This window comes from Salmo salar, chromosome 22 (genome assembly GCF_965601325.2).
Source record: "Salmo salar chromosome 22, fSalSal1, whole genome shotgun sequence".
Taxonomy (NCBI): domain Eukaryota; kingdom Metazoa; phylum Chordata; class Actinopteri; order Salmoniformes; family Salmonidae; genus Salmo; species Salmo salar.
Window position 1 is genome coordinate 42914708 of NC_138312.1, and position 72089 is coordinate 42986796.

At 42.9% G+C, this 72089-nt stretch overlaps 4 protein-coding genes across 9 annotated transcripts in view; 3 read left to right on the plus strand and 1 right to left on the minus strand.

The window, feature by feature from the left end:
* The first annotated feature begins 24527 nt into the window (after positions 1-24527).
* Positions 24528-27447, plus strand: LOC106583496 (G-protein coupled receptor 37-like 1). The gene is given in 3 exon segments (XM_014167738.3): positions 24528-25418; positions 26324-27138; positions 27140-27447. Coding segments are annotated over 3 exon segments (1668 nt in total). The 5' UTR covers positions 24528-24722; the 3' UTR covers positions 27297-27447.
* An 11945-nt stretch (positions 27448-39392) lies between these two features.
* On the minus strand, positions 39393-53497 carry LOC106583497 (ADP-ribosylation factor-like protein 8A). Its single transcript, XM_014167739.3, has 7 exons — positions 53051-53497; positions 43578-43658; positions 43370-43443; positions 43072-43165; positions 41941-42008; positions 41773-41843; positions 39393-41672 (listed from the first exon to the last, which is right to left on the minus strand). The coding sequence occupies exons 1-7, from the start codon at positions 53171-53173 to the stop codon at positions 41617-41619; spliced, it is 567 nt and encodes a 188-aa protein (XP_014023214.1). The 5' UTR covers positions 53174-53497; the 3' UTR covers positions 39393-41616.
* A 271-nt stretch (positions 53498-53768) lies between these two features.
* cf089 (CF089 protein) lies at positions 53769-63171 on the plus strand. 5 transcript variants are annotated; one of them, XM_014167453.3, is made up of 8 exons: positions 53769-54249; positions 54582-54902; positions 55263-55428; positions 55539-55687; positions 55875-56023; positions 58404-58539; positions 58645-58768; positions 60305-63171. In XM_014167453.3, the coding sequence occupies exons 2-8, from the start codon at positions 54714-54716 to the stop codon at positions 60385-60387; spliced, it is 996 nt and encodes a 331-aa protein (XP_014022928.1). In that variant the 5' UTR covers positions 53769-54249; positions 54582-54713; the 3' UTR covers positions 60388-63171. The 5 variants fall into 5 exon arrangements, with proteins under 5 accessions (XP_014022928.1, XP_014022927.1, XP_014022929.1 ...); XM_014167452.3 differs by having other exon boundaries at positions 54615-54902; XM_014167454.3 differs by having other exon boundaries at positions 53769-54070.
* Positions 63172-63435: 264 nt separating this feature from the next.
* Positions 63436-72089, plus strand: part of znf76 (zinc finger protein 76) — a 26907-nt gene continuing 18253 nt past the window's right edge. The window contains exons 1-7 of one of the 2 annotated variants that reach the window (XM_045705511.2): positions 63436-63507; positions 67930-68029; positions 68152-68235; positions 68347-68424; positions 68617-68807; positions 69027-69212; positions 71036-71237. In XM_045705511.2, coding sequence (XP_045561467.1) covers positions 67957-68029; positions 68152-68235; positions 68347-68424; positions 68617-68807; positions 69027-69212; positions 71036-71237 — 814 coding nt within the window. In that variant the 5' untranslated portion in view covers positions 63436-63507; positions 67930-67956. Of the gene's footprint in view, positions 63508-63544; positions 66893-67929; positions 68030-68151; positions 68236-68346; positions 68425-68616; positions 68808-69026; positions 69213-71035; positions 71238-72089 lie in introns of those variants that run through there. The other variant, XM_045705512.2, reaches the window with a different exon arrangement.

Below are 72089 nucleotides of genomic sequence, written 5' to 3' on the forward strand. Positions count from 1 at the left end.
AAGCTGTCACCTCTAAGAAGGGTATTCCTGTCCATAGGTTTCCTATAGAGATCTGTAGAGAGGGATGTTTTGTCCTTAATAACCATCACATCAAGAAAACTGATTTGTGATAGGTCATAGTTAATGGTGAAACAAAGGTGTTCATTCATAGAGTTTAGATAAGCATGGAATTCCAAAAGTTCTTCCTGGGTGCCTGTATAGATCACGAAAATGTCACCAAATATCTCAAAATTAGGAGAATATTGGCGAGAAAAGAGTTAAGGTCTTTTCTGAACCATAAACAATTAATGAACATGCACCTGTGGAACGGTCGTTAACTTCCCTGGGCCAGGTGGGACAACAGCCAGTGGAATCGCGTGGCGCGAAATACAAATATCTAAAAAATGCTATAACTTCAATTTCTCAAACATATGACTATTTTACACCATTTTAACCTCTTACATCTAGACGTTCCGCTAGCGGAACACCTGCTCCAATATCCAATGATAGGCGTGGCGCGAATTACAAATTCCTCAAAAATACAAAAACTTCAATTTTTCAAACATATGACTATTTCACAGCATTTTAAAGACAAGACTCTCCTTTATCTAACCACACTGTCTGATTACAAAAAGGCTTTACAGCGAAAGCAAAACATTAGATTATGTCAGCAGAGTACCCAGCCAGAAATAATCAGACACCCATTGTTCAAGCTAGCATATAATGTCACAAAAAACAAAACCACAGCTAAATGCAGCACTAACCTTTGATGATCTTCATCAGATGACACACCTAGGACATTATGTTATACAATACATGCATGTTTTGTTCAATCAAGTTCATATTTATATCAAAAAACAGCTTTTTACATTAGCATGTGACGTTCAGAAATAGCATACCCCCGCAAACCTCCGGTGAATTTACTAAATTACTCACGATAAACGTTCACAAAATACATAACAATTATTTTAAGAATTATAGATACAGAACTCCTTTGTGCAATCGAGGTGTCCGATTTTAAAATAGCTTTTCGGTGAAAGCACATTTTGCAATATTCTGAGTAGATAGCCCAGCCATCACGGCTAGCTATTTAGACACCCACCAAGTTTAGCCCTGACCAAACTCCGATTTACTATTACAAAAGTTTGATTACCTTTGGTGTTCTTCGTCAGAATGCACTCCCAGGACTTCTACTTCAATAACAAATGTTGGTTTGGTTCAAAATAATCCATAGTTATATCCAAATAGCGGCGTTTTGTTCGTGCGTTCAAGACACTATCCGAAGTGTAAATAAGGGTCACGAGCATGGCGCATTTCGTGACAAAAGATTTCTAAATATTCCATTACCGTACTTCGAAGCATGTCAACCGCTGTTTAAAATCAATTTTTATGCCATTTTTCTCGTAAAAAAGCGATAATATTCCGACCGGGAATCTGCGTTTAGGTAAACAGACGAAAGAAAATAAAGCATGGGGTCGACTCGGGCACGAGCCTGAGTCTCACAGTACTGTGACGAGTCTCACAGTACTGTGACCAGCCACTACCCAAACGCGCTACTTTTTTTCAGCCAGAGCCTGCAAAGCCACGATTCAGCTTTTTGCCGTCTTCTGAGAGCCCATGGGAGCCGTAGGAAGTGTCACGTAACAGCAGAGATCCCCTGTAATGGATAGAGATAATCAAGAAGGGCAAGAAATTGTCAGACAGGGCACTTCCTGCATGGAATCTTCTCAGGTTTTGGCCTGCCAAATGAGTTCTGTTATACTCACAGACACCATTCAAACAGTTTTAGAAACTTTGGAGTGTTTTCTATCCAAAGCTAATAATTATATGCATATTCTTGTTTCTGGGCAGGAGTAATAATCAGATTAAATCGGGTACGTTTTTTATCCGGCCGTGAAAATACTGCCCCCTAGCCATAACAGGTTAAAGACAAGACTCTCGTTAATCTAACCACATTGTCCGATTTCAAAAAGGCTTTACAGCGAAAGCAAAACATTAGATTATGTCAGGAGAGTACCCTGCCAAAAATAATCACACAGCCATTTTCAAAGCAAGCATATATGTCACAAAAACCAAAACCACAGCTAAATGCAGCACTAACCTTTGATGATCTTCATCAGATGACACTCCTAGGACATGTTATACAATACATGCATATTTTGTTCAATGAAGTTCATATTTATATCAAAAAACAGCTTTTTACATTAGCATGTGATGTTCAGAACTAGCATACCCACCGCAAACTTCCGGTGAATTTACTAAATTACTCATGATTACCGTTCACAAAATACATAACAATTATAGATACAGAACTCCTTTATGTAATCGCGGTGTCAGATTTTAAAATAGCTTTTCGGCGAAAGCACATTATGCAATATTCTGAGTACATAGCCCGGCCATCACGGCTAGCTAATTTGACACCCACCAAGTTTGGCCCTCACCAAACTCAGATTTACTATAAGAAAAATTGGATTACCTTTGCTGTTCTTCGTCAGAATGCACTCCCAGGTCTTCTACTTCAACAACAAATGTTGTCTTGGTTCCAAATAATCCATAGTTATATCCAAATAGCTCCGTTTTGTTCGTGCGTTCAAGTCACTATCCGAAGGGTGACGCGCGAGCGCATTTCATGACAAAAAAATCAAAAATATTCCATTACCGTACTTCGAAGCATGTCAAACGCTGTTTAAAATCAATTTTTATGCAATTTTTCTCGTAAAATAGCGATAATATTCCAACCGGGCGACGTTGTATTCATTCAAAGGCTGAAAGAAAAAAATGGAGAATTCTCAGGAACGTTCCCAGCCTGACCACTAACAAATACTCCTGCTGTTCTTCGCCCAGAGACAGGAGACACGTCATTCCACTTTCTGGCGCCTTCTGAGAGCCAATGGAAGCCTTAGTCACGTTACAGCAGAGATGCTGTATTTTCGATAGAGATGCAACAGAAGGATAACAAATTGTCAGACAGGGCACTTCCTGTATGGAATCTTCTCAGGTTTTGGCCTGCCATATGAGTTCTGTTATACTCACAGACACCATTCAAACAGTTTTAGAAACGTTAGAGTGTTTTCTATCCAAATCTACTATTATATGCATATTCTCATTTCTGGGCAAGAGTAGTAACCAGTTTAAATCGGGTACGTTTTTTATCCGGCCGTGCAAATACTGCCCCCTAGCCCCAACAGGTTAAAACACTAACAGCTTACAGACGGTAGGCAATTAAGGTCACAGTTATGAAAACTTAGGACACTAAAGAGGTCTTTCTACTGACTGAAAAACATCAAAAGAAAGATGCCAAGGGTCCCTGCTCATCTGCGTGAGGACTGCAAGGAGGCATGAGGACTGCAGATGTGGCCAGGGCAATAAATTGCAATGTCTGTACTGTGAGACGCCTAAGACAGCGCTACAAGGAGACAGGACGGACAGCTGATCGTCCTCGCTGTGGCAGACCACGTGCAACAACACCTGCACAGGATCGGTACATCCGAACATCACACCTGCGGGACAGGTACAGCATGGCAACAACAACTGCCTGAGTTACACCAGGAACGCACAATCCCTCCATCAGTGCTCAGACTGTCCGCAATAGGCTGAGAGAGGCTGGACTGGGGGCTTGTAGGCCTGTTGTAAGGCAGGTCCTCACCAGACATCACTGGCAACAACGTCGCCTATGGGCACAAACCCACCGTCGCTGGACCAGACAGGACTGGCAAAAAGTGCTCTTCACTGACGAGTCGCGGTTTTGTATAACCAGGGGTGATGGTCGGATTCGCGTTTATCGTCGAAGGAATGAGCATTACACCGAGGCCTGTACTCTGGAGCGGGATCGATTTGGAGGTGGAGGGTCCGTCATGATCTGGGGCGGTGTGTCACAGCATCATCGGACTGAGCTTGTTGTCATTACAGGCAATCTCAATGATGTGCGTTACAGGGAAGACATCCTCCTCCCTCATGTGGTACCCTTCCTGCAGGCTCATCCTGACATGACCCTCCAGCATGACAATGCCACCAGCCATACTGCTCGATCTGTGCGTGATTTCCTGAAAGACAGGAAAGTCAGTATTCTGCCATGGCCAGCGAAGAGCCCGGATCTCAATCGCATTGAGCACGTCTGGGACCTGTTGGATCGGAGGGTGAGGGCTAGGGCCATTCCCCCCAGAAATGTCCGGGACCTTGCAGGTGCCTTGGTGGAAGAGTGGGGTAACATCTCACAGCAAGAACTGTCAAATCTGGTGCAGTCCATGAGGAGGAGATGCACTGCAGTACTTAATGCAGCTGGTGGCCACACCAGATACTGACTGTTACTTTTGATTTTGCCCCCCCCCCCCCCCCCCCCCCCCCCCCCCGATGTTCAGGGACACATTATTCAAGTTCTGTTAGTCACATGTCTGTGGAACTTGTTCAGTTTATGTCTCAGTTGTTTATGTCTCAGTTGAATCTTGTTATGTTCATACAAATATTTACATGTTAAGTTTGCTGAAAATAAACGCAGTTGACAGGGAGAGGATGTTTCTTTTTTTGCTGAGTATATAACGACACAGGGCGAGACCCAGATGCAGACACAGGAGGCAGATGGTTAGTCTCTGATATTTATTAAAATACAAGGGGCAGGCAATAGGCAGGTCGAGGACAGGCAGAAGTTCATTAACCAGGTCAGAGTCCAAAAGGTACAGAGCGGCAGGCAGGCTCGAGGTCAGGGCAGGCTGAATGGTCAGGCAGGCGAGCTCAGTGTCAGGGCAGGCAGAAAAGGTCAGAACCAGGGGGCTAGAAAACAGAGACTGGGAAAAACAGGAGCACGGAAAAAACACACTGGTACGCTTGACAAGACAAGACGAACTGGCAACAGACAAACAGAGAACACAGGTGCCCATTTCTCTCTGCTATCCACTTTGTTTTAACTATAATTTTGGGTGTAGGGGAGGGTGTTTTTTTTTCAAGAGTTCAGAGAGGGTTTTGGTAAAATATATTTTGGAGGGCAATCCATTGTCATTTCAGAGAGGTCGGATTTTCTCCATGTAACCTTTACTATAAATAACATTCACTCCAGAGCAACAACAGGGCTCCAGAGATGTGGCTGCTCTGATTCCAAGGCTCTGTAGAGAACGACACACTGATACCAACGCTGTGATCAATCAAACCTGACAGGCTGTCCACAGTTAACTCTCACACACTCACATGCACTCACGAGCACACATACACACACACATACATGCGCACAAACACACCCTCACTTATGCATGCACGCAGGCACACACAAATATTTAATCTGAGTGACAAGACTGTGTGTTTGTCATTGTTCATTCACAGGAGAGAGTGAGAAGGCTGTGTGTGTGTGTGTGTGCGTGTGCGCTTGTGTGTGTGTGTGTGCGTGCGTGTGTGTGTGTGTATATGTTTCAACAATCTTTTATTTGCATTAATAGTCAAATGGTTCAGACAACATCTGCTTATGTCCTCTCTAAAGCACAGCCATTTTGCAGTCACAATTTGGATAGAAAATAATTTTCTATGACATAGGTCTATACAAAGTATTACAATGTTGTGAAAGGTACAGTTCATCATGTGATGCTTTTTCGTGGCCACTGCCAAGACTTGGCTGGTAGATATGCCAAGGTATTCACCCATAGGAATGAGAGCAATATCACACGCACACACAAACACACACATTTTTACCATAACAGCAATCATGTAAAGCATATTTCCAGTATGTGGCCTCCTACATGTTCCAGTCAAAGGATGAGCAACATGTCAGGAATAGATTTGAGGTAAAGACTGGTTTGGCGAGAGACAAATTGCTTGTTTACAGTTAACATGGACCTGTTTCCTGTCAGTTAAGATCTGATTATCTAAAGAAGCAGCCAATCAGCTTCCAGACATCTCAGATCAGCTCAAATCAACCTGATTTGCTTTGGAATTCAGTTTAGTTCATTTCCAGGATGGAATGGCAGGAAATCAGTATTATTGTTAGATATTACTGCACTGTTGGAGCTAGGAACACAAGCATTTCGCTACACCGGCAATAACATCTGCATGTGACCAATAAAATGTGATTTATTTGATTTGATTATGTTCACCATCTCATGTCCGAAGACCGGCACCCTTTGTAGGGCAGTGTGCCCACTCACTGACCTGGTGCATTTGTAGCTCCATAGACCACCAATGCCCCCTTCTCACTTCTGGCCCTCCAACATCACTTTCAGCACCATCTGTCAACCATGTTTACGAGCCTATCAGCATTGATGTGACAAAGTAAAGACACTAAAGGCTCAGACTCACCAATAGTGTTTGACGGATAAGGGTACTTAGCACCTCTGAACAGTGTGCAGTCTGTAATTTGAGACAGGGGTGCAAATTTCACTGGGGACGAGGTCATGACAATGCAAAAAACTGGATATCTCTAGCGTAAACTGACAGATTTTTATGGGTAATTGTGTATTATGCTAATTAGATTCAGATAAAATGCCTCTGTCTTCCGTGGCCAGATAATGATAAAAGGTATATAGGTCAGTCCCTAGATAATGATAAAAGGTATTTAGGTCAGTCCCCAGGTAGATTCCTCTTAGTTGATTAAAACACCATCATGAGGTTTGCTGCATCATGGGACAGCAGGTGGGTCACCCGTGATACGAGTCAGTATTCGACGTCCATCCATGTCTGAGGATGTCGGGATTTGAAGTTGAAACCGGCCATTAGGTTTCAGTTTTGCTAGTGCATTGTGGGTGGGGATGGGAGTAAGCATCTGCTTGTGGTTCCAAAGATTGCATGTTCAAATCCAGTGATAATGTTTGTAGATGTTGATATTTTGGTTTTAAGCGTATCCCAAACCTTAACACTTACCTTAACCATTCAGAGATAATGCCTATCCTTAAGAATTTGGAGGTAAGGCCTAAACTTAACCCTAACCTTAAAAATGTGAAGTTAATGACTAAATTTAACCTTAAACACTTTGAAATGGGACGTTTTGAACAACTTCGAAATTTGGCGTTTGAGAAACATGGATGAATGTCCAATTCTGACGTTAGACTGAGAGCTTGTACTGTAGGGGGCCGAGAGATGTGTGTATTCTTTAAACAGACAGATAAGGGTTTAGCAAGAACCAGAGAATCCAGTTATGTCAGCTTTGGGGACAGTGAAAGACAATAGGTGCAACAAACCAAGGGAGGGGGTCAAAGGAGGAGTGTTGAACAAAGGCATTATTCTTTGTACTGATTTCTCTTAATAACAAACCTGATCGAACGCACACACACACACACACACACACACAAAGGTCTAAACACGTACCAAAGACAAGTCTGTCAGGGTTATCTTTGGGTTCTCTCTCCTGGCTCCTGATAGAAGCTGCTCCTTCTTCGCTATGGTTTGATTAATTGGGAATTAAACAGTGGCCAGAACAGTGATACCAAAAATAACATCTACAATAAGCTCCCTTTCATAATAAAAGTTACGGTGGTGGCTATATTTCTTCCAATGCAGAAGTGCATTAGTGAGAGTTTTTTTCCATGAAATGATTGCATACAGAAAATATTCAACGTTTGGAAGTCATCTGCCGTAACAACAATAAAACTATAAATGTTGAGTGAGGAAAGACCATGACTATCTTTGTCATACCTAAGTAGGAGGCAAGTATCCTTAGTTGAACCCAGAGAGAAATAGAGACGGAATTAGAGAGAGGGAGAAGAAGACAGCATCTTACACTGCCTCTATGTGGCCGTATTGTGTAATTACATAACAGGTGACGGGCTGGTTTCAAATAAGGGTGGGGGGAATACCTACTCAGCTGTACAACTGAATGCATTCAACCGAAATGTGTCTTCCGCATTTAACCCAACCCATCTGAATCAGAGGTGTGGGGGGCTGCCTTAATTGACATCCACGTCATCTGCAACCAGTTGTTGGGGGTTAACTGCCTTGCTCAAGGGCAGCACAGCATATTTTTCCACCTTGCTCAGTGATTTGAACCAGCGACCTTTCGGTTACTGGCCCAACCGCTAGTCTATCTGCCACCCCTACAATAAAATGAAAGACACATGCTTAAACCATTATAAACAAGTATTTATTCATTTCCCTGCGACATATCAGCGTCCTGTCCATGGGGGTGTACTTATACATCAAGCTGCCTCACACTACAGAAACAGGAGATAGGCTCCTGCCTAGTGCTGTTGCGGTTACCATATTATCGCCAAACTGGCAGTCATGACCCCAGTAAAATTCCATGTGACAGTTGAGTCACAGTAATCTCCTCTTATGCATTCTGGACATGCGATGGTAGTACCCAACTCTTTCACGACCATCACGTTACTAATGGCCTGCTACTCAGGGCTCTATTGTCTCTTTAACCAAAAAAACTGAATTAAAATAATGATTGTGCCCTTTTACAATACACAGCCTACCGCATATTATGCACGGCAGAAAACCATTAAAAAAAACGGATTTAAGATGTCAATGGTACATAATTGGTCTAGCCTATAACTCCAAAATTAAACAAATTCTGCCAAATGTTCTACAATGATGGTAGAGAAATGAACATTCAATGCTTTGGCAACAGCTCTGCTGGAAAGTTCTGCAGTAAGCATGACAAGTTCACGCTCCCTCAAACCTTGAGACACCTGTGGCATTGTATTGTGTGACAAAACTGCACATTTTATAATGGCCTTTTATTGTCCCCAGCACAAGGTGCACCTGTGTAATTTCTGGGATCTTTTATTTCAGCTCTTGAAACATGGGACCAACACGTTACATGTTGCGTTATTATTTTTTTATGTTCTAAAGGTGTGCATCAGCGGCTTGTATGCATGGATGCCTGGAGATGCTAAATGTGTTTATGTTGATTCATGGTCAATTACCATGAGACTGGCAAATTTTTTATGACAATAACCGGCTGACAAAAAGCCCTACTCCTGCCCCTATGGGCCATTCTGGTTCAGACAAGGCTTACTTTTCCAAGGCATACTTGTTGATTAAGATAGTTAATCATTCATTTTAAAGATAAGGATTTATGCAACTCTCAACTCAGTGTTATTTTGAGAATGTGTTATTTTCCTTGAACCCTATCGAGACTACAACTTTCAATACTTCACAGATGGAAATGCTGCTTCATGTTGAGACAATGGAAAAGCTATGTTTAAAGTCAGCGTTAACATAAAGGGGGGAAATCCTAGATGTTGTCTGAAGTTACGATACCAACATCTCAAACCCCTCAAGGTTTGACATTTTAACATAAACAGGAACAGCTTGAGGCACATTGAGAGTTGAGTCACACTCATTAACTCCATACTATCAATCCTTGCCAAAGCATAACACACCTTACACACATCATACCATCACCTAACATCGCTAGCTAAGGCTAAGAATATCTCAGGGTCAGGGACTCTTAACTCTACAAATATCAGCCCTGCCCTTCTACCACCTGCAGCTGTATGCAGGTTATACTTCGATCACGGAGCTGGTAAATATAGCTACAGGGGATCAGTCACTCAAACTCTCCAGACTTACACAATCCTGCCATGACATAGAGTATGTGTGGGAAAATGTGTGGGTGTAGGGGTGGGGGGAGACAGAGGTAGGTTTGTGTGTAGAATGGAGCTATTTCAGTACCAACAGAAAATGTATTTGAATTTTATAATTTAGAATTTCTGTAAGGATATTGAATTTAAATTTTATAATTTAGAATTTTTATTAAATAAGTTTGGAATTCGTAATTGTATTTATTTGTATTTATTTAACCTTTATTTAACTAGGCACGTCAGTTAAGAACAAATTCTTATTTACAATGATTTACAATGATACCAAAAGGCAAAAGGATTCCTGCGGGGACGGAGGCTGCAATTCAAAATAAAATAAATAAAATAAAATATAGGACAAAACACACATCACGACAAGATACAACACTACATAAAGATAGACCTAAGACAAGAACTTAGCAGGGCAGCAACACATGACAACACAGAATGGTAGCAACACAATATGACATCAACATGGTAGCAACACAACATGGCAGCAGCACAACATGGTAGCAGCACAAAACAGGGTACAAACATTATTGGGCACTATCATGACTCTCCGGTGAGGATCCGAAGGATCAGGTTACAGTGAGTCCGCTCTACAGCGCCCTCTCTCTACCAAGAGGGGTGAAGTTGGCCATTTTATGACAGTTGTAAATACCTTGTAGATTCTCTGCCTTTGGGCTCTGCAGGATGGAGGGGAAAGAAACCTTTTGTTACAAGGAGATTCCTCCCGCCAAAACTACAACATCAAAAGGCTTGATAATGAAACAATATTTCTGTAATCCAAACATTGGGAATGGTCCGTGGGTATTTAAAGAATAACCATGTCCAACAGTTGTTGTTTTGTGATATCATGAAGGACGGTATAACTAAATAACTGCACCTCTACAAATGTATACATCCAAGTTATCAGATTCCCATCTAAATGTTGTGGAACTTATATGATTAAATACAAAACTATTTGTGAGAAGACGTAATGTGATGTTAGCCTTCTAAATGAGAGAATTGTTTTTCATATAAAGTCTTAACCAGTCAGTGACCACACCCACGTCCGCACAGACATTATGTCAGCGTCATGGAACGCCCCTTTTGCCAGAATGCGTAAAACCCCTCATGAAGAATTAACATATCAGACCATGTGATGGCCAAATTACAGAAGAGGAACTTCTTGATGCAATTAAAGCCTTAAAGGCTGGGAAAACTCCAGGGCTGGATGGCATACCAGTGGAAGTATACCAAACTTTTTTTATATACTCAGAGGACAATTATTAGCATGTTTTAACCACTGCTATATAAACGGTAGATTATAGGACACGCAACAAGAAGTTCTGATTTCATTATTACTGAAACATGATCCAATTGGTATATATAAAGATTCAGTCCATTTAAAAAATTGGAGGCCTCTTACACTTCAGTGTTGTGACGCAAAAATTCTAGCTAAATGCTTGGTGCATAGAATTAAAAAGGTATTGTCAGATATTATTCATGCTAATCAGACAGGTTTTTTACATGGACAATACATTGGATATAATATAAGACAAATACTGGAAACAATAGAATACTATGAAATATCAAGTTAAACCAGGCCTGGTTTTCATAGCTGATTTTGAAAAGGCTTTTGATAAAGTACAACTGGGGTTTATATATAAATGCCTAGAATATTTCAATTTTGTAGAATCTCTTATAAAATGGGTTAAAGTTATGTATAGTAACCCTTGGTGTAAAATAGTAAATAATGACTACATCTCAGAAAGTTATAAACTGTCAAGAGGCGTAAAACAAGGTTGTCCACTATCGGCATATCTATTTATTATTATGTTAGCTGTTAAAATTAGATCCAACAATAATATTAAAGGATTAAAAATCCGTGGCTTAAAAACAAAGGTGTCATTGTACGCTGATGATTCATGTTTTCTTTTAAAATCACAATTAGAATCCCTCCACAGCCTCATAGAGGATCTAGATACTTTGCTAACCTCTCTGGATTAAAACCAAATTATGATAAGTGTACTTTATTATGTATTGGTTCACTAGAAAATGCAACTTTTACATTAAAGTGTAGTTTATCAATAAAATAGTCTGACGGGGATGTGGACATACTCGGTATACAAATCCCGAAAGAAAGAACTGATCTCACTCAAATACATTTTTATAGAAAGTTAGCAAATATATATAAGATCGTGCTACCATGGAAAGGAAAATTTCTGTCTATTTGTGGAAAAATCACCCTGATTAACTCTTCAGTCATATCAGTTTACCTATTTGCTTATGGTTTTGCCTACACCTAGTGACCTTTTTTTTATTATATGAACAACAAATATTAAATTTATTTGGAATGGCAATCCAGACACAATTAAAAGGGCCTATTTATATAACAAATATGAATTTGGAGGGCAGAAATTCTTAGACCTCTCAATAAAGGCATCAGTCATACAAAAATTATACTTAAATCCGAAATGGTTCTCTAGTAAATTAGTAAGAATATGTCACCCCATGTTCAAGAATGGCCTTTTTCCCTTTATTCAGATTACAACTGCTCACTTTCGGTTATTTGAAAACGAAATAATCTCCAAAATATCGTAATTTTTTAAACAAGCCTTAGAAAGTTGGTTGCAATTTCAGTTTAATCCACCTGAAAAGACAGAACAAATAATACAACAAATATTGTGGTTAAACTGAAATATATAAATTAATTAAAAAAACTTTTTCTATAAAATTTTAAAAAAAGGTATAATTTTTGTAAATTATATCATAATAAGACTGGTGGAGTTATGTCACACATGCAGCTAACACGTTCATCTGTATAAACAATAGTACGCAAGTATAAATACCATGGGACCACGCAGCCATCATACCGCTCAGGAAGGAGATGCGTTCTGTCTCCTAGGGATGAACGTACTTTGGTGCGAAAAGTGCAAATCAATCCCAGAACAACAGCAAAGGACCGTGTGAAGATGCTGGAGGAAACAGGTACAAAAGTATCTATATCCACAGTAAAATTAGTCCTATATCGGCATAACCTGAAAGGCCGCTCAGCAAGGAAAAAGCCACTGCTCCAAAACCGCCATAAAAAAAGCCAGACTACGGTTTGCAACTGCACATGGGGACAAAGATCGTACCTTTTGCAGAAATGTCCTCTGATCTGATGAAACAAAAATAGAACTGTTTGGCCATAATGACCATCGTTATGTTTGGAGGAAAAAGGGGGATGCTTGCAAGCCGAAGAACACCATCCCAACCGTGAAGCACAGGGGTGGCAGCATCATGTTGTGGGGGTGCTTCGCTGCAGGAGGGACTGGTGCACTTCACAAAATGGATGGCATCATGAGGGAGGGCAATTATGTGTATATATTGAAGCAAGATCTCAAAACATCAGTCAGGAAGTTAAAGCTTGGACGCAAATGGGTCGCAAAGTGAACAATGACCCCAAGCATACTTCCAAAGTTGTAGCAAAATGGCTTAAGGACAACAAAGTTAAGGCATTTGAGTGGCCATCACAAAGCCCTGACCTCAATCCTATAGAAAATATGTGGGCAGAACTGAAAAAGTGTGTGCGAGCAAGGAGGCCTACAAACCTGATTCAGTTACACCAGCTCTGTCAGGAGGAATGAGCCAAAATTCACCCAACTTATTGTGGAAAGCTTGTGGAAGGCTACCTGTAACATTTGACCCAAGTTAAACAATTTAAAGGCAATGCTACCAAACACTAATTGAGTGTATGTAAACTTCTGACCCACTGGGAATGTGATGAAAGAAATAGAAGCTGAAATAAATCATTCTCTCTACTATTCTCACATTTCACATTATTAAAATAAAGTGGTGATCCTAACTGACCTAAGACAGGGAATTTTTACTTGGATTAAATGTCAGGAATTGTGAAAAACTGAGTTTAAATGTATTTGGTGTATGTAAGGTGTATGTAAACTTCCGACTTCAACTGTATGTATGTATATGGATATATATATTTACCCAAAATATATATGGGGGATTGGAAATGATGCAGACAATTACATTGATGGAAGCAACAATCTATCAGCAATATTAAAGCTGATCCAACCCTTAAAAAAAAACACAACAAAAAAACATCTGACCAAGCAGGTGGCCGGTGTTGAACCAGACGTCATGAATGGTTAGAATTCGCATCAGACCAGAAAAACGTGGAGTGTGCCTGCATGTTGAAATGGTAGGAATTTAAATCTCTAGAGACCAGTACATTGCCGGGTTGCTACGGGCGTGTAAAATGGTTCTAGCTCTACATTAGACCTGCGTGACTGACAGCATGAGCTGGAAGGTACGAAATGGTTAGAAACACTCTCTCGAGGAGAACACTACACAGGAACATTCAGTCTGCAGCTGTTTAAGTACTTTAGTCTAGTAAACTCGACCGAGAACCACCAGGTGGTACCTTGAAAGAACCATTCTAACGAACATTATGTCTACAAGATCCGTTCTAACAGACACTGCGAGACCAACCTACTACAACTACAAAGGACATGGTGATCTCTGGTGGACAACAAGAGACTTACACAACCAGAGACTTTCTGTCGAATTACTCCCCGTAGATGGATCGAGTGTTTTCAACAGAGACAGCAAAGACATACACCTGTAAATATGTACATTGCAATTCATTCAAAGGAGCGGCCGTTCATGTGCAAAGTATTCACATTTCCATGAGCATAGTTATCAGCTGTATGTACGATAGTGGAATTCCTTTGTCTCCTCCTTTCCCACTCTTTTGAATCCGCCATTTTGTGTAACAAGCCCATCATAACGGTTTAGTCCACTAGTGACTTCCATTTCCTTGTGTAGTAATCAATGTGTAAGATATCCTGTTTGTGTGTTTATGTAATTCTGTGTGACTTTTTAGTTACAGTGAGGGAAAAAAGTATTTTATCCCCTGCTGATTTTGTACGTTTGCCCACTGACAAAGAAAATATCAGTCTATCATTTTACTGGTAGGTTTATTTGAACAGTGTGAGACAGAATAACAACAAAAAAATCCAGAAAACGCATGTCAAAAATGTTATAAAATGATTTGCATTTTAATGAGGGAAACAAGTATTTGACCTCCTCTCAATCAGAAAGATTTCTGGCTCCCAGGTGTCTTTTATACAGGTAACGAGCTGAGATTAGGAGCACACTCTTAAAGGGAGTGCTCCTAATCTCAGTTTGTTACCTGTATAAAAGACACCTAATAAATAAGCATCAACCAGTGGGTCTTGCGACAGTTATACAGAGATGACCAGTTTACAGAAGAGTATAGAGTGCTGTGCTGTGATGTGATGTGTCCTATAAAGAGCATTGGTGGCAAATCTGATGGCCGAATGGTAAAGAACATTTAGCCGCTCAAGAGCACCCTTACCTACCGATCTATAAATTATGTCTCTGTAATCTAGCATGGGTAGGATGGTCATCTGAGTCAGGGTTAGTTTGGCAGCTGGGGTGAAAGAGGAGCATTACGATAGAGGAAACCAAGTCTAGATTTAACTTTAGACTGCAGCTTTGATATGTGCTAAATTTGTCCTAAATTGAACTTGTATTTCATGATTTGAAACTGAATTGAAAGAATATTGCATTCCGTTTTAAAATTCAATTTCCTTACAGTTCTCTGCTGCCGGTGACTGGAACGAATTGCAAAAATCGCTAAAGCTGGAGACTTATATTTCCCTCACTAACTTTAAACATCAGCTATCTGAGCAGCTAACCGATTGCTGCAGCTGTACGTAGCCCATCTGTAAATAGCCCACCCAATCTACCTACCTCATCCCCATATTGTTTTTATTTACTTTTCTGCTCTTTTGCACACCAGTATTTCTACTTGCACATCACCATCTGCTCATCTATCACTCCAGTGTTAATTTGCTAAATTGTAATTACTTCGCTACTATGGCCTATTTATTTCCTTACCTCCTCACGCCATTTGCACACACTGTATATAGACTTTCTTTTTTTTCTATTGTGTTATTGACTGTATGCTTCTTTATTCCATGTGTAACTCTGTGTTGTTGTTTGTGTCGCACTGCTTTGCTTTATCTTGGCCAGGTCGCAGATGTATATGAGAACTTGTTCTCAACAAGCTTACCTGGTTAAATAAAGTTGAAAAAATAAAAAATATGCAAAGTTTTAGACTGATTCAATGAATCATTGTATTTCTGTTCAAAATGTTGTATCAAGACTGCTCAAATGTGCATAATTGGTTTATTAATACATTTTCAAGTTCATAACTGTGCACTCTCCTCAAACAATAGCATGGTATTATTTCACTGTAATAGCTATTATAAATTGGACAGTTCAGTTAGATTAACCAGAATGTATGTTTTCTGCCTATATCAGATATGTCTATGTCCTGGGAAATGTTCTTGTTACTTACAACCTCATGCTAATCACATTAGCCTACGTTAGCTCAACCGTCCCACGGCGGGTGACACCGAACCTGTAGAGGATAGTTTTGCCAATGCCATTTATGTTTATTTTCTGATTTCAATTGATATATTAGGTTCTGTAATATTAACAGTGAAATAAAGAATTGTGGAGATCAAATACTTTGTTCAATATCAACTTATTTTAGGGAAAATGGTGAGTTACCTTAAAAAAGTGCAAGAGTGGCAATGTTTTTGACCATGACTGTAGGAGGGGGTGATAAGCAGAGAGTCCTGGTAGCCGTTTAATTAACTGTTCATCATACTTATGCCTTTGGGGTAGAAGCTGTTCAGGAGCATTTTGATCCCAGACTTTGCTGTCCGGTACTGCTTGCCGTGCAGTAGCAGAGAGAACAGACTTGGTGGCTGGAGTCTTTGACAATTTTTAGAGCCTTCCTCTGACACCGACTGGTATAGAGGTCCTGGATGGCAGGAAGCAGGAAGCTCGGCCCCACGCACTACCCCCCCCCCCCCCTCCCAGTTGCAACCAGTCAGGATGCTCTCGATGGTGCAGCTGTAGAACATTTTGAGGATCTGAGGACACTCTTGACGACTGTCTTGGTGTGTTTGGACCATGATAGGGCCTTAGTGATGTGGATACCAAGGAACTTGAAGCTCTCGACCAACTCCACTACGGACTCGTTTATGTGAATGGGGGTGTGCGCGGCCCTCCTTTCCTAAGCACACACCCATGAGGGGCCCCCGTGTTGAGCTTCCGTGTGGTGGATGTGTTGTTGCCTACCCTCACCACCTGGGTGCGGCCCATCAGAAAGTCCAGTGTCCAATAGCAGAGTAAGGTGTTTAATCCCAGGGTCCTTAGCTTAGTAAAGAACTTGGAGGTCACTATGCTGTTGAATGCTGAGTTGGAGTCAATGAACAGCCTTCTCACGTATGTGTTCCTTTTGTCCAGGTGGGAAAGGGCAGAGGGGAGTGCAATAGAGATTGCATCAACTGTGGATCTGTTGGGGTGGTATGCGAATTGGAGTGGGTCCAGGGTGTCTGGGATGATGGTGTTGATGTGAGCCATGACCAGCCTTTCAAAGCATTTCAAGGCTACAGATGTGAGTGCTACGCTGCGATAGTCATTTAGACAGGTTACCTTGGCGCTCTTGGGCACGGGGACTATGGTGGTCTGCTTGAAACATGGGTATTACAGACTGGGTCAGGGAGAGGTTGAAAATGTCAGTGAAGACACTTGCTAGATGGTCAGCGCATGCTATGAGTACTCCATCTGGTAATCCATCTGGCCCTGCGGCCTTGTGAATGTTAACCTGTTTAAAGGTCTTACTCACATTGGCTACGGAGAGTGTGATCACACAGTCATCCGGTTCAGTGTTGCTTGCCTCATAGCAAGCATAGAAGGCATTTAGCACATCTGGTAGACTCGCTTCACTAGGCAGCTCACAGCTAGGTTTCCATTTGGAATCCGTGATAGTTTGCAAGCCCTACCACATCTGACGAGCGTCATAGCCGGTGTAGTAGGATTCGATCTTAGTCCTCTATTGACACTTTGACTGTTTGATGGCTCGTGGGAGGGCATAGCATCTGGATTTGTGTCCCGCTCCTTGAAAAATGGCAGCTCTTGCATTTAGCTCAGTGCGGATGTTGCCTGTAATCCATGGCTTTTGGTTAGTCCCCACAGTGACCGGATGTACATATACTATGTCGTCAATGCACTTAATGATTAACAAAGCTGGTGACTGATGTGGTAAACTCCCCAATGCCATCGGATGAATCCGGGAACATATTTCAATCTGTGCTAGTGAAATAGTCCTGTAGCTTAGAGTCCGCTTCATCAGACCACTTCAGTATTGAGAGCATCACTGGTACTTCCTGCTTGAGTTGTTGCTTGTAAGCAGGAATTAAGTTATGTTCAGATTTGCCAAATGGAGGGCGAGGGAGTCTCTGTGTGTAGAGTAGATTTGGTCTAGAGTTTTTTCGCCTCTAGTTGCACAGGATGTCACGTCTGCTCCCGCTCTTCCCCCCTGGCGCTCAAGGGCGCCAGGCTGCCCTGCATTACGCACTCCTGCCATCATCAATTACGCACACCTGCCTTCCCTCGTCACGCGCATCAGCGATTTTGGATTCACCTGGACTCACTCATCACCTGTTTATTACCTCCCCAATATTTGTCAGTTCCCCTGCTCTGTTCCCTGCTGATGCATTCATTGTTTTTGTCCTTGTTACTCTTGTGCTGACGCTGTTCCTGTCTCGTTCCATGTCCGTTCCTTAGTAAATGTTTGACTCCCCGTATCTGCTTCGTCTCTCCAGCGTCATCCCTTGTGACAGAATGCATCAGCCAACACACAAAGCATCGGGGAGCACTGGCATTCTGGTTGATGGTGACGTCGGCTCTGGGACGCCGCCGATGGAACCGGGGGTGCCTAGCCAGCTGGCTCGACAGGTTTCCTTGCCCGGTTGGCTCAGAAGGCGCCCATCCCACGTCAGGCCTCAGCCGGATCGTCATGTCTTGTTCGCCCAGCCAGCCCAGGATTTTTTTGTTTGTTTGTTTTGTTGGTGACATCGGGGTGGATTCCACCGCCAATGGAACCGGGGGTGCCTAATCCAGCCAGTCAGGCTTCCACGCCCTGGCTGGCTCGAGAGGTTTCCTTGCCTCGGTTGGCTCGGCAGGTTTCTATCCCACGTCACGCTCCACCGGATCATTGAGCTCCCTCGTTGCAGCGGGATCGACAGTCGTCCTTGCCTCTAGTAAATGTTTGACTCCCCGTACCTGCTTTGTCTCTCCAGCGTCAATTCATGTGACACAGGATACATGCTGGTAGAAATGAGGTAAAACGGTTTTCAGTTTTGCTGCATTAAAATCCCCGGCCACTAGGAGCATCACATCTGGGTGAGTATTTTCTTGTTTGCTTATGGCCCTATACAGCTTGTTGAGTGCAGTCTTAGTGCCAGCATCGGTCTGTGGTGGTAAATAGACAGCTACAAAAAATATAGTGTGGTCTACGGCTTATCATGAAGTATTCTAACTCAGGCTATCAAAACCTTGAGACGTCCTTAATATTAGAGATTGCGCACCAACTAGGAACAGTATCTCGTTGCCTCTGATTAGAGGCCATATTTAAGTAGGGGTTTTTGTCTTGTGTTTTGTGGGTGGTTGTTCCATGTATAGTCAGAGTACCTTACAGGACTGTTTTTCATCGTTCTTTTGTTCAGTGTTCATTTCTTTAATAAATCAAGAAGATGTTTCACATACCCGCTGCAGTTTGGTCCGATCATTACGACGCTTATGACAGAACCACCCACCATAAGAGGACCAAGCAGCAGAGGAAGGAGCAGCAGGAGGACTATAAAGAGTCATGGACCTGGGAGGAGATCCTGGATGGGGCAGGACCATGGCACCAGGCTGGGGAGTACCGGCGCCCTAAGGAGGAGCTGGAGGCAGCTAAGGCGGAGCGGCGCCCATTACAAGGCGTTATACGCAGGGATTGGCAAGTGCGAGAGGCAGCCCCCCCCCAAAAAATGGGGGGGGGGGGCACACGGGGAGTTGGAGTAAGTCAGGCAATAGGCCTGAACCAACTCCTCGTGCTTATTATGGGGAGCGACGGATCGAGAAAGCACCGAGATATGCGGAAATGCGCACTGTATTGCCCAGACGCATTCAAAGGCCGGTGCAATCGGTGAAAGGTCCTCAGTATGGCCAGGCTATGGTGAGCACTCAGCCAGGAAGGGTTGTGCAGGCCGTATGCTCCAGACCTCCAGTGCATCTCCAGGGTCCAGTTTATCCTGTTTCTGCTCCTCGCACTAGCCCTAGTCTGGCGCCTCCAAAGCCAGCCCCACGCACCAGGCCTTTAATGCGCCTGCCCAGTCCAGTACGTCCTGTTCCTGCTCCTCGCACTAGCCCTGTGGTGCGTGTCACTAGTCTGGCGCCTCCAAAGCCAGTCCCATGCATCAGGCCTTCAGTGCGCAGTGCCCCGTCCAGAGCTTCCGGCGACAGTGCCCCGTCCAGAGCTTCCGGCGACAGTGCCCCGTCCAGAGCTTCCGGCGACGGCCCGCCTGTCCGGCGCAGCCAGAGTCGGCCCGCCTGTCCGGCGCAGCCAGAGTCGGCCCGCCTGTCCGGCGCAGCCAGAGTCGGCCCGCCAGTCCGGCGCAGCCAGAGTCGGCCCGCCAGTCCGGCGCAGCCAGAGTCGGCCCGCCAGTCCGGCGCAGCCAGAGTCGGCCCGCCAGTCCGGCGCAGCCAGAGTCGGCCCCGGCCAGTCCGGCGCAGCCAGAGTCGGCCCGCCAGTCCAGAGCCTTCAGCGGTGGGCTACAGCCCTGAGCCTTCAGCAGGGGTGGACAGGTTAGAGTGGGGATTAAGCCCGGACCCAGAGTCACCTCCGTGGGGGGAGGTTTGGGAAGGGGGGGTTGTTGTTGGTATCTTATGGTTAAGGTGCATTCGGTGTCTGCACCTTTGGGGGGTGTACTGTCACGTCCTGACCAGTAAAGGGGTCATTTTGTTATTGTAGTTGGTCAGGACGTGGCAGGGGTGTGTTTGTTTTGTGTTGTTGGGTTTTTTGTGTTAGTTCTATGTTATGTATTTCTATGTTTGATTTTCTAGTATTTCTATGTGGTATTGTTTGGGATTGGCCTCTAATTGAAGGCAGCTGTATCTCGTTGCCTCTGATTAGAGGCCATATTTAAGTAGGGGTTTTTGTCTTGTGTTTTCTGGGTGGTTGTTCCATGTATAGTCAGAGTACCTTACAGGACTGTTTTTCGTCGTTCTTTTGTTCAGTGTTCATTTCTTTAATAAATCAAGAAGATGTTTCACATACCTTCTGCAGTTTGGTCCGATCATTACGACGCTTATGACAGGAACTCTCTTTGTTATTGGTCTATTCATCAATTTACCGCATGGTGATGTCCCCGTGGAAAGCCAAAACTCCCGCCCATGCAAGCCTGGAGATTAGAAGGCTCTGTGTAGACAACCTGGTCTCAGAGGAGTTTGTATTATTCTGTATGTAAATCCGAGATACTCCATTTAGTATGATATGTTGCATATGTTATGATATGTTGCATATGTTATGAATAACAATTCGTATTATATGTTATGAATTTGAAGAACGCACCATATGCTACGAATTTGCAAACCATACTATATGTTACGAATTTGCAAAATGTATGATATGCTACAAATTCTAGCTAGCTGGCTAACGTTAGCTAGGCTATGGGTTAGGGTTAAGGTTAGGGTTAAGTTTAGGAGTTAGATTAAAGGGTTAATGTTAGGTTAATGGAAGGGTTAGCTAAAAGGGTTAAGGTTACAGTTAGGTAGTAAACTAGCTAAAAAGTAGTAAGTAGTTTAGCTAATTAGCTAAAGTTGTCCATGAGGAGATTCAAACTTGCAACCTTTGGGTTGCTAGATGTTTGCTTTACACACCCGACCAACCACCCAACTTTCGTATTAGCCTTAACCCTTTGACACGTACGATCACATATTTGTGTTCATTGTTGAGTGGTCCCTGCAGCGTACCATCGCAAATATGTGATTGGAACAGTAGCAACAGAACGTATGATGCAACAAATGCGTCTAAACAGCATTGTTGTCTGAAAAGCATCTAAACAATGTTTTGTACTGACATTTACAACTTTATTCCTCAATTTCACCTTTTATTGTAAAAGAGCACAAGCATCACACGGAACACATCCAAAGCCAAACTCATTCCATAAACCAGTCTAAATAACTATGACAAAAAATAAAACATTAGTTAGTGACCTAACAGTTAGAATTGTTTACAATGTACCACATCTCTGGTGAGCACAAGGAAGAAATGCAATATTGTTCAGAAAATAGATGCGTCAGTTAACGGCAGCTAAATTCTTTACGATGGCAGCCATGTTTGTTTGTTTGTTTGACAAGCGAAAACTCCCTAATCACAGAATGCCTTTAACTATAATATGCAAATAAACAAAGTGAAAGTCAAAGATAGCTGCAACGAAAAATATGAACTTAGTTTGTCCACTCTTCAGCAAATTACAAATCTTCAATGTACTTGTTACAGTGTATTTTAGAACCAGAGCACACGCTTCACAAGTCATTTACAGTTTGACAAAGCAAATAAAAGGTTATCACCTCACAGATCATCATATCAATAAATGGAGAGGCAAACACAGGATAAGTTTATAAGCTAAATAAAAATAAAACCCCCTGGTAAGATGGGTCTGAGCTGGCAACCCTGATTAACGATAGTTACAATCTAATTCAGTCGAGCGAACCATCCTGTCACGTCCTGACCAGTATAGGGGTTATTTGTTATTGTAGTTTGGTCAGGACGTGGCAGAGGGTATTTGTTTTATGTGGTTCGGGGTGGTGGTTTGTTTAGAAGGGTGTTTGATTTATTATTTCCGGGTTTTGGGTTATGTTCTATGTTTTTGTATTTCTATGTTATTTCTAGTTTAGTATTTTCTATGTTAGGTAATTGGTGTTGGACTCTCAATTGAAGGCAGGTGTTTGTAGTTGCCTTTGATTGAGAGTCCTATATATAGGGATGTGTTTTATTTGTTAATTGTGGGTAGTTGTCTTTAGCACTGCTGTAGTAAGTATAGCCTGTTAAACTGTCTTCTGTCGTTTATTGTTTTTCTCGTGTTCACATTTATTTAATAAATTAATATGATGAGCACGCAACCCGCTGCGCCTTGGTCCTCTCTTCACGACGACAGCCGTTACACATCCCTTCACCTCGTTTTATTATAACAGTCAGACAGACGTTTACGTGACAACCATAATGCATTGTATGATGTCAACAAACATGGCGTCACACATATCTGCCATTTAGCTTAGCATTAGCTCATTATAATCAGTACAACCTTCCAAAAAGTATTTTACACACGTGTACATTAAAATCTATGCAAGAATCATAATGCAAGATTTGTCACCACTTGAAAATGTGAATAAAACAGTAAATACATTATGCTCCATAAATACATACGGTATTCTACAGTAGAAACGACAACACGATCTACAGAAACTAGAATGATAACGTAATAAGGCACTTACTTTGACAGGAATGCACACATGTCCAAAAGTTATTTTGAGTAAGGAAAAAAACAATGCGTGCGCCAGCTGGAAAATGTGCCAGGGGGGAAAGGTTTGTGCAAGTTCTGTTCTGACTGGAGATGCGAAAATGTCTGCATACTTGATCTGGGGAAGTGCTTGGGCTCTGGTCGAAGAGAGAATTTTGTCTGGCTCAGTGAAGCCTCAAACATAACTTGTCTGCAACATTAAAATGGGCTACTTCTATGTGAATTAATGATAAGGCGGAACACACCTCAATCAAACTGTTGTTAGAAAATAAAAGTTGTTAGAAAATGATTTAAAATTGAGTTGAAACATAGCCTATAGATAATTAGCAGGCAGCGTGCCTTGGTTTGAGTGCAGCTCAGGTTAACTTCCATTTGCGTAACAATCACATTTTCAACCAGTGAATGCATTCTGACATCACACGTATAAAAAAACTCACACTGGGGGTGACCGTTAGAGATATTTGGAACTCATGCGTGAAAAGGTTAAGTAAGGGTCTGTCTCGTAACCATACCCAACATAACATATAATACTAATTTGGGTGTCTCAGATTTACATTTACTATGTTACATCTAGTCTGAGACCAGGCTGGTGTAGATTGCATTTTCAACCAGCAACTATCCGGAAATAACACTGATCAAATGTTTTTCACACTTTTACAGTGTTAGTTTCATCAGCTGGTGTACAATATGATATAAAACACAGGAACAACATAATTTTGACTACATTGGGCCTTTAATTAAAGTTAATAAATACCCTGTATAATATATACATGTACATTCTAGTACTTTCTAGTAGGACATAAACAATATATATATATAACATTTCCTGTCCACAGGACATTGTTTTTGTTTATTTTCCAGCCATTTTGGGGGGAAATATGGCCAATATGCAGTGGTGTAAAGTACTTAAGTAAAAATACTTTAAAGTACTACTTAAGTCGTTTTTTTTGGAGTATCTGTACTTTACTTTACTATTTATATTTTGGGCAACTTTTACTTTTACTTCACTATATTCCTAAAGAAAATACTGTACTTTTTACTCCCTACATTTTCCCTGACACCCAAAAGTACTCGTTACATTTTGAATGCTTACCAGGACAGGAAAATGGTCCAATTCACACACTTATCAAGACAACATCCCTGGTCATCCCTACTGCCTCTGATCTGACAGACTCACTAAACACAAATGCATCTTTTATAAATTAAAAACAAGAAAATGGTGCCATCTGCTTTGCTTAATATAAGGAATTTGAAATGATTTATACTTTTACTTTTGATAATTAAGTATATTTAGAACCAAATACTTTTAGACTTTTACTCAAGTAGTATTTTACTGGGTGACTTCCACGTTTACTTGAGTAACGTTCTATTAAGGGATCTATACTTTTACTCAAGTATGACAATTGGGTACTTTTTCCACCACTGCCAATATGGGGATTCCCAGATAAAGATGAATTGACTTGCTTTGGTTGAACTGAACTATGCGTTTGCTCTGAATACAGTTTGAGGTCCTTGCCTCGTCTATCTAGGCCACAAGAGGGCAGATGTGGTCTCTTCCATTTGCAGAACATCAATGAATAACGGGCATGCACTCAGTTTGAGCCAGACAGAAGCTCAAATGTATACATCAGAACGAACCTGCCGACGGACAGAAGTTTGGACACTCTTCTAAAACTATTTGTGGATATATTAGACTTATACAGACTGGAGTTATCATTTTAAACTAGCGCAACACTTGCAGAATATAGAACTACTTTGCTCTCAGCGTTCTATCAGGGTAAAAGACAATCATATTTAAACTCTGAAAATGACTCCTCTTTTTGCTTTGTTGCTACTTTTCCTGAGCGCTGCGGAGCCCCGACATGTCGTTCCTGGTTACACAGCGCTGAGGACTCAGGAGAGGGACGGGGCTGCACGTACACTGACGACGGGGACCGGGGAGTCGGACTCTGTGTTGAATCTGAATCAGATTGGAGGTGATTTGGGATATATCGAACCCCTGATGCATGAACCAGACGCTAACCAAAAAAGAATCCCCCGGGGCGCCAAGGATGGGAGCTCGAGGAAACAGGACCAGCAGTCTCCCCACAGCAACCAACACCCCAGACCGTATGAACCGGACGGGTACTTTACAACGCCCAAGGGCCCACACCTGACCAACAGCACCCCGGACAGGCACGGCAGATCTCGGGGAAACTCTTCCAAGGGCTCGGTGCTGTTCCACAACCCGCTCTACCCGGTAACCGACAGCTCATACGGGGCTTACGCAGTGATGCTCCTCGCCCTCATCCTATTCGCCATGGGCATCGTTGGTAACCTCGCGCTCATGTGTATCGTTTGGCACAATTATTACCTGAAGAGCGCGTGGAACTGCATCCTGGCCAGTCTGGCATTCTGGGACTTCCTCGTGCTCTTCTTCTGTCTGCCCGTGGTCGTCTTCAACGAGCTCACCAAGAGAAGGTTGCTAGGGGACCTGTCCTGTCGGATCGTGCCCTACATGGAGGTAAAAAGTTCACATTGAACGTCTACGCACGTGTGCATTAACAAGCACAAAGAGATGCACCTGTTGCGTCACGCGTATGTGTCCCGTTATTTCTGCATCACACCTCTAGGTTTCCTCGTTCTCCCATTATTGAACAGTAGGCCAGGCATACACACAAGTTATACTTTTGTAGCAATGCAAATGATTATACCTACACATATAGGGATGACAGGATGGTGGTCATAAACGACTATTCGTATAGCCTTTTAATATACTCCCTATGTGAGTGCACTGAGGCCGCCTCTGCTATTAGGGCTGGAAGAGTGCATTTTCAGGGTTGATGGGGCAAGCCCTGCTCTGGCTGTTCCTTTAGTCTGGTTATTTCCAAAGTCTTTCAGACTCAAACTGTACTTAATCACCATAATGTGTGTGTTTTATATGTTATAATTGCACTATGTGCACGACTGGCCGTGTATATCGCCCCAGTCTGCCAGCTGCCTATGTGTTATGGTCGTTAGTCTATTGTTATGCTAACGAGCGCCTCACGTTAATTGTCGGGTGGGGTGTGTGTAATTAATTGAGATTCTTAGGAACTCTTATCAAGGAGGGGATCTGGGTCAGACAGACGTTCTAATGCTATTCTATATGCTCTTTTCAACCTAGCTGAATAGGTTCATTTGCATATTCCTAGGGGGCATTTATTTGGAGCAGTAGTGTTTCCCCCAGTTTTTTCTTGGTGGGTTGGAGAACCCTCAGAATCAGCATCAAGACCTGCCAAATGAGCATCTTCTATTGAAACCAGTGTCACTCAATCCCATTCAGTCTCCTTCTCTCCTTTCCACTGTCCTCTTATTTTCTCCTTCTTTTCCCTCGCCCATCTTCCCTCTCTGCCTTTTTCCCCTCCCTCTCTCCCCCTCTCCCTCTAGGTGACCTCTCTGGGAGTAGCCACATTCAGCTTGTGTGCGTTGAGCATTGACCGGTTCCACGCAGTGACCAGCCCCCAGCCTCAGGCCCCGCGGGTGGAGCCCTGCCAGTCCATCCTGGCCAAGCTGTCTGTGGTCTGGATCGGCTCCATGGTCCTGGCTGCTCCAGAGCTGCTCCTATGGCAGCTCACCCAGGAGGTCTCTGTCCAGCCAGGGGGCTACGTGGTGGACCTGTGTGTCCGGAGGCCCTCCCTCAGCCTGCCTGAGTCGGTCTACTCCCTGGTGCTGACCTACCACGAGGCCCGCATGTGGTGGTACTTCGGCTGCTACTTCTGCCTGCCGCTCCTCTTCACCCTCGCCTGCCAGCTGGTGACGAGACACGTTGTCACTGAGAAGGCAAGGACGAAACAGGGGAGCAGCACAGTAGTAGGAGGAAAAAGAATACGCCCTTCCTCCTCGTCCTCTTTGTCGTCATCCTCCTCCTCTTCCAAGAAGCAGCAGCTGAAGAGAGACCGTAGGTGTAGTTCTACAGTCGTGGCATTGGCCATTGTTTACGCCGTGTGTAACCTCCCCGAGAACGTCTGTAACATCACCCTGGCCTACATCGCCAACCCCGTCTCCACAACGACTGAGGCCCTGCTGGCTCTGATTGGCCAGTTCCTGTTGTTTGTCCGTTGCTCTGCAACGCCGGTGTTGTTCCTGTGTCTGTGTCATTCTCTGGGCCAAGCCTTCATGGACTGTTGCTGTTGTTGCTGTGAGGAATGTCTACCCAATGGAGCCTCTTCCTCATCATCATCATCCTCCACTACCACCACGAGTCTCCACCTACCCCTCCTCTCTCTCATCCCCGTCATCACTCTCTCCGTCCTCCACCAAGAAGGAGAAGCTGCATATTGTGTCTGGAACCATACCAGCCATCTTCTATGACAAGGCCAAAGACAGCTCCTCTCTCATGGCCATTGGAACACCCTGCTGAGTCCCTCTCCTTGCCTTCTCCCTGCCTAGCCAGGAGTCACCTCATTGGGGGACAAAGTGCCCACGCTACCCTTGGACCTCAAGAACCCAGCTCTCTTACCCCAACCTCTCTCTGCCCACACTGGCTGTGCTGGGCATTGCACTGAATGAAGATAAAGGATCTCTATAATGCTTGGTCCTTAAAGGGACACTTATTTTACCAAGAAGACTCTTGAGATTAAAGGTAGACAGCACTATGGAAATCATCATGCACAGCGGGCGACTTCCTGCTTAAAGACACCTCTTGAGTTTAAGGCAATTTGTTTTGAGAGACTTGTGATTACAGACAGACTACTGAATAAACTCATGGCTAGGGCTTTGATTGTCTTCAATCCCTCCTAGCCGTGAGATAAGTGATGAAGATCGTTACAGACAGTCCATTATGACATGAGACAACATATCATATGTAGTGGCACAGCTGAATGCTAGGAGAGATCCAGAGCTGAATACACTGACATTAACTTTTCTTGACTTTTTTTTTACTAGTATACTCTCGTTTGATAAATACAATTTAAAAAGCAAACAATTATCTTAGCTGTGAATTATGGTCTGGATTCTTGTTGTGTTTTGTAATTTCCTGTGTTTTGTTAGTGGAGATTAACAACAGAAAGAGCCATTGAGGGATCCTCTGACTGTGTCTGTGGGCTAATTGTTCTCTCTCTAACTCCTCTCTATCCCCCTGGCCTGCATTCCATCTCACAGTGATCTACAAGGGAAGGAATGTGGTAGAATGGCACCCATCAAACACACGTCATAACACCCATCACCACTGGTGACTGACTGTTTACACGTGGAGTAAATATTCCTTGTCATTACAGTGTAGTCTTCCTACGATTTCTCCAGGAATAGGGCGCAAATCAACTGTCTTGTGTGTTAAGAATTCACTGTTGTGTTGTAGTATTTTAGCTGTGCAGCTCAGGGTTTTCTCAACATCTTCTGCAGAGCTACTAACATTGCTCAGGGCCCATATCCACAAAGCGTCTCAGAGTAGGAGTGCTGATCTTGGATCAGTTTTGCCTTTTAGATCATAATGAATAATATTATATGGCCAGATCCTAGATCAGCACTCCTACTCTGAGACGCTGTGTGGATACGGGCCCAGATCTTAACACCGCATCTCTTCTACAGATAAACATTATTCATGATTATTAAAAGCTTTTCATGTAACCACTAGTCCACACAATGGCTCTTGTGTCAGTATGTTGATAGATGTCGAGATAGAACCTAACCAATCCCTATAAAAATGGTGAATCTGTGTACAGTACAATCTGACCGATACAATGCTGATATATTGTTATACTGTCGTGAGACAACAGTGGAACATTTCGACTTGCTCAGATATCAGGACCCAATGACCAACTTTCATTGTCCTCAATATTACTGTGTACATGTATACAATCTGTACTTCTCATAACTTTCCTCAAAAAGAGATCAGTCAAATCATATGAATGTAGTAAAAAAACGATAAATAAAACCAGTTATAGTTTTTTGGGGAATTGGTATGTATTCTATTGTATTGTGAATATACTGTAATTATGTCTGGTTTGAATTTAACATTGTGTATCTGAGGTAGTATTTACTATCAGAACTGACTGTGTATCAGATGTCTTGTCTATTTTTTATTCAGTTGTACCCAATAAACAGTGAGACAATGTCTGTGGTCTTGTTTTTCACTGGAAAATGAATCATGGCTGAGGGAAAGCATGCATCTATCAGTGCATGAACAAGTCAGTGTCAAGTTAAAGAGGCCACCACGTCTGCCCACACACAATGCACACACCTACACGCATACACATTCTAACAGACACATACTCATCCGTCATCCACTCACACACTCACAGCAGAGGGGATACTGACAGTGAGGATTTTTCATCTGGTTGCCCCTGTCCTGTGTGTTCCGTCTCAGCTCCCTGAGCTGAAATATTTCTCCTCCCACTTAGTTCTGCCTGAGCCTGAGAGAGGGGCGCTCTCATAAGAAGGGCATTGTTCCTCAGCCCTCTCCCCAGCCCCCTCACTGCATTACAATGGCCAGCCACCGGGGGAGTTGCCAAGCTACCGTCACATTCAAGTCCCCCTCACAGTCACCAAACAGAAGCAAGAGAGAGAGATGAGAGGGGGAAGAAAGAGGGAGAAGAGGGCAGTGGAAGAGAGCACTAAGCGACCAAAACAACCCGCACTTTCCCAAACCCTTCAGTTCCCCTGTGGTTTCCATGACAACGGATGAAGGGCCTTTTTTGTCTGGTCTCTCGTTTGTTCAGGCCAGACGCTCAGTACTGCCCCATACACCAGTCCTCGCCTCATGCACTTTGCTGCACATTAAATTCTCTTCTGCCTACCAAGCCACCATTGACTATCTGAAGCTGCATAATGGGAAGGTTCAGCCTCTCAGACCACTTACATTTCTCATCAGACAAGGTTTTAAAATCTTATCTGCATTTGAGATAAAGTGAGGTGGGGTTGAATTGCCTCCTGAAGTAGGTTAAGGTGTGTGTGTGTGTGCATGTGCGCGTGTGCGTGTACTGACAGTGTTAAGGTCCTCTGTTTGTCATGTTCACTCCAGGCTCAGCAGGCTCAGCAGGCTCAGGAAACATACATCCTCTGATCAGAGCCCTATCTACACGTTGCCATGGCTACAGCCTAGCAGCCAGCTCCAGAACGCTGGAGAATGCAAACATAACCAGTTCTGGGGGTCCAGTGCTCTGTAAGCCTGGGGATAGAACCCTGCAGAGAACCCTGGGCCCAGTTCCCAGAGGGGGCAGAGGTTCTGGACCTCTCTGTCTCCATGTGTCCCTTCTGTCAGCAGAACACAGAACCAGCCTAGTCCGCTCTGTCACTGTCCTGTCATTGTCACGGCTGGGGGTGGAACTGGAACAGAGTCCGAACAGCAGGGGGGAACTATATGTGAGTGACTGGGGTTGTTTTTCACTAGTACCAGTGGTGGACCACCACAGGACACTTCCTCTGTGAGGGTGTTTGGCTTTGGTTTTAAGGGACATGAGAAACATCAATAAACCTCTGAAGATAACACTAAGGTCCCTTACTATCCCAGTTCAAACAGTTCTTTCACTGGCTCTATTCACCGGTTCTCTGGTTTACATAGTAAGGCCTTGGAAAACCAACATCTATTGAGAGACAATCCAACAAACAGGCCTTTTAAGATTAGACTGTTGTGGATTTAATGGCGAACGTTCTGAACAAGTGACATGTTTTCTTTGCTAAATGCCTCTACAAGGCATCTCATCAGTATCCATCTATGTCAGACATTTGTAATCTTGTAATCTCTTCATTATTTTGCTCTTGGTTCCAGTGCCAACCAGGCTGGACTCATAAACACTACTTAATGAGGTTCACTATCTCCTAAGTTTGGTGAGCCTATTATGTATGTGAATGTGAGAGAGGGATAAAGAGAGAGGGAGACAGACAGTCATACAGACCGAAAGAGAGAGATTCAGAGAGAGTCAGAGATAGAGTCAGAGATAGAGAGTCAGAGAGAGAGCGAGAGACAGGGAGAAACAGAAAAAGAGAGTGAAAGGGTTTAAAGAACAAAGTTCAAGGATGAGAAGAGTGTTCGACACATATGACTTTTCCCAAGCCTCTCCCTCCCCCAATCACACCTCCTCTCCATCTGAAACCTGATCCTATACCGCCTCCTGCTGGCTCTAGTGGAGAATTACATCAATTACGCTATAAAATAACTGCTCTCATCTGTGCAACACATACTGTAGAATCCTGGACAAGTGAAAACAAATGTAACTGTATTTACCATGGAAAATATATTACAACAAAGAAACTCCAGATTCATTTGTAAAGGGTCTGCACTCAAAAAATAAGTTCTAAGTTCCCTGCAGTCGAAAAGATGACAAATAGGCTCATCTTGTTGCAAACATATAATGCAAGGATATTTTTTTAACCAGAGAAAAAAACATTAAGACCAAGGTCTCATTTGCTAAAGTGCTCTGGGAACAATACAAAATAAAATTATACACAATGAATAGGAGGAGATAGGCTAAATAAGGATTTTTAAGCCTTGAGACAATTGAGACATGGATTGAGTATGTGTGTCATTCAGAGGGTGAATGGGCAAGACAAAATATTTAAGTTCATTTGAACAGGGTATGGTAGTAGGTGCCTGGCGCATCGGTTTGAATGTGTCAAGAACTGCAACACTGCTGGGTTTTTCATGCTCAACAGTTTCCCATGTGTATCAAGAATGTTCCACCACCCAAAAGACATGCAGCCATCTTGACACAACTGTCGGAAGCATTGGAGTCAAGATGGGCCAGCATCCCTGTGGAACACTTTCGACACCTTGTAGAGTCCATGCCCCGATGAATTGAGGATGTTCTGCAGGCAAAAGGGGGTGCAACTCAATTTTAGGAAGGTGTTCCTAATGTTTTGTCCACTCAATGTATCGGGTAAGAGTAAGGCATGAAGGTGTGGTAAGGTGTGGATGGTAAGTATGACGGTGAATAAGGCGTGAAAGGCAGTGGGATGTAGTGAGGTGTTTAAATTGTTTAACTTGGGTCAAATGTTACAGGTAGCCTTCCACAAGCTTTCCACATTAAGTTGGGTGAATTTTGGCCCATTCCTCCTGACAGAGCTGGTGTAACTGAATCAGGTTTGTAGGCCTCCTTGCTCTCACACACTTTTTCAGTTCTGCCCACACATTTTCTATCAGATTGAGGTCTGGACTTTGTGATGGCCACTCCAATACCTTGACTTTGTTGTCCTTAAGCCATTTTGCCACAACTTTGGAAGTATGCTTGGGGTCATTGTCCACTTGGAAGACCCATTTCTGACCAAGCTTTAACTTCCTGACTGATGTCTTGAGATGTTGCTTCAATATATCAACATAATTTTCCTCCTCGTGATGCCATCTATTTTGTGAAGTGCACCAGTCCCTCCTGCAGCGAAGCACCCCCACAACATAATGCTGCCACCCCCGTGCTTCACGGTTGGGATGGTGTTCTTCGGCTTGCAAGCCTCCCCTTTTTCCTCCAAACATAATGATGGTCATTATGGCCAAACAGTTCTATTTTTGTTTTATAAGACCAGAGGACATTTCTCTAAAAAGTACAATCTTTGTCCCCATGTGCAGTTGCGAACCGTAGTCTGGCTTTTTTATGGTGGTTTTGGAGCAGTGGCTTCTTCCTTGCTGAGCGGCCTTTCAGGTTATGTCGATATAGGACTCGTTTTACTGTGGATATGGATACTTTTGTACCTGTTTCCTCCAGCATCTTCACAAGTTCTTCTCCTGTTGTTCTGGGATTGATTTGAACTGTTCGCCCCAAAGTGCGTTTATCTCTAGGAGACAGAACGCGTCTCCTTCCTGAGCGGTATGATGGCTGCGTGGTCCCATGGTGTTTATACTTGGGTACTATTGTTTGTACAGATGAACATTGTACCTTCAGGCATTTGGAAATTGCTCCCAAGGATGAACCAGACTTTTTTGGCTGATTTCTTTTGATTTTCTCATGATGTCCAGCAAAGAGGCACGTAATTTGTAGGTAGGCCTAGAAATACATCCACAGGTACACCTCCAATTGACTCAAATTATGTCAATTAGCCTATCAGAAGCTTCTAAAGCCATGACATAATTTTCTGTAATTTTCCAAGCTGTTTAAAGGCACAGTCAACTTAGTGTATGTAAACGTCTGACCCACTGGAATTGTGATACAGTGAATTATAAGTGAAATAATCTGTCTGTAAACAATTGTTGGAAAAATTACTTGTGTCATGCACACAGTAGATGTCCTAACCGACTTGATAGTTTGTTAACAAGAAATTTGTGGAGCGGTTGAAAAACAAGTTTTAATAACTCCAACCTAAGTTTATGTAAACTTCCAACTAAACAGCTCACACTTGGTTGGTTTCAGCTTCACCCCGTGGCGTTGTAGTGTTCTCAAAACTTCCCTCAACATGTTCTTCAAAGGACTTGGGGTAGCAGAGAACATCATTCGGACAAGGGATACAGTACTCGTCTGGCAGTCCAGCATCTCCTCCATGCTCATTTGCAATGCTACAGGTGTGTTTATCAGCCCAAAAGGGATCCTCACATACAATCTCCACAGTGTGATGAAGGCAGTGAGATGGCAGGAGCCTTCAGCCATGAAGCCTTGGTGGTAGGCCTTTCCTGGGTTCAGATACAATAACACTCCAGAAAGCCGACAGACAGACAGACAGACAGACAGACAGACAGACAGACAGACAGACAGACAGACAGACAGACAGACAGACAGACAGACAGACAGACAGACAGACAGACAGACAGACAGACAGACAGACAGAGACATTTAGGTAAAGTCACTCGTGTCTTCAGAGAAACTTAGACTTTGTGTTTTGTCTGACCATGTCGACCACATAAACAATTATCAAAGAACGGTCCATGATGTCGTCAAATTGTGGAATATACAGTGCATTCGGGAAAGTATTCAGACCCCTTGACATTTTCTACATTTTGTTACGTTACAGCCTTATTCTATAATTCATTAAATCATTGTTTCCCTCATCAATCTACACACAATACCCTATACGGACAAAGAAAAAATAGATATTTATAAATTCTGGCAAATTTATTACAAATAAAAAAACGGAAATATCACATTTACATAAGTATTCAGACCCTTTACTTTGTTGAAGCACCTTTGGCAGCAATTACAGCCTTGAGTCTTCTTGGGGATGACACAACAATATTGGCCCAACATAGGAGATTCTCCTATTCTTCTCTGCAGATCCTCTCAAGCTCTGTCAGGTTGGATAGGGAGTTTCGCGGCACAGCTATTTTCAGGTCTCTCCAGAGATGTTTGATCGGGTTCAGGTCCGGGCTCTGGCTGGGACACACAAGGACATTCAGAGACTTGTCCCGAAGCCACTCCTGCATTGTCTTGGCTGTGTGCTTAGGGTCATTGTCTTGTTGGAAGGTGAACCTTCGCCCCAGTCTGAGGTCCTGAGCGCTGGGGAGCAGGTTTTCATCAAGGATCTCAATGTACTTTGCTCCGTTCATCTTTACCTCGATCTTGACTAGTCTCCCAGTCCCTGCCGATGAAAAACATCACCATAGGATGATGATGCCACCACCATGCTTCACCGTAGAGATGGTGCCAGGTTTCCTCCAGACGTGACACTTGGCGTTCAGGCCAAAGAGTTCAATCTTGTTTTCATCAGACCAGAGAATCCTGTTTCTCATGGTCTGAGAGGCCTTAAGGTGCCTTTTGGCAAACTCAAAGTGGGATGTCATGTGCCTTTTACTGAGGAGTGGCTTCCGTCTGGCCACTCTACCATAAAGGCCTGATTGGTGGAGTGCTGCAGAGATGGTTGTCCTTCTAGAAGGTTCACCCATCTCCACAGAGGAACTCTGGAGCTCGGTCAGAGTGACAATCAGGTTCTTGATAACCTCCCTGACCAAGGCCCTTCTCCCCCCATTGCTCAGTTTGACCGAGCTTACATTTAAGAATGATGGAGGCCAATGTGTTCTTGGGGACCTTCAATGCTGCAGGATTTTTTTGGGTACCCTGCCCCAGATCTGTGCATCGACACAATCCTGTCTCGGAGCTCTACGGACAATTCCTTTGACCTCATGGCTTGGTCACGATCTCCTCTTTATGCTGGGAGCATGGAGTAAAGATTGGTTTACCGTGGTTCACAAGGTTTATTGTAGTTTACTGGTGTTGCAGAGACATGCATGAACCATGATGGAATTATTTTTATAAACTCAGCAAAAAAAGAAAAGTCCCTTTTTCAGGACCCTGTCTTTCAAAGATAAAAATCCAAATAACTTCACAGATCTTCATTGTAAAAGGTTTAAACACTGTTTCCCTGCTTGTTCAATGAACCATAAACAATTCATGAACATGCACCTTTGGAACGGTCGTTAAGACACTAACAGCTTACAGACGGTGGGCAATTAAGGTCACAGTTATGAAAACTTAGGACACTAAAGATGCCTTTCTACTGACTCTGAAAAACACCAAAAGAAAGATGCCCAGGGTCCCTGCTGATCTGTGTGGACGTGCCTTAGGCATGCTGCAAGGAGGCATGAGGACTGCAGATGTGGCCAGGACAATAAATTGCAATGTCCATACTGTGAGACGCCTAAGACAGCGCTACAGGGAGACAGGACGGACAGCTAATCATCCTCGCAGTGGCAGACCACGTGTAACAACACCTGCACAGGATCGGTACATCTGAACATCACACCTGCAGGACAGGTACAGGATGGCAACAACAACTGCCTGAGTTATGCCAGGAATGCACAATTCCTCCATCAGAGCTCAGACTGTCCGCTGGACAGAGGGCTTGTAGGCCTGTTGTAAGGCAGGTCCTCACCAGACATCACCGGCAACAACGTTGCCTATGGGTACAAACCCACCGTCGCTGGACCAGACAGGACTGGCAAAAAGTGCTCTTCACTGACGAGTCGCGGTTTTGTCTCACCGGGGATGATGGTCAGATTCGCGTTTATCGTCGAAGGAATGAGCGTTACACTGAGGCCTGTACTCTGGAGCGGGATCGATTTGGAGGTGAAGGGTCTGTCATGGTCTGGGGCGGTGTGTCACAGCATCATCGGACTGAGCTTGTTGTCATTGCAGACAATCTTAACGCTGTGCGTTACAGGGAAGACATCCTCCTCCCTAATGTGGTACCCTTCCTGCAGGCTCATCCTCCAGCATGACAATGCCACCAGCCATACTCCTCATTCTTTGCTTGATTTCCTGCAAGACAGGAATGTCAGTGTTCTGCCATGGCCATGGAGTGCCCGGATCTCAATCCCATTGAGCACGTCTGGGACCTGTTGGATCGGAGGGTGAGGGCTAGGGCTAGGGCCATTCCCCCCAGAAATGTCCAGGAACTTGCAGGTGCCTTGGTGGAAGAGTGGGGTAACGTCTCACAGCAATAACTGGCATATCTGGTGCAGTCCATGAGGAGGAGATGCACTGCAGTACTTAATGCAGCTGGAGGAGGAGATGCACTGCAGTCTAATGCAGCTGGTGGCCACACCAGATACTGACTGTATGTGGAACTTGTTCAGTTTATGTCTCAGTTGTTGAATCTTGTTATGTTCATACAAATATTTACACATGTTAAGTTTTCTGAAAATAAACACAGTTGACAGTGAGAGGACATTTATTTTTTTGCTGAGTTTATGTAACAATATGAGTTGATATATTCAATGTGTTAATGTAGCCTTATTGGTCTTTTATTTGTGAATTGGTCAGTTTGGTTTCATTTATATTATGTATATCATGTATTAAGAAAGAGAGAGAGGAAACGAACAGTTTTGAGCTTCTCAATGGCAGCAGTATTTCAGATGTACAAGCAACTGAGAAAGATAACCCATCCACTCATCAAAAATCACAAGTTCACTCACATAAGACAGACACAGACAACCCATCATCTTTCCTACTAAAAATGACATACACTTTATCATAATGCCTTTGTAATAATGTCACAATGATGACATAACAGCTATCACAACAGATTGTTGTGGTTCCAGGCAGCTGCTGTAAGAAAAGTGTTTGTATGTTTGCATTAAAAGAATGATCATATTCATCAGGCCTGATATTCAGGAGAGTTGTTTTGGTTTAAAGTGGCTATATACAAGATCCCATCTGAAACTATTAAAAACACTTAATGTTCTGTTTCTTAGTACAGATTCCAATTCATGAAAAATAGGTATATTCTCCCAAAAAGCAGTCAGGTGTATTATAAACATTACATTTATTTGTTTTATTTTTTTAATACAGAATAGGCTAATTAAAAGGCAGAGTTAATTCCAGTAGACAGTAATGATAGGGTTGGGGTCAATTCCATTTTAATTCCAGACAATTTAGGAAATACACTGAAATTCATATTCCAATTCTCCGCAATGCTTTCAATTAGTACAATTTGGAATTGGATTTTGGTTAACTTCCTGACTTGAAATGGAATTGACCCCAAACCTGAATAAAACCCAACACAACCAGGGCACTGTTTCACAAAAGCATCTTAAGGCTAAGTTCATCGTTAGAACATTCATAGGAGCATCGTTAAATCTCTGAGATGTTTCCCAAAACCATCATTATTATCATCGTTGTAGTTGGTTGTTGAAACTCTCGTAATCTAACGCCTGCCTCAGATCAGCTAAGTGCCCTCCCACGTCACTTTATACACAGATCTATGCTAAACATAGAATCAGATGGTTGATCTGTTTCTCTGTGACTGCCGATAACTTCAGAACAACGTTAACTAAAAATACAAAGTTGTCAATGGCTTTTCAAATGATACAAACAAGCGACATATAAAATTGCAATAAATTCATTAGGCCCTAATCTATGAATTTCACATTACTGTTAATACAGATATGAATCTGTTAGTCACAGATATCTTTAAAAAAAGGTAGGGGCATGGATCAGATAACAAGTCAGTACCTGGTGTGACCACCATTTGCCTCATGCAGCGCGACACATCTCCTTCACATAGAGTTGATCACGCTGTTGATTGTGGCCTGTTGAATGTTGTCCCACTCCTCTTCAATGGCTGTGTGAAGTTACTGGATATTGGCGGGAATTGGAACACGCTGTCTAACACGTCGATCCAGAGCATCCCAAAATTGCTCAATGGGTGACATGTCTGGTGAGTATGCAGGCCAAGGAAGAACTGGGACATTTTCAGCTTCCAGGAATTGTGTACAGATCCTTGCAACATGGGGCTGTGCATTATCATGCTGAAACATGATGTGATGGCGGAGGATGAATGGCACAACAATGGGCCTCAGGATCTCGTCACGGTATCTCTGTGCATTCAAATTGACATCGATAAAATGCAATTGTGTTTGTTGTCCATAGATTATGCCTGCCCATACCATAACCCCTCCATGGGGCACTCTGTTCACAACATTGACATCAGCAAACCGCTCGCCCACACGACGCCATACACACTGTCTGCCATCTGCTCAGTACGCTTGAAACCAGGATTTATCTGTGAAGAGCACACTTCTCCAGCGTGCCAGTGGCCATCGAAGGTGATGCCGAACTGCAGTCAGGTCAAGACCCTGGTGAGGACAACAAGCACGCAACAAGTCCTGGACGGGGTTATAAGTGGTTGCAGTTGTGAGGCCAGTTGGACATACTGCAAAATTCTCTAAAACGACAGCTTATGGTAGAGAAATTAACATTACATTTTCTGGCAACAGCTCTGGTAGACATTCCATCAGTCAGCATGCCAATTGCATGCTCCCTCAAAACTTGAGACATCTGTGGCATTGTTGTGTGACAAAACTGCCCATTTTAGTGTCCTTTTACTGTCCCCAGTACAAGATGCACCTGTGTCATGATCATGCTGTTTAATCAGCGTCTTGATATGCCACACCTGTCAGGTGGATGGATTATCTTGGCAAAGGAGATATGCTCACCAACAGGGATGTAAACAAATTTGTGCACAGAACCTGAGAGAAATCAGGTTTTTGTGCATACTGTATGGAACATTTTGGGGATTTTTTATTTCAGCTCATGAAACATGTGACTAACACTTTACATGGTGCGTTTATATTATATTTTTTTATATTATATATTATATTTTTGTTCAGTGTATTTCATGTGTAAACTTATGTACGTAATGCATTTTTATTGAGTAGCCTAAGCATTAGCTGCATCAATATTTGCAGCCGAAGGTGGTAATATCTCTCTTGGAGCTGATTCGTCAACAGTATTGTGAAATAATTCTAATGTCAAGGTAAGATTTGAATGGATATAGCTGATCCGAGAGCAGTGCTTTCTTCCCTTTGATCCTATCTGTATCAACACATGCTCCAACCATGGACTTAGCAACCGTTCTCTCAGCGCGGTGTTTAGTCGTTGTAAGAAAGATGCATCGTTAAAACACTTGTAAGCCTAAATTCCATCACTATTGGGAAACTGGGCCCAGGCCTGTTTAGCATTAGGCAAGAAACTCCTGTTTTCAGGCAGAGGAATAAGACAAAGCTGGTCCTTCACTGTCAACCAATAACACATCACTGTCTGTTACTGTAGCGGCAGGGTAGCATGGCAGGTACATTGTGGAACAAATTACACCTTTCACTTCATTTTAGAGACAAGACCGTTTTTACTTTGAGGGCTTCAAGCCAATTCACTCATTGTACATTATGTCAGGTACAAACATTCAACTTAAAATAACAAATAGCAACCTTAAACTGGCAATAAGTCAATGGACTGGTGTTGAAATGAATGATGGGACTAGGAGGTTGCATCTCAATATTCTGAAGGGGCTTCGTCTACTCATCTCCTTTCCTTCATCTGCACTGATCTGAAAAGACAGCATGTGTGAAAGCGATATGGTGGATGGATGCTTTTTTTTTTCACCAGTCTAGTTATGTCATGTCTGTGCAGATGAAGGAAAGGATGAAAGGATTAAAAGAAGAGGAAGCCACGGTAGACTACTGGGAAGCACCCTACAACTGCATGACACTACATTAAAGGCTGAGCTGAAAACTCAAAATCCAACAGGGAGAAACTGTAGAGGAGCCAATGGCTTGATTTATATTTAGAGTGAATTATCAGACTAAACCTGCTGAAAACAACAACAACAAAAAGGTTGGTTATTGTGTGCTTTACATCATCTCTGTGCTCCATGAGGTATGTTTAGAACATGATTTTAGTATTGAATCTTTTTTCATGGTTTCATGTTCAAAACATAAAAACAAAGAAAACCTAACACTAAAATAGTTAATAAATATGTCCTTATGAATATTAAACATTGTTATATGAGATGGCACATAGCATTCATTAACATTCATGGACATGTGTTTGTTAGTAACATACATGTCAGACAGAAAAGCTTGTGAATGTCAATGGATGCAAATGTCAGGTGACAGAAATAGCCAATTAGCTGCAGTTGCCATCTTCAAATATTGTTAAATAACATTAGGAATAGCTAGCTAAAGTATCGGAGAAACTCTTTCAAGGTTGCAATTGTTACACTTTACTTGACCCCTCCATCAAACCTTTCCAATTCCATCAGTTGCCATAAGCAAACATGACTGTTTGACAGGGTCATGTAGGCCTCTAAAGGAAGGTTCAAGTAAACGGTTGCAATTATAGTTTAAACTGATATTGATGATAAGAATATGTACAACTCAAATCAGGGTCCAAATCGACCCCAAATAACACGATATCAATCGTATATTACATTGTTTCAATTCCAAACGCAAAACAGACACTGTGATATGAGAAAATATGTTCAAATAGAGCAGGTGAATTATATGTTTGTTTGGATAAGATGACCTTCAAATTGCATTACTTATTGTCAAGGATATCGAACATGTATAAAACAGTATTGAGTTCTGTTGCATCAGTATGGAACAATTCTCTGTGATGTCTTGTAAACTTGTGAGCTGACCTCTGTATTAAACGTATACGTCCTTCCTATTGAAGAGGAATGCATTTCCTTTCAGTTAGGTAACATGCAAGAGAAATTAGAAATTATTGTGTTCAATAAAATATCAAATCATTGGTCAGAGCTTGTCACCTGATCCGTTAAAAAGGCAAAATGGCCACCATGTTGCTATGGGAACAGCTGTGAAGATGCAGGTTAGTAGGCAGTGTGTGTGTGTGTGTGTGTGTGTGTGTGTAAGTAGTTTGCACTTTGAACAACACATGATTCATTTAAGCAAGAAAAAATAGATGACCTCCTTGACCAGAATCTCATCAAAATCAGATCCACACTGTACAAGTATAGCACATATGGTTTTTTTAAAGAAACAAATCCATAACAGTCAATGAAAACAAGAGTTGCTCGGTGGGTGACTGTCAAGAGTCCACTTTGTCCAGTCTGAAGTACATGGTGTAAAAAAAATGCATATAGGTAGAAAACAAAACAATTTAAACAGTGCAAATCATATTTTTTCACACACTCTTTACAAGAACGGAATCAGGTAGAGAGAGGAAGAAGGGCTGTTTTTAAAGAGTAAAATATAGGGATCTCAGATGTGTACGAAGAAAGGAGAGCTGAGGGTGAGAGGACAGCCCCTTCTCCTAGTCTATCTATTCCATGTTCACAGATCTGAGAAGATTAGATATGTATACATTTGATTTGTATAAGCATTGTGACGCTGGGTCCATATTCTGACATATTGCTCACACCTATGCAATCCTCTCAGATCTGTTAACACCCAAAGGTGTACGAGATAAAGGAAGGGGCTAGAAATGGAACCAGGGTGATAAGAGAAGGGAAGAGGAGGCGAGAAGGAGGGGTACGGTTGGTCTTAGGGTAGAGGAAGGGGAGAGGGGGTCGTCCAGTGAGTTGAGCCCTCATGTTGTTGTCTTCCTGGTTCTGGAATGCTGGATCAGCCACTGTAGTGTGATGTCTGCCAGAGGATAGAAAGTCAATTTGTTTCAAATACTCCAAAGAAACAAAGTCTTTATCAGGTAATTAGGTAGTTTTGAATCAACCATTTGTTTTCTCACCAATGTTGTCTTTTTCCTTGCAAGAGATAGAGTAACAGCAGATCTCTCTGTCCTGGATGGCTGACAGGTTCCTATGTTAGGCAGAGAGGATAGTGTTAGAGAGAAGAAAACTTCACACACACAGTAAGCTTCATTTACAAAAGGAAAAGTCAGAGCTCCCGTACTCACATCCTCTCAATCAGCTCCTTCTCATCCAAGGCACCCGGAACATCTCTTTTGTTCCCTAAAACCAGTACCTGAGAGAGTCCAAGGGAAACCACATGAGTGGTGTCTTTGCCAATGCACCTGCCTTTAGGCTTTTCTCCTGCAAACCCATTCCATTTCAACTTTACATTCCACAGGCTTTACAACACACTAACTAGAGCTGATCACTACTGTTGAAGGCCAATATCTGCTAGAGCGGAGAAACAAAAGGCATTTTGTGAGAATTGTTGTGAGTGGCAGAGTAGCTAGCTAGTCAGATAAACGGTTATTCATCTTCTCCCTCTCATTTAAAAATGGTTGACAGCCACACTCCACTGCTTTAAATAAACATGTCTTCACACTGGTCAGCTGTAGCATCTGTAGTTAGGGTGACAGTGTGTTAATGCTACTCCTGCCATCCATTCCCTGTGTTTTAGGCCCCGATCATCATCTCAATGAGAGCAGTGATGTGTTAAGAGATGTAAAGAGGATACCTCCTCTCCCCTAACGTTACTGAGGACCATCCTGTATGGATCTCACTGCACTGCCCAGGCCTGCTAATGTTCTTCCCCCCAGTCAATACACGTCTGGACCCAGACAGACACACACTCCCCTCCCTCTGTCCGTCCTTCCCTCCCTCCCTCAATCCCTCCATCTCTCCTGCAATGCTACGGCACTAGCCTTGGAGATGCTAGTAAAACTAGAAGCATCTGCAATGCTCAAACACCGCCCACTGCTTCGCTCTCCCTCCATTCCTCCCTCCCCTGTCTCTCTTAAACCTCTCTTCCACTCCCTCCTTACTCCCCCTCTACTTATATCTCGCTTGCCATCAAACTTTCCCTCCCTTCTCTTTCTGTCTGTCTGTCTCTTCCTCCCTCTCCATCTATCCCTCCCTTTGGTTCGATAAATCAGGCCCACATCACTCAGACACACATTCATTATTCATGTCTGGGCTACAGAGAGAGGGGGAGTTGTTAGGTATGTGACAGATGCCACTATGAGTCTGCTCAGGGTGAGCTTCTGAGTCCCAATACCTTCATAATAACTCCACTCATATCGACCTCTTCCATAACATCAACAATCACAACACACCGATAGCAACATAATTGTACTCACTGGGATCCCCTGTAGCTGGGGTTTGTCTAGGAGGTTGTGTAGTTCATTCTTCGAGGCCTCAATCTTATCTGGGTCTGCAGCATCTACCATGTAACTGAGAAAGAGGAGAGAGAGAGCGAGAGAGGCACATGGTGAACAATATGTTTGGAACATCGAATCGCAACAAAAGTACAGTATCGGATCACAATACATATAGAATCGTGATAATCGCAATACATATCCTATCGGCACCTAAGTATCGTGATAATATTGTGTCGTGAGGTCCCTGGCAATTCCCAGCCCTAGTGTGTGTACTTACACAATGACACTGACACCTCGGCAGTATCTTTCCCACATGCTCCGGAATCGAGGCTGACCCCCAATATCCCACAGCTGGAGAACGACAGAACACACACAAACACCACTTCAGTCTCAAAAGGTAGTCGTACAAACACAAACGATCAGCAATACTGTCAGCATTTGTACCAAGGATAAGTGCAGCTCATTATCAAGTCTGATGCTCTGACCTTAATGGTGACGTTGCCCTTGGTGATCTTCCTCATGTTGAAGCCCACTGTAGGAATCATGTCCTCACTGAACTGTCCTGACTGGAGAGGGGGGGGGGGGGGGGGGGGTTACAAACACATTAATCATAACAATGAGTCACTAATTATGTGGAAGTCTGACACATGACCACAAGTCACCTGATCCCAACAACCAGCAGCACCTTCACCACAGTCCATCATAAGATACATGCTGAGAGGTGTGTAAAGGTTCCTGTACTGTACACACTCAGGCCTTAACCTGTTATTGATAGGGGGCAGTATTTTCACGGCCGGATAAAAAAACGTACCCGATTTAATCTGATTATTACTCCTGCCCAGAAACTAGAATATGCATATAATTATTAGCTTTGGATAGAAAACACTCCAACGTTTCTAAAACTGTTTGAATGGTGTCTGTGAGTATAACAGAACTCATTTGGCAGGCCAAAACCTGAGAAGATTCTGTACAGGAAGTACCCTGTCTGACCATTTCTTGACCTTCTTGATCATCTCTATCCAAAACAAGGGATCTCTGCTGTTACGTGACACTTCCTACGGCTCCCATAGGCTCTCAGAAGGCGGCAAAAAGCTGAATCGTGGCTTTGCAGGCCCTGGCTGAAAAACATTAGCGCGTTTGGATAGTGGTCGGTCAGAGTACTATGAGACTGAGGCGTGTGCACGAGTCGACTCCATGTTTTTATTCTTTCGTCTTTGAACGTAAACAACGACTCCCGGTCGGAATATTATCGCTTTTTTACAAGAAAAATAGCATAAAAATTGATTTTAAACAGCGGTTGACATGCTTCGAAGTACGGTAATGGAATATTTAGAATTTTTTTGTCATGAAACTCGGCGGGCGGGTAACCCTTCGTCACCCTTGGATAGTGTCTTGAACGCACGAACAAAACGCCGCTATTTGGATATAACTATGGATTATTTTGAACCAAACCAACATTTGTTATTGAAGTAGAAGTCCTGGGAGTGCATTCTGACGAAGAACAGGAAAGGTAATCAAACTTTTCTAATAGTAAATCGGAGTTTGGTGAGGGTCAAACTTGGTGGGTGTCAAAATAGCTAGCCTGTGATGGCGTGCTATCTACTCAGAATATTGCAAAATGTGCTTTCACCGAAAAGCTATTTTAAAATCGGACATAGCGAGTGCATAAAGGAGTTCTGTATCTATAATTCTTAAAATAATTGTTATGTTTTTTGTGAACGTTTATCGTGAGTAATTTAGTAAATTCACCGGAAGTGTTCGGTGGGAATGCTAGTTCTGAATGTCACATGCTAATGTAAAAAGCTGGTTTTTGATATAAATATGAACTTGATTGAACAAAACATGCATGTATTGTATAACATAATGTCCTAGGCGTGTCATCTGATGAAGATCATCAAAGGTTAGTGCTGCATTTAGCTGTGGTTTTGTTTTTTGTGACATTATATGCTAGCTTGAAAAATGGGTGTCTGATTATTTCTGGCTGGGTACTCTGCTGACATAATCTAATGTTTTGCTTTCACTGTAAAGCCTTTTTGAAATCGGACAGTGTGGTTAGATAAAGGAGAGTCTTGTCTTTAAAATGGTGTAAAATAGTCATATGTTTGAAAAATTTAAGATTTTGTATTTTTGAGGAATTTGTAATTCGCGCCACGCCTATCATTGGATATTGGAGCAGGTGTTCCGCTAGCGGAACGTCTAGATGTAAGAGGTTAATATACCGTGGATATGTACATTGTGTCTCACTCTGAAAGCAAGGTGGTAGCACATTTCATGAAGCAGGATCAATGAGTTACCTAGCTACCTTTGATATATACACTGTAACAGTCCTAACTTTCTAGACTATAATAAAGAGAAACTAACATTGTCAAATGAGGTAGGAATACCAATAACATATTCAAGAGGTTTTTCTTTAAACAGAATAGAGAGAGAGAGTTGTTTCAGAGTAAGCTGACAAAAACTCACTGAAATAGCCTACAGGTTCCACGCTTCAACAATGTGTCAAATTCCTGGTTGATGTCTCATGCTAGGAGTCACTGTGTCTGACTAGATCACAGTGTTGTTGGGGCTTTAGAAGGTTGACTTTTGGTGCAGGGTGAAGTTGTCCCTAGACACTGGTCTTGGGTCAGTTTAGCATTTTCCCCACTAATGGTTAAGGTTAGAATTGGGGGAGCGGAAGCTGAACCTAGATCTGTACCTAGGGGAAACTTCTCCCTGGAGCTGACATTTCTGACTAGTCATTAGTCATTCATCTGCAGAGCGCTGACACTAGAAGTCAGTCTAGACAGCAGTACTAACAGTAACCTTTTAGGAAAACATTGTATTTAGTTTATCTGATAAGGAAAATATGTATATGTTGAAATATATGCAGTGGTAATGTCCTTTTAATGTTCAATTCTTAATGAGTTTACAAATATCAACCTTCCTGTAAGACTCCATTTGAGGCACTTGTAGGTTAACTCAAGAAGAAAGCCTTCGTCTTGTACTGTCAAAATCCTGCTACTGTACTGTCTGTGATGAACAAACTTTTCAAGTTGAGAGCATCACGTGCAGCCATTTCCTTTGCTTCCTATTAAATTAACAACTCAAAAAACGCCTTCGTTGCTGTTGTCCTTGGGCCAAAATTACAAAACAGGTTATTCCACACCATCACCTGATGCAGTTCATTTTCTAAGTCAGTTCTCTTGAGGCATGGTTAAAGCACTATACTAAGCACAAGTAGGACACTGCTACCCTTTACAGCACAAGGCCATATCTCTACTTGACATCAATATTACACTTTCTCAATATAGGGCCTGCTCCTAGCGCAATTTCCTTCCTCCCGAGCCGATGTGTTGCCCTGATCACGTTGCCCTGATCGTATATATTTATATATTTCTTAATTCCATTATTTTACTTTTAGATGTGTGTATTGTTGTGAATTGTTAGATACTACTGCACTGTTGGAGCTAGAAACACAAGCATTTCACTACATCTGCAATAATATCTGCTAAATATGTCTATGTGACCAATAAAATTAGATTTGGAGGTGTTTCAGACCAGGCTAAAGCACTAGTGGAGCAATGTAACCAGAAACTATATTTCAGCCAGACACACCGAGACTTTAATACCAAAGAACTGTAAAGTCAAGAGAACAAGTCTTTCAGACTTTTAAAGGCAGGCAGGGGGTTCATAAGGTATATCCATTTCAATTCAATCACTTTTTGACACATCCCATTAGATTTAAATGTTTCCTCATGGAAGAAGTGGTCAGAAAGTTACTTTTGGGACCTGAATGCCAAAACATTCAGGAGAATGGCTCAAAGTTGGCCCCATTGGCAATACCCCACCATACCATGAGACATCCATGTCTTCATTACTGGAAAATATACATTGAGTTTGATATCATTTAAAAGCTTACAAACAGGGTTGTGAAACTATTTTAGAATGTATTTATTTTTTGGTTAAAAAAAAAATATATATAATAATTCCATTTGACCTTTAACGTCAATTTGCATATGTTGTAGCTTAGACTGTACTTCATCTGAGGTTTGTGCTGTGCCCACCGTCGGTTGAGACACACCCTGCTCTTTAATACAGGGTTTGGTGTCACTTTAGTCATAGAAATATAATTCATAGAATGGACCTATCCCCTCAGACCACTGCAATTTAGCTGGTACACCATTGAAATTTAAATGTGCATTTTAATTTCTAATTACTGCCACAGAAGATGGTGGCCAGTCCACCCACCGTTGAATGTCAACTTAAATGATCATCTCTATTCTATTATTTGTATGATTTCCTATGGAGGACTGACAATATAATTTAAAACAGATATTCCCATTCAAGTCAACATTCTCTGATGTGTGGACCTCCAATCATCTTTGTGGTACGATTTTAAAATGTTTACATTTCTATTTGATTCCCATTTTAGTACATTTATCAGCTAAAAAACATGTCACCCGCCCTGTATTTAATAGCATGTTGTGTCTTAACTGATGGCGGGGACAACACAAAAACCTCAGATGATGTAAAACAGAGTATAAGCTACAAAGGCACTTTCTGAGCACTTCTACAATGAGCAAATATGGAAGGTTTTGTTCAAATCAAAAGGGGGTGCTGTCAAAACATGTATTTCCTAATGCAAAAGCTGCATATTTCCTAATGCTAAAATATTGTGCTAAAAGTTCACATGGAATCAATCAAAACTGTGGTTTTGACCAAAATCCCTGTTTTGATGTAAACTTCCATAACATTTTTTTCATTTTTTTACATTTTAGTCATTTAGCAGACGCTCTTATCCAGAGCGACTTACAGTAGAGTGCATACATTTTATTACATTTTTAAATACTGGCCCCCCGTGGGAATCGAACCCACAACCCTGGCGTTGCAAGCGCCATGCTCTACCAACTGAGCTACAGTGGGACAGTCCAAATTGAATGGAAAGATTTTTTTTAAATACAGAAATCACTTATTGTTTTTTACAATTTCTTCAAAAGGGGAAACATTCCTGGATATATGAACTCAAACCCGGGAGCCTATGTAGAAGGTTAACAGGATTAGCCTACAGTCAACCTATTGATTAGATTATGGAGCACCCTCATTATCTTGGGAGGAAATAAGTGAGGCCTTTGTATCACCTTTATAACCACTGAACAACATCTGACCTTAATATCCCAGAGTATCCAAGAGCATCCCAGAGTATCCCTCTGATCCTCAGGAGAACACTGTCAAGTAGGGCCATTGTCCTCACAACATGGTATCAACATCCCATGAAACTCATTGTTAAGTAAGATGTAATTGTCTGGATACGATGATATAATAAGGGCCTTCAGTTGTGTAATAAAAGCAGACAGTTAAAGGACACTTAACTGCCGCTCAATGGGACTGTTATGAGACAGATGAGACACCAAAATGCCCAGATGGGAGGATCTGACAAACAAGGACGAGTCTCTAAGTCACCGTCTTCCCAAATCCCTGTCTAGCACTCAGTGGGGAGCCAAGACCAGAGCCAACAGCATTCTCATTCCTCCAACAAGACAGCACAACCCCACTCACTGCCACCTGTGGCAGCTAAACAGATACACCATAAGGATCAGTAACTTGGGTATTGGACGGTCTGTGAAACCAGATAGATATGGCCCCCAGACAGTGAGTTTGAAAGCCATGAACTAAACAGTGGGCCTGGGGGTGGTGATGGGGCCGGGTAATGGGATGAGGCTGGGGTTGGTGATGGGGCCGGGTAATGGGATGAGGCTGGGGATGGGGGCCGGGTAATGGGATGAGGCTGGGGATGGTGATGGGGCCGGGTAATGGGACGAGGCTGGGGATGGGCTGGACCTGGGGCTGTGGATGGAGCAGGGCCTGAGTAATGGATGAGGATGGGGCTCAGGTGGGGCTGGAACAAGTGCAGGGTCTGGGGTTGGGCTGGGAGCAAGGGCAGAGTCTGAGGCAGGGTCTGGGGATGTGGCTGGGGGATTGGGCTCAGCTGGAGCAGGTAGATGCAAGAATGGCACCGGAGGAGATGGCTGCCGTTTTACGGGCTCCTAAGGCAAATGTGCTATTGTGTGTGTTTTTTCATGTTATTTGTAACTTATTTTGTACATAATGTTTCTGCCAACGTCTCTTATGACCGAAAAGAGCTTCTGGATATCAGGACAGCGACTACTCACCTCGTAGTGGACAAAGATTTTTTCTTTAACGAGTTGGATGAGAAGGATTTACTTGAGACACCCGACAAGGCCCAAATCCCTCTCATTCGAAAGAGATATTGGGGTCATAGGTCAGGGTGCCTTGTAAGGATCCAACAGCGAGTGGTAATCTGCCTCTACCATCAGTCCTATTAGCCAACATACAATCATTGGATAACAAAATAGACGAGCTACGATCACGAATATCCTACCAACGGGACATTAAAAACTGTAATATCTTATGTTTCACCGAGTCGTGGCTAAACGACGACATGCATAACATACAGCTGGCAGGGTTTACGCTCCTAGTGACCAGGAACTTTAATGCAGAGAAACTTAAATCAGTTTTACCTCATTTCTACCAGCATGTTAAATGTGCAACCTGAGGAGAAAAAAAACAACTCTAGAACACCTTTACTCCGCACACAGAGAGACGTACAAAGCTCTCCCTCGCCATCCATTTGGCAAATCGGACCATAATTTTATCCTCCTGATTCCTGCTTACAAGCAAAAACTAAAGTAGGAAGCACCAGTGACTTGGTCAATAAAGAAGTGGTCAGATGACGCAGATGCTAAGCTACAGGACTGTTTTGCCAGCACAGACTGGAACATGTTCCGAGATTCTTCCGAAGGCATTAGGGAGTACACCACATCAGTCACTGGCTTCATCAATAAGTTAATTGATGACCTAGTTCCCACACTGACCGCACATACATACCCCAACCAGAAGCCGTGGATTAAAGGCAACATCCACACTGAGCTAAAGGGTAGAGCTGCCGCTTTCAAGGAGCGGGACTCTAACCTGGACACTTACAAGAAATCCCGCAATTTTTATTTATTTAACCTTTATTTAAGGTTATGCCCTCCGACGAACCATCAAACAGGCAAAACGTCAACACAGGACTAAGATTGAATCGTACTACACCGGCTCTGACGCTCGTTGGATGTAGCAGGGCTTGCAAACTTTTATAGACCACAAAAGGAGAGCACAGTCGCGAGCTACCCAGTGACACGAGCCTACCAGACGAGCTAAAATACTTCTATGCTTGCTTCGAGGCAAGCAACACTGAAGCATGCATGAGAGCATCAGCTGTTCCAGACGGCTGTGTGATCACCCTCTCCGTAGCCGATGTGAGTAAGACCTTTAAACAGGTCAACATTCACAAGGCCTCAGGGCCAGATGAATTACAGCATGCGCTGACCAACTGGCAAGTGTATCCACTAACATTTTCAACCTGTCTCTGACTGAGTCTGTAATACCAACATGTTCCAAGCAGACCACCATAGTCCCTGTACCCAAGAACACTAAGGTAACCTGCCTAAATGACTACCGACCCGTAGCACTAACGTCTGTAGCCATGAAGTGCTTTGAAAGGCTGGTCATGGCTCACAACAACACCATTATGCCAGAAACCCTAGACCCACTCCAATTTGTAAGTCGCTCTGGATAAGAGCGTCTGCTAAATGACGTAAATGTAATTAGCATTCCGCCCCAACAGATCCACAGATGATGCAATCTCTATTGCACTCCACATTGTTCTTTTTGTCCAGGTGGGAAAGGGCACCTATGTGAGAATGCTATGCATTGACTAAAGCTCAGCGTTCAACACCATAGTGCCCTCAAAGCTCATCACTAAGCTAAGGATCCTGGGATTAAACACCTCCCTCTGCAACTGGATCCTGGACTTCCTGACAGGCCGCCCCAGGTGGTAAGGGTAGGTAACAACACATTGTCACGCTGATCCTCAACACGGGGACCCCCCTGTACTCCCTGTTCACCCATGACTGCATGGCCAGGCATGACACAACAGTGTCACCTGATCACCGACAATGATAAGACAGCCTACCAAGTCAGAAACCTGGCTGTGTGGTGCCAGGATTACAACCTCTACCTCAATGTAATAAAAACAAATGAGATGATTGTGGACAACAAGAAAAGGAGGACCGAGCACACCCCAATTCTCATCGACATGGCTGTTGTGGAGCAGGCTAAAAGCTTCAAGTTCCTTGGTGTGCACATCACCAAACTATCATGGTCCAAACACACCAAGACAGTCGTGAAGAGGGCATGACAAAGCCTATTCCCCCTCAGGAGACTGAAAAGATTTGACATGGGTCTTCAGATCCTCAAAAGGTTCTACAGCTGCACTAACGAGAGCATCCTGACTGGTTGCATCACCGCTTGGTATGGCAACTGCTCAGCCTCCGACCGCAAGGCACTACAGAGGGTAGTGCGTACGGCCCAGTACATCACTGGGGCTAAACTTCCTGCCATCCAGGACCTCTATACCAGGCGGTGTCAGAGGAAGGCCCTAAAAATTGTCAAAAGACTCCAGCCACCCTAGTCATAGACTGTTCTCTCTGCTACCACATGGCAAGCGATACCGGAGCGCCAAGTCTAGGTCCAAAAGGCTTCATAACAGCTTCTACCCCCAAGCCATAAGACTCCTGAACAGCTGATCAAATGGCTACCCAGACTATTTACATTGCCCCCCCCTCCCCCTCTTTTACACCGCTGCTACTCTCTGTTTATTATCTATGCATAGTCACTTTAACTCTACCTACATGTACATATTACCTCGACTAACCTGTGCCCCTGCACATTGACTGTACTGGTATCCCCTATATATAGCCTCGCTACTGTTATTTTACTGCTGCTCTTTATTTGTTATTTTTTACTTATATATTTATTTACTTAACACTTATTTTTCTTAAAACTGCATTGTTGGTTAAGGGCTTGTAAGTAAGCATTTCACTGTAAGGTCTACACCGGTTGTATTCGGTGCATGTGACAAATGTCCAGGTTGAATTTATGTGCTCTGACTGTAAGGTGTGAATTTATACACAGATGACCTTCTTCTGCACAGCCTGGTTTTATGTGTGTTCTTAGAGGGAATACTCATCAGCACCGGTAGAAGGGTGAAAACACACAATAAAGATAGGGTAATCATCTCTTCATTCAACATACCATTCATAAACCTGTAGAATTGACAAACCATTATACATCCATCAACCTACTACCACACTTTATGATATCACTGCAGATGATATCACTACAATCCAACAAATCCTCATCAGGCCAACAGGAGTCAAATGAGGACCCACACTGACTGTCTGGTGAGAGGATTGATACAGTGTTGCAATGGAGCAGGTGGGAGGGCTGTTGTTGTCACAAAGTAGTAACAAATGAGGAGCTCTGGGTGATACAATGAATACAGTCAAAGAGGAAGCATGTATTTGAGGCTAATGTATGTAGCAGCCCAACTGTCATCTAGCCTACTGGTGGTGTCAGAGATAAAATATTGTGCGGCCAAGTGTAGCCTGCAGTGTGGAACACTAGGTTATGTGTAACTCTGGTGTACAATGAAATAACAGTGTCCCATTTCAAGGTTGTAATGCTTGTATTTCACGACAACATAAACTAGGATGTCACTTGTGATGTCGTCATCACTACTAGCGAGCACATCATACGATGAAATAGTCAGCCAGTCTCCATCCCTCAATAAATCAAATAGGCCAATTAATATAGCCTGCCATCCGTTCTATTCGCAATTAAATATGGACATTATTCACTCCACACACATATAGGCTATTTGTTTCTGCCTAGGACGAAAAGGTCCTGATTACAAATAATACTGCGACACTGTGGCAATTAAAGGGAGGAGCGGCGTTTCAATCACGGGACCGCTACTTTGTGCCACGGTCTATTCCCATCGTAAATCGGTGCACACTAATGACTGTAGTTATATGAAGGCGCACACAGACACAGAGCGAGTAAACAGCGAAATTACCGCTATCACGTTCACGAAGGTGGTCTTTCCCGAATACTGCAGACCGACCAGTGTCAATTCCATCTCTTCCTTCCAAAATAGCTGTTTAAACCAGTCCAACAGCTTGTTAAACAGGGCTATCATCTTGAGAGAGCGGCTAGGAGCTGGTAGCAAAATATCAGCTGACTGGCTGTCTTCACCGCCGCGGCGCTCAGAAGGTCTTTAATTTTCAGTCTTTAAAAATCGCAATATAAACGGCGGTGTGTTGATTTTACGCCTTTAATGAATGACAATCGCTTTGAAGCCTCGTATTTTCTTGCGGTCCGTATTGCTTCGCTTCACTTTTTTCCTTCCTCATTGGGTGGGGTTTTAGATTCACTCACAGCTGATCCGCGAAACAATGCGCTGAGGGGCGCTTTGGTGAAAGGAGGTTCAACGGGTCCAGTTTAGTTGCGATCCACTCACGAAAATGCGCCCTCTGCGGATTGATAAGATAGCTGCATATTACAAAAAAATATTACATTTTGTGACAAAGCAGATTCATCACATTTCTCATATACATGTAAAATAAAAAAATATACTGCCAATACAAAAATAAGTGTATTAATATAAACTAATTTTAATTATTATAATTTTTTTTTTAAACATCAATCTTGAGTTTTACTACACGAATCTGCTGTTGACAGTCTCAACGTGAATCTGTCCAACAGGGAAGTCAAGTGACATCGGTAAATTCTGGTTTCCACTAGTTACCACAGCCACAAAGTCAAAGTTGTCTATAGGCCTATCATAAAAATTTATGAAAACAAACAGTTAGGTTAGGCATAAAATTAGCAGTGTGGTTAAAGTTAGGTTTAAAATCTTATTTTAAGAAGATAAATTGTCGAAGGTGGTTTATAACTTTAAGGCTGTGGTAACTAGTGACGACTGCAAATTCTCAAACAGCAAGCAAGTGGGAAAGGTTGCTTGGTCGACACGAAGCTAAACATGAACGAGACAATAGATCTGTAAAAAAAAAAAAGAACAAAATAAAAATAGCCAGTGAGTTCAAGATCACTGTTTGAAATATGACGTTTCCTTGAGCTTATGAAATCTAGCTAGCTATACCTGTTAAAAGTAACAAAGCTAAGTTAGGGTCCTAGCCAATTAGCTAGCTAACGTTAGCATTGGTTATTTGTTTACCCCACTGCTTTCGCTGGCACACTCACTGTATGATAAAGGTAAAACGACAATGTTAGAATAACATAAATATCTACAATGGTTAGATTGACATCGAGTTGAACTTAGTAACGTTAGATGCGTTCTGTACATTGTGGATTTCTAAGGAAAGATTTATCTGCCTGTTTAGCTTCTGTCCAACGTTTTTTTTTTACCTCTCAATTGTTTGTTTATTGTTCACACGTGCAAATTACTACTTATTGCATACAGTTCACATGGGCCTCTGAATGCATGTGTTGACATTGACAAGATGTCTGTTTTGACTACAGTCCAATGCCAAGTTCAGCCATATAATCAGGATTGTTTGTGTATCTTCTGTCTGGGGCTTTGGAAGTGCTGTCTTACCAACCTCTTCAACTTCAAACAGGGAAGACAATATGAGTGACGCAGCTGCAACCCGAAGACTAGAGGCACTGTCCTCCTAAATTAACTGTTGACTGAAATCAGTTGGACCACATTGTTTGCCATGGGCACCACACTGAGTGAGCCTTGCATCTACGACAAGCTGTCTGAGAGCATCGATATCCTCCGCCAGTCGGGGTATCGCTATGGCATGTCAGAGAGGGAGATCGAGAAGTTTATCAAACAAGTCTTGGAGACCAACGAGCCTCGAAGAGACCCACCACAATTCCCCATCCTTCGAGCCACCATCAAGGTAAGATGCACACACACACTCATGTAAGATCATACACAGGGACTGTCTAAAAGGCACTTGCCCATCGGGAAAGTCAGGAGTATTTTTGGGTTGCCCAAAGATTATGATCGCTTGCAGAAAAATCTTAAGTGTCTATTTGCACCTACAGTGGAGGAACCAGAAAGAACAGACTACTAGAATTCTTTGCATTTTGTTTGTTATCAGTAAAACACAATCACCTACCCAAAGGGGAAACCACAGAGCAGGCTCATCTTGCATGATTGCACAGGTCACTTGCCCTGGGCAATAAGGCAACCCTTAATGTCAATCCCTGCATTGATGAACCATCCTCTCACTAGTTCCTCTTTTTCCATACTGTAGTTTGTGGTAGCAGTAGGCTTTCTGGTGGTGGTGGTGCTGGCCTTCACCTACCCCCAGACTCGGCCCCAGCTAGGTGTGACGTACACGGGGGGACATAACTGGTCCTCCCCCCTCAGCCACATCAGACTGCTGGCTCTGCCCATTGCCAAGAAATACAACCTGCAAGGTACAGTAAGTCTAAAACACTATTTTAGACACTATCCATAGTTGTTCACTATAGACAATGGGTGTTTGTTCCTAGCCAGTGTGTACCAGCAGCTTCACTCTCTCCTGTAGGTTTCCATGAGTGGTGGAGTGCAGGGGCTCTGCGACAGGGCCTGGTCAACTGTTCTGGCTGTGCTGAGGTGTTCTCTGTGCTGGAGGTCCCTGAGACCCTCAGAGAGTCTGCAGCCATGCGCAGAGGTCCACAGCCTGTGCTGCTCAAGGTACGACCACCACTAACAATAAAGAAAGACTGAAAAACAACAATTTCCCTGAAAGTGAGGGTTAAGTCTGCTCATTGTTTACGGATCCACTACAGAATGATCTTTATTGAGCTAGTTCATTTAGCTAACATCAGCAGGTAGTCTTGTCTGTGGCTGTGCCTGACATATGTCCTCTGTCTTTATGTAGGGTGGGGAGTCTCTGTGTCTGCAGAGGCAGCAGTTAGAGGAGCTCTACTCAGCCCACTCCAGCTCCATGAGTATACTACTGGAGGAAGACAACCTACTGTCACATGATGAGGGTTTTCCACAGGGCCCCGCAAACTTTACCCTACTCTGGTACATTTACATTACATTTGACATTTATCAGGGTGGGAAATTAACACCCGCCAAATGCGGGTAGACTTTGGCATTGGCGGGTAAAAATATCAGCTGAAAATTTTTGTGTCGCCTAATCACTCAAATATTTGGGGGTACATTGTGCTTGATTGAGCATGGAACACTGCAAAAACCTTTTTATTCGTAAATGTTTAGTTATGTCTTATCATTAAGACACTCACATAATTTAATTGTGCTCCTGAATTTTTGTGTGCTCATAAATAAACTTATGTACCCTGAACTAATAATAATAATTAACAAGTTGTATGACTCAGAATTTTGTGGCAGGGAAGGCACTTTGTTGATTCTTGATGTTCACTTGTAGAACTGTTAAGCGGTTTTACTTTTTACTGTTGTATCTAAATGATTTATTTGACGTACATTGGTTAAAATACAGGTCACAAAAATGAAATTGAATTCAGCAATATACCACATTACAAAGCATACTCATCAGTCATTTATGATTTTTGGTGTGATTATGATGAAAAAAACACTCAGGCTGGTAAAAAAATCAGAGTGGCTGGTAGATTTGTTTTGATCTGCCTGCCACAGTGGCCATTGGAACAAAAAGTAAAATTTCCACCCAGGGTCTTATCTAGAGCGACTTAGAGGAGCAATTAGGGTTTAAGTGCCTTGCTCAAGGGCATATCGATTTTTCACCTAGTTGGCTCTGGGATTCGAACCAGAGACCTTTCCGGGATACAGGCCCAACGCTCTTAACCGCTAGGCTACCTGGTGTGTGTGTGTGTGTGTGTGTGTGTGTGTGTGTGTGTGTGTGTGTGTGTGTGTGTGTGTGCGCGCGTTCATGCGTGCATATGTAGATAAACACAGAGACACACAACTACACACACATGCAGTGCATTTGGAAAGTATTCAGTTCCCTTCCCTTTTCCACATTTTGTTACATTACTTATTCTAAAATGCAATAAATTATTTTTTCCCCTCAGCAATCTACACACAATACCCCATAATGACAATGTGAAAACAATGTTTGCAAATGTATTGGATATAAAAAAAAACAGATACCTTATTTCCATAATGATTCAGACCCTTTGCTATGAGATTTGAAATTGAGCTCAGGTGCATCCAGTTTCTACAACTTGATTGGAGTCCACCTGTGGTGAATTCAATTGATTAGACATGATTTGGAAAGGCACACACCTGTTTATATAAGGTCCCACAGTGCATGTCAGAGCAAGAAAAAATGTCTGCAGCATTGAAGGTTCCCAAGAACACAGTGGCCGCCATCATTCTTAAATGGAAGCAGTTTGGAACCACCAAGACTCTTCCTAGAGCTGGCTCGCCCATCCAAACTAAGCAATCGGGGGAGAAGGGCCTTGGTCAGTTCCTCTGTGAAGATGGGAGATCCTTCCAGAAACCCAACCATCTCTGCAGCACTCTGCCAATCAGTCCTTTATGGTAGAGTGGCCAGATGGAAGCCACTCTTCAGTAAAAGGCACATGACAGCCCACTTGGAGTTTGCCAGAGGCACCTAAAGGACTCTGACCATGAGAAACAAGATTCTCTGGTCTGATGAAACCAAGATTGAACTCTTTGGCCTGAATGCCAAGTGTCAATGTCTTGAGGAAACCAGGCACCATCCCTACGGTGAAGCATGTGGGTGGCAGCATCATGCTGTGGGGAGGTTTTTCAGCGGCAGGGACTGGAAGACTAGTACAGGGAGATCCTTGATGAAAACCTGCTCCAGAGGACTCAGGACCTCCTACTGGGGCAACAGTTCACCTTCCAACAGGACAACGACCTTAAACACACAGCCAAGACAATGCAGGAGTGGCTTCGGGCAAGTCTCTGAATGTCCTTGAGTGGCCCAGCCAGAGCCCGGACTTGGACCCGATCGAACATCTCTGAAGAGACCTGACAATAGCTGTGCAGCAACCTGACAGAGCTTGAGGCTCTGCAGAGAAGACTGGGAGAAACTCCCCAAATACAGTTGTGGCGTCATACAAGAAGACTCGAGGCTGTAATCGCTGCTAAAGGTGCTTCAATAAAGTACCTACTAAAGGGTCCGACTACTTATGTAAATGTGATATTTAAAAAAAATGTAACATTAGCAACATTTAAAAAAAAAAAAAGTTTGCTTTGTCGTTATGGGGTATTGTGTCGATTGAGGGGAATATATATATATTTTATAATAAGGCTGTAACAAAATGTGGGGAAAAAATCAAGGGGTCTGAATACCATTTCTGACTTCACTGTAATGAGCATAGCTTGGTCCTAAAAACAGGTCTCCAAGGAAGGAAAACAAGGACGCATTTCTGTTATTCTCATCTGACTAAATCACCTCTTCTCTCTCGCCTCTCCTCTGCCCTCTACTCCCTAGGAGGTTTGCATCTGGTGCCAGAGAGAAGGTGTTGAGGTGGCTGTTCCCCAAAGCTGAGCTATGTCCTCTACTGGACAGCGCTGGAACAACACTGCAGCGTTGCCTGGTCACGCATAGTGCCAACTCTCAGAGCAGAGTGAGTCTGGCCTCTAACACAGCCCAAATATACAAACATGCATGCATGTTTGGTGTGATTCAGCAGTATGTTGGTACAGTGGTAGTGTGTGTGTGTGTGTTTTAGGGGGTGCGAGTGCTGGGCTGGCTGGTGGTAGGAGAAGGGCTACCCACAGTTCGAGTGGTTCCTGTCCACCGCTGTCAAAAACACTGTAGCTCCTTCAACCTCTGGCTGGGACCGGGAGATATGGGTGAGAACACAAACATACTTGCACGTATACTGTGGTAATTTTTAGTTCATTATTTGAATATGGTGTGTTTGTGCTAGGGGTTGACCGATTAATCGTAATGGCCGATTTAATTAGGGCCGATTCCGCGTTTTCATAACAATCGGCTTTTTTTTTACACCGATTATGCCCGATTACATTGCACTCCACGAGGAGACTGCGTGGCAGTTTTGCGAGTGCAGCAAGGAGCCACGGTAAGGTGCTAGCTAGCATTAAACTTAGTTTTTGTATAAGTTATCAATCTTAACATTCACAAGTTAACTACACATGGTTGATGATAATACTAGTGTATCTAGCTTGTCCTGCGTTGCATATAATCGATGCGGTGCCTGTTAATTTATTGAATCACAGCCTACTTTGACAAACGGGTGATTTAATAACAAAAGCACAATCGTTGCACGAATTAACCTAACCATAAACATCAATGCCTTTCTTAAAATCAATACACAGAAGTGTGTTTTTTTTAACCCTGCATATTTAGTTAAGAAATTCATGTTAGCAGGCAATATTATCTAGGGAAATTGTCACTTCTCTTGCGTTCATTGAACGCAGAGTCAGGGTATATGCAACAGTTTGGGCCGCCTGGCTCGTTGCGAACTAATTTGCCAGAAATGTACGTAATGATGACAACATTGAAGGTTGTGCAATGTAACAGCAATATTTAGGCTTATGGATGCCACCCGTTAGATAAAATACGGACAGTTCCGTATTTCACTGAAAGAATAAACGTTTTGTTTTTGAAATTATAGTGTCTGGTTTTGACCATATCAATGACCTAAGGCTCGTATTTCTGTGTTATTATATTATAATTAAGTCTATGATTTGATAGAATAGTCTGACTGAGCGGTGGTAGGCAGCAGCAGGCTCGTAAGCATTCATTCAAACAACACTTTCCTGCGTTTGCCAGCAGCTCTGCGCAATGCTTCAAGCATCGCGCTGTTTATGACAAAGCCTATCAACTCCCAAGATTAGGCTGGCAATACTAAAGTACCTATTAGAACATCCAATAGTCAAAGGTATATGAAATACAAATGGTAGAGAGAGTCTTGTAACTACAACCTAAAACTTCTTAACTGGGAATATTGAAGACTCGTGTTAAAAGGAACCACCAGCTTTCATATGTTCTGAGCAAGGAACTTAAAGGTTAGCATTTTTACATGGCACATATTGCACTTTTACTTTAATCTCCAACACGTTTTTTTGCATTATTTACACCAAATTGAACATGTTTCATTATTTATTTGAGACTAAATTGATTTTGATGTAATAAGTGTTCATTCAGTATTGTCATTACAAATGTGTATATATAAAAAAAAAAAAAACGGCCAATTAATTGGTATCGGCTTTTTTTGGTCCTCCAATAATCGGTATCGGCGTTAAAATCAATCGGTCGACCTCTAGTTTTGTGCTAGGCTGTAACAAAATCTTTTTTTTTTTTTTTTATAGCCCTATACAAGTTTGCATTTAGTTTGACCTCATTGTGACCTTTGTCCCTGCCAGTGTATGCTGACCCGCGCTACTGGCAGATGGAGCTTTTCCCCGGCCGAGACCAGAACATCGTTTGTGACGGTTCCACTTTCTGAGGGAGGAGAGGGAATTCTTCTTACCGGCTGAGAATGACTTCCTATGATTGGACCTTTTAACTGTCCCTTGTAGGCTAGTCCCACCCTCCTCTCTTGGTCTGGAAAAGTATACTTACTACAGGCACAAGAGACTGAAGAGGTTCCCCAAATACTACATGCATCCCTAGCCTCTACCGTTCTCTTGCCTAATACCAAACCAATCCCTAAACCTTACCCCTCTCTGGCCTAATACCAAACTCATCTCTAGCCCCTACCTGTTCCTCTTCATTGATATCCCTTCACAGATCTGTGGCAACTGGATGGTTATAAGCAGGGAGGGACCACACTCAGGCTGGGAGATGTGTGTTGGTGAGGAAGAGGCTGGAACGTTCTCCCATTCTTGACTGTTCGCTTCACAGATCAAGAGGTGTGTATCAAGCCCAAAGAAGCGAAATGGAGAGTGACTGATCTCATTTTTGGAACATCAGAAGGCCTTTGCTCCTATGCTGTGTTCAGTTTCAATGTTCAAGATTATTTTGGTTATGCATTTTAGTTGCGATCAAATCACATCCACAATGGGACAGTTTTGCAGTGCTGCCCTCATCTACTCACTTAGAAACTGGCCTGTATTAATCATCTTAATTCAACATGTTGCTTCTAGTGTAACAATGACAGTTGGTTAGGATGTGTAAAATTGATTTATACATTTAAGGTGAATTGCTTTTGAGAACTGAAAGTGCATAAATTGTATTTAATATATAGTTGACGGTTAGTGCTTGTGCCATAATTTTAAATGCTGTTAATGTTCTTTTCACTGATTGTTTTTGTTCGTCCATTCGCCCATGTAAGCACTTTAACTATCCGGAACTTGTTGACAATGTCAGTGTTTGACGTGTCACACTGTCGCCGTTCTGAGATTTGATCATGTTCTATTGCTGAACATAATATTTATACAGTTTTAATCTCAGAATTCACAATTTTACACAACGTCAAGTTATGGCCATATTGTTACGTTATAAATTGTCACCGTTTAAGTAAATCTGTTTTTAGACTTCCTTGTCACTTTGGTTTTCTGAATGCATCAATAACAATGTGATTATGTACTGGTAACTGACAAAATAAAGGAAACTTGAGTAAATGAGGGATACAAAGTACATTGAAAGCAGGTGTGGTTCCTGAGTTAATTAAATAACATCCCATCATGCTTAGCGTCATGTATAAAATGCCCAGTTGCCCATTATCTACCATGGCTAGAAGAGATGTCAGTGACTTTGAAAGAAGGGTCTCAAAGGAGCATAGGGGGTTTAAGTGGTGTCACCAGATCAACTCAATTGAACACTTATGGGAGATTCTGGAGCAGCACCTGAGACAGCGTTTTCCTCCAACAAAACACCAAATTATGGAATTTCTCGTGGCAGAATGGTGCCTCCAATAGAGGTCCAGACGCTTGTTGAATTTATGCCAAGGCTCATTGAAGCTGTTCTGGTGGCTCAACACCATATTAAGATACTATGTTGGTGTTTCCTTTATTTGAGCAGGTACCTGTGTATTTAAGGGAATTTTGTTATCAGAGCTGCTTTTTATCATTATTTTGTCATGTTCAAATGATGTCCATGTATTGAAGCCTAAACTATTAAGTGGTTATTATGGTTAGACTCTTCATGACTGGGGATGTATTGGCATGTACTACTGCCATATTGTGTATATACATACTGTGAATGCAACTGTTCTTTGGTAGTACACATCCAATTCCCTTTGTATGAATTCTGAGGATAGTGCCAAAAATGTCCTTATTTGAGTCGGTTCTCTGGGTGGATAACCCAGTCTGAAACCCAGTTGGGTGGTGTTTGATCTCTTTACTCGGAAGACCAGTTGGGTGGGTGAGCTCTTTATCATTGTCTTTGCTGCTCAAAGTATATTTGTGGTTCAAGGCCATCAGCTTTAACCAACTGCTATCCTCTCCTTCCTGATCCTGAAACATTTGCCTTGAGTTCAAGCTTGCCTTTTTCTTTAACAATGTTATTGTTAAATTATTTTCATTTTTTTCTGTTAGCAAGGTTAATTAAGACTACTAATGTCCTTCAAGCAGGCTGCACTGGATTCTTTGTGATGAAAACAGGGTAATGTATGTCACTGTCTTTAAAGCTGCAATATTTAACTTTCTGGGCCACCTGACCAAATTCACAGAAATTTTATAGATCTGTCATTCTCATTGAAAGCAAGTCTAAGAATTGGTAGTAGAGCTGTTATGTGCACTATTTCTGTTCTTCCCATTCTTACATTTTGTTTTTGTGCCTTTTACTTTGTTTGTTCACCAGCTGAAAATACAATTTTTGGTTATGGAAGATATATTTCACAGCAGTTTAGATGTTACAGTGATTCTCTACAGTACACTATACTTGCTTGTTTTGTCACAAACTGAAACTATAATTTTAGCAACCAGGAATTAGCGGTGCGATTTCTGCATAGTGCACCTTTACATGTGATTGCTTTGGTGAAAGCAGACAATTCAACTTGTTTAAATTGGCTTTGAATAATAGCTTTGTATGATCAAATTGCAATGTGAGTCAAGAATTAGACACTTGTTTTGGTTGTGTGTGTGTGTGTGTGTCTCTAATAGGTGTCATGGAAATCCACACTGATTTGACCATTGTATTTTCAGATATCCCTTGAAAAAATGAGACCTTATAAAATGTGCAATAATTTCTGTGTTGGATCTTAATCAGAGAGCATTATATCAAATAGTTTGATTTCATGCACTCTTGTCAGATGCTGAATGTTTATAAATACATGTTTTCTGCTCTACTCTGTGTGCTGTGTTGCTTGTCAGTTATACATGCAGAGATTGACAAAAATTAAGTACTTTCAGGGCTTTTTCCTATGTGGCTGCTGCTACATATTTTCAAGAAGTAAATGTTCACATTTTACATATCTAAACAGCCTGCTTCAGAAATTGCTGATCCTGAAAAGTATCTATAACCAGTCCTACGCACCTCGGGAACAACACCTAGCCTTTGAGGTCAGTACAACAAAACTGACCCTAGATCAATGTGACTGGTGGTGTAATGATCCAACTCGTTTTCATACCATTCATGTTTCCGGGTGCTTCTGTGGTGCCTGGTGCATGGCGGTCTGCTGGAGGTGAGTATCCCAGTTTGCGCTGCAACTTGTCAAACCGAGGGAGAGATGGGATATAAAAATGGGGGATAGGGAGGAGAAAATAAAGAGCTTGTGATTTTCTGGATTTCTTTAGAGTTTGAGAAGAAATATCAAGAAATAGAAAACGCTTTGTTAGGGATCGATTATCGGCGTTACCGATGGGAGTAACCCGGTTGCGTTGCAAATGTCTGATTCAAGCGCAAACGTGTTGTAGTGAATGAGGCCTGGTTGTATTTCCACTGCCGTGCGCCTTAGCTAGTTTGTCACGTCAAAATACATATTGTAAACGTAGTCAAAGTTGTGGCGCTAGCTATTTACTATTAGGGAAATGTATGGTGTTATGTGACTTAGTTGGCGAAGAAAATGTGTTTATTAAAGTTAAAGCTAGCCATAGCACCACTAGCCAGCCAGCTAACTTTACCTTTCAGTGTAATGGCGACGTTAGCTTGCTAGATGCCTAGCTGTCACTCGACCTCTAGCTTGTTGGTTAACCAGTTAACTTAGCTTGCCATTTGAAATTGACTATGAGTCCACATTTCTTCTTGACTAACTAGCTATAGGATTCATGGCATAATGTTATACTATATTCCCAGTAATTATTGACTCGAATGAAAGCTAGCTGAGTGGTCTGCTTAGAGTGGAGTTTAGTACACTACAGTAACCAGCTGTAGAATAATGAATTCAACCATTCACAAACCTCTCATTACCAACAAAGAACCCATCTAAACCGGTACAGTGACAATTAGCTCTAGTGTAGATCCCTGCAGTATATACTGAGTGTACTTGTTAGATATTACTGCACTGTCGGGGCTAGAAACAAAAGCATTTCGCTACACCCACAATAACATCTGTTAAACACGTATGTGACCAATAAAATGTGATTTGAGGATTAAAAAAATTAGGAATGCCTTCCAAATATTGAGTTGCACCCCACTTTGCCCTCAGAACAGCCTCATTCGTCAGGGCATGGACTCTACAAGGTGTCGAAAGTGTTCCACAGGGATGCTGGCCCATGTTGACTCCAATGCTTCCCAAAGTTGGCTGGATGTGCTTTGGCAGGTAGACCATTCTTGATAAACACAGGAAACTGTTGAGTGTGAAAAACCCAGCAGCATTGCAGTTATTGACACCCTGTTCAAAGACACTTCAATCTTTTGTTCCCGAGTGGTGCAGCCATCTAAGGCAGTGCATCTCAGTGCTAGGTGCTTCACTACAGACACCCTGGTTCGAATCCAGGCTGTATCACAACTGGCCGTGGTTGAGAGTCCCATAGGGCGGCGCACAATTGGCCCAGCATCGTTCGGGTTTGGCCAGTGTAGGCCGTCATTGTAAATAAGAATTTCTTCTTAACTGACATGCCTAGTTAAATAAAGGTCTTCTGAATGGCACACATACACAACCAGTCTCAAGTCTTAAAAATCCTTTAACCTGTCTCCTCCCCTTCATCTACACCGATTTAAGTGTCATCAATGAGGGATCATAGCTTTTCCCTGAATTCACCTGGTCAGTCTGTCATGGAAAGAGCAGGTGTTCCTAATGCTTTGCACACTCATTGTACACTAATTGACCAAAAGTAAGTGGACACCTGCTCGTCGAACATCTCATTCGAAAATTACGGGCATTCATATGGAGTTGGTCCCCTTTGTTGCTATAACACAAGGCGTTCCACTAGATGTTGGAGCATTTTTTTATTTTTACATTTATTTAACTAGGCAAGTCAGTTAAGAACAAATTCTTATTTTCAATGACGGCCTAGGAACAGTGGGTTAACTGCCTTGTTCAGGGACAGAATGACAGATTTTTACCTTGTCAGCTCGGGGATTCGATCTTGCAACCTTTCGGTTTTCAAGTCCAATGCTCTAACCACTACGCTACCTGCTGCTGCATTGCTCCAGGGATTTGCTTCCATTCAGTCACAAGCATTAGTGAGGTCGGACACTGATGTTGGGCGATCAGGCATGGCTCGCAGTTGGTGTTCCAATTCATCCTAAAGGTGTTCTATGGGGTTGAGGTCAGGTCTCTGCAGGCCAATCAGGTTCTTTCACACCTCGCTTTGTGCACAGGGGCATTGTCATGCTGAAAAAGGTAAGGGCCTTCCCCAAACTGTTGCCACAAAGTTGGAAGCACGGACTCGTCTAGAATGTAATTGTATTCTGTAGCGTTAAGATTTCCCTTCAGTGGAACTAAGGGGCTTAGCTCGAACCATGAAAAACAGTCCCTGACCATTATTCCTCCTCCACCAAACTTTACAGTTGGCACAATGCATTGGGGGAAGGTAGCGTTCTCCTGGCATCCACCAAACCCAGATTTGTCCGATGGTGAAGCGTGAGTCATCATTCCAGAGAACGTGTTTCCACTGCTCCAGAGTCCAATGGTGGCTAGTTTTACACCACTCTAGCCAACGCTTGGCATTGCACACAGTGATCTTAGGCTTGTGTGCAGCTGCTTGGCCTTGGAAACCCATTTCATGAAGCTCACGACGAACAGTTCTTGTGCTGATGTTGCTTCCAGTGGCAGTTTGGAACTCGGTAGTGAGTGTTGCAACCGAGGACAGACGATTTTTACACGCTTCAGCACTCGGTGGTCCCGTTCTGTGAGCTTGTGTGGCCTACCACTTTGCGGCTGAGCCTTTATTGCTCCTAGATGTTTCCACTTCATAATAACGGCATTTAAAGTTGAGCGGGGCAGCATTAGCTGTTACAAACTTACTTGTTGGAAAGGTGGCATCCTATGACGGTGCCACGTTGAAAGTCACTGAGCTCTTCAAGTCCATTCTACTGTCATTGTTTGTCTATGGAGATTGCATGGTGGTGTGCTCGATTTTATACACCTGTCAGCAATGGGTGTGGCTGAAATACCAGAATCCACTAATTTGAAGAGATGTCCACATACTTTTGTATATATAGCAGTGGAGGCTCCTCAAAGGAGGAATGGGTACATTGACTTAAAAAAAAAACTAGGAGGCTCATGGTTCTCACCCCCTTCCATAGACTTACACAGTAATTCTGATAGGCTGGAGGACGTCCTCCGGAAGTTATCAGAGCTCTTGCAGCATGAACTAAAATGTTGTCCACCCAATCAAAAAATCAGAGAATTAATCTACCACTGAAAGCTAGAGCTAGCTAGCACTGCAGTGTATAAAATGTGGTGAGTAGATTTCTCAAAGAGAGAGAAAGACAATAGTTGAACAGTTTTGAACAAATTGATTTCTTCCAAAATGAAGAAGCACTTTCAGTTTCTCTTACTTAGCTAGCAAATGCAGCTAGCTAGTTTAGCCTACTGAAACACCCTGCTCAAACAGAGGGATGCTGTGTTAGCTAGCTGGCTATGACTTTCCAACACAACACTGGAACTCTTCCAACTCAAGGTAAGCTTTTGGTGTTACTAATTTATTGTCACTGGGGCCTGCCTGTGTAACTGCTTACTGACTGTACGTGAACGTTACTGCATGATTGTAGCGGGTTTACTAACGCGTTAGTTCTATTAGCTATGCTGACTATGACATTACTTTAGCTAATATGGTGACAATGATGTACAGTAGGCTGTGTAGCGGTTTGGCTTGGAAAGGTTTTTTCACCTGGTCACATACAGCTGATGTGTTGTGCATTAAAGTCCACAAACGAAGGGAAGAGAAAGGAGTACAACGTGGCTGCTACGAAAGTGAACTCTGTTTACGTGTGATCAAGGGTGTATTCGTTCCTCCGATTCTGTTGAAAAACAATTCTTAAACGGAACAAAACGGGGATGAACATACCTGAATTTGTCAAATAGAAACTCTCGTTTTGCAACTCTTGGATGATAATGATTACACCCTATACCAGCTAGATGCAGGCAAGAGTGTGTCTCTTGACCTGTGTGTACCTAAACTTTCAATCATTGCACAGTGACAACCGGATGCAAATGCACCCATTGATGGCATACTGGTTATGCCATAAACCCTTGTATAAACTTGATCATAAGCAGATAGCTATGTCCACTGACAGTAAAATAATAGTTCCCCCCCCCCCATAGACTCATCTTCAACCTAACCTAGGTGCATACACATAATACGAGTATTATAATATGCCATATTCACTGGTTGAGGGTCAAGGCCAGCCACATTTTGGGAACATGCATCACTCTCCTCCCTTTCTCTTCTATGACGTGTCAAGCTACCACACAACCCCTAGGTCATCATCACTGCATTGAGGTCACATCAGCTGACCCAAGGAATATAACCTTGCTACAGAGCAAGATGTTAGGACAGTAGCTACATAATAAACAATACAATGCAGCAGTACACAGGATTGCTGGGGATCCTCCATAGTGTGTGTGTGTGTGTGTGTGGTAGAAGAGCGGCAGCTCATAGCAACTGCCTGTCTCGGCAGTGGAGTTTCAGTAGCTATGTGTCTTTCTCATTGTCAGAAAGAGCATCTGTATCTGAGCAGAAGGATGGAGAGTTTGGGATTGCAGGCTGTTGCCCTCAGTGATGGCTCCACAGCCTACATTGAACAAGCCATCAAAGGTGACAAATTCACACACTACTAAAAAATAATGAAATGCACAACTCAAAGCTAACATTCACATGTCCACCAGTATGAGTATGTATGACTGCCGCTGATATCAACAATATACTGATTTCATCAGATGGCAACCTAGTGGAAGGCGATACTATTCAGTTGGAGGATGGTACTACAGCCTACATTCAGCAGGTCACTGTACAGCAGAAAGGTCAGTGTACACCCTCAGAACAACATGTCTGCCGGAGGGTTTATGAATAACCTTTTGTGTGTTCTGTGAGCTCATACCTCTCCTGATGTTGTTTTCCTGTCGTCTCCCCAGAGCCCCTGCCCTTTGAGGACGGCCAGGCAGTGCAGCTGGAGGACGGGACCACGGCATACATCCACCACACACCCAAAGGTATATTAGCATCTAACCAGATTTTGTATTCACCACTCTAGGAAAGGTTGGCTTGTTGAAGCAATAGGGTGGTCATCATCTTGTTTTATCATTATCCAGTCACACATCAATTATTATTACTTCTGCAAAGGATGGAAGGAAAGTCATCTCAAACATTTTCAAAGAGGACCATCTAACCTCTAACCCCTGCAGACGGGTATGATCCCAGTGCGGTGGAGGCGGTGCAGCTGGAGGATGGCAGCACGGCGTACATCCACCACCCCTCGGGCCTGCAGACTGGCAGCACCATCCTGACTTTGCAGCCAGGGGGTGGCCTGGAGGAGCTAGCTGCAGACGACACTGTGGACACAGACACCATCACCACCCTGGAGAACTACGCCAAGGTCTCTCTCTTTTTCTGCTGTTGTATCACTCATGTGTTCTATCACTCACGATTTCCTGTAAATTCTTCCTTAGTTATTTTTTTTGAAAGCTCAGTCCCCCCCCCCCCCCCATGTGTCTTTCTCTCTCTCACAGATACTATGCAGTTCTACTTCTTGTGGTGGAATAAGCAATGTTGTACTTTTAATCAATATAATGCTCTCAAACTCTTTTCTCCCCAGATGACGGGGTCTGAGGTGGAGGTGGATGAGACCATGAGCAGCACCAATGGACTCCAGGACATAGAGCCTATTGTACAGGTGATGGGGTCGTGGGGTTCCCCTAAGGGTCAGCAGACGGCTGAGAAGACATTCCGCTGTGACTACGAGGGCTGTGGACGTCTCTACACCACAGCACACCACCTCAAGGTACCACACACACACACCCTCTACATCACAGCACACACTGACCCTCGGACCACAGTACCCCACCTTAAGATACCACACACACACACCCTCTACATCACAGCACACACTGACCCTCGGACCACAGTACCCCACCTTAAGATACCACACACACACAGTTGCAAGAAAAAGTATGTGAACCCTTTGGAAATACCTGGATTTCTGCATAAACTGGTCATAAAATTTGATCTGATCTTTGTCTAGGGAACAACAATAGACAAACACAGTCTGCTTAAACTAATAACACTCACACAATTATTCATTTTATTGTCTTTATTGAACACACAGTGTAAACATTCACAGTGCAGGGTGGGACAAATATGTGAACCCTTGGATTTAATAACTGGTTGACCCTCCTTTGGCAGCAATAACCTCAACCAAATGTTTTCTGTAGTTGTGGATCAGACCTGCACAACGGTCAGGAGGAATTTTGGACCATTTCTCTGTACAAAACTGTTTCAGTTCAGCAATATTCTTGGGATGTCTGGTGTGAACTGCTCTCTTGAGGTCATGCCACAGCATCTCAATCGGGTTGAGGTCAGGACTCTGACTGGGCCACTCCAGAAGGCGTATTTTATTCTGTTGAATCCATTCTGTTGTTGATTTACTTCTGTGTTTTGGGTCGTTGTCCTATTGCGTCACCCAATTTCTGTTGAGCTTCAATTGTCGGACAGATAGCCTAACATTCTCCTACAAAATGTCTTGATAAACTTGGGAATTCATTTTTCTGTCGATGATCGCAAGCTGTCCAGGCCCTGAGGCAACAAAGCAGCCCCAAACCATGATGCTCCCTCCACCATACTTTACAGTTGGGATGAGGTTTTGATGTTGGTGTGCTGTGCCTTTTTTTCTCCACACATAGTGTTGTGTGTTCTTTCCAAACAACTCAGCTGTAGTTTCATCTGTCCAGAGAATATTTTGCCAGTAGCGCTGTGGAATATCCAGGTTCACTTTTGCAAACTTCAGGCGTGCAGCCATGTTTTTTTGGGACAGCAGTTGCTTCTTCTGTGGTGTCCTCCCATGAACACCATTCTTGTTTAGTGTTTTACGTATCATAGACTCGTCAACAGAGATGTTATCATGTTCCAGAGATTTCTGTAAGTCTTTAGCTGACATTCTAGGATTTTTCTTAACCTCATTGAGCATTCCGCGCTGTGCTCTTGCCGTCATCTTTGCAGGACGGCCACTCCTAGGGAGAGTAGCAACAGTGCTGAACTTTCTCCATTTATAGACAATTTGTCTTACCGTGGACTGATGAACATCAAGGCTTTTAGAGATACTTTTGTAACCCTTTCCAGCTTTATGCAAGTCAACAATTCTTAATCTTAGGTCTTCTGAGATCTCTTTTGTTCAAGGCATGGTTCACATCAGGCAATGCTTCTTGTGAGTAGCAAACTCAAATTTTGTGAGTGTTTTTTATAGGGCAAGGCAGCTCTAACCAACATCTCAATGATAGGACTCCAGGTTAGCTGATTCCTGACTCCAATTAGCTTTTGGAGAAGTCATTAGCCTAGGGGTTCACATACTTTTTCCAACCTACACTGTAAATGTTTAAATTATGTATTCAATATAGACAAGACAAATACAATTTGTGTGTTATTAGTTTAAGCAGACTGTTTGTCTGTTGTTGTGACTTAGATGAAGATCAGATCAAATTTGATGACCAATTTATGTAGAAATCCAGGTAATTCCAAAGGGTTCACATACTTTTTCTTGCCACTGTACACACATTTGTTCCCACTTGAAAAGATATTCATGTTACATTAACGTTGACCCTGTGTTGTCAGGTACATGAGAGGGCTCACACAGGTGTCCGGCCATACAGGTGTGATGTGTTGACGTGTGGAAAGGCGTTCGCTACAGGTTACGGCCTGAAGAGTCACCTACGGACACACACTGGAGAGAAACCGTACAAGTGTCCTGAAGACATGTGCTTCAAGGCCTTCAAAACCTCCGGAGACCTCCAGAAGCATGTCCGCACACACACAGGTAGTAGGACACGAACACACACAGGTAGTCGGACACACACAGGTAGTCGGACACACACAGGTAGTAGGACACACACAGGTAGTAGGACACGAACACACACAGGTAGTAGGACACACACAGGTAGTAGGACACACACAGGTAGTAGGACACACACAGGTAGTAGGACACGAACACACACAGGCAGTAGGACACACACAGGTAGTAGGACACACACAGGTTGTAGGACACGAACACACACAGGTTGTAGGACACACACAGGTAGTAGGACACACACAGGTAGTAGGACACACACAGGTAGTAGGACACACACAGGTTGTAGGACACGAACACACACAGGTAGTAGGACACGAACACACACAGGTAGTAGGACACACACAGGTAGTAGGACACACACAGGTAGTAGGACACACACAGGTAGTAGGACACACACAGGTTGTAGGACACGAACACACACAGGTTGTAGGACACGAACACACACAGGTAGTAGGACACACACAGGTAGTAGGACACGAACACACACAGGTAGTAGGACACACACACACACACACACAGGTAGTAGGACACACACAGGTAGTAGGACACACACAGGTAGTAGGACACACACAGGTAGTAGGACACACACAGGTTGTAGGACACGAACACACACAGGTTGTAGGACACGAACACACACAGGTAGTAGGACACACACAGGTTGTAGGACACGAACACACACAGGTTGTAGGACACGAACACACACAGGTAGTAGGACACACACAGGTAGTAGGACACGAACACACACAGGTAGTAGGACACGAACACACACAGGTAGTAGGACACGGACACACACAGGTAGTAGGACACACACAGGTAGTA

Coding starts and splice junctions, on each gene's coding strand:
- LOC106583497 (XM_014167739.3), bottom strand. CDS start 53,173: ATGATAGCCCTGTTTAACAAGCTGTTGGACTGGTTTAAACAGCTATTT. Junction 43,444..43,577: donor AGGGCAACGTCACCATTAAG/GTCAGAGCATCA, acceptor GTCGTTCTCCAG/CTGTGGGATATTGGGGGTCA. Junction 41,844..41,940: donor AAGGAGCTGATTGAGAGGAT/GTGAGTACGGGA, acceptor TGCCTAACATAG/GAACCTGTCAGCCATCCAGG.
- cf089 (XM_014167453.3), top strand. CDS start 54,714: ATGGGCACCACACTGAGTGAGCCTTGCATCTACGACAAGCTGTCTGAG. Junction 55,688..55,874: donor CACAGCCTGTGCTGCTCAAG/GTACGACCACCA, acceptor GTCTTTATGTAG/GGTGGGGAGTCTCTGTGTCT. Junction 56,024..58,403: donor GCAAACTTTACCCTACTCTG/GTACATTTACAT, acceptor TCTACTCCCTAG/GAGGTTTGCATCTGGTGCCA.